This window comes from Hyperolius riggenbachi, chromosome 4, assembly GCF_040937935.1.
Source record: "Hyperolius riggenbachi isolate aHypRig1 chromosome 4, aHypRig1.pri, whole genome shotgun sequence".
Taxonomy (NCBI): domain Eukaryota; kingdom Metazoa; phylum Chordata; class Amphibia; order Anura; family Hyperoliidae; genus Hyperolius; species Hyperolius riggenbachi.
In genome coordinates this window covers 42,956,200-43,025,380 of record NC_090649.1, presented here as the reverse complement: position 1 = coordinate 43,025,380, position 69,181 = coordinate 42,956,200, and the positions used below count along the sequence as shown (strand labels likewise).

At 45.6% G+C, this 69,181-nt stretch overlaps 1 protein-coding gene across 4 annotated transcripts; it reads right to left on the bottom strand.

Moving 5' to 3' along the window:
• Positions 1 to 8,623: 8,623 nt before the first annotated feature.
• On the bottom strand, positions 8,624 to 60,110 carry LOC137571179 (cytochrome P450 2K1-like). Of its 4 annotated transcripts, none has more exons than XM_068279992.1 (11): positions 60,048 to 60,110; positions 48,677 to 48,873; positions 44,435 to 44,597; positions 40,871 to 41,020; positions 35,791 to 35,929; positions 34,179 to 34,200; positions 31,929 to 32,105; positions 28,500 to 28,641; positions 26,012 to 26,196; positions 17,654 to 17,795; positions 8,624 to 11,205 (listed from the first exon to the last, which is right to left on the bottom strand). In XM_068279992.1, exons 2-11 carry the CDS (start codon positions 48,857 to 48,859, stop codon positions 11,027 to 11,029), a joined length of 1,482 nt encoding a protein of 493 aa, XP_068136093.1. In that variant the 5' UTR covers positions 48,860 to 48,873; positions 60,048 to 60,110; the 3' UTR covers positions 8,624 to 11,026. The 4 variants fall into 4 exon arrangements, with proteins under 4 accessions (XP_068136093.1, XP_068136090.1, XP_068136092.1 ...); XM_068279989.1 differs by lacking the exon at positions 60,048 to 60,110 and adding an exon at positions 49,422 to 49,515; XM_068279991.1 differs by lacking the exon at positions 60,048 to 60,110 and adding an exon at positions 49,135 to 49,271.
• Between the last annotated feature and the right edge of the window lie 9,071 nt (positions 60,111 to 69,181).

Below are 69,181 nucleotides of genomic sequence, written 5' to 3'. Positions count from 1 at the left end.
CGGCCGCCTGACCCCCCCAAACGCGCGCACCCCCCTCTCCCGCAAAAAACGTTGGTCCTTAAGGGGGGGTAGGCGGCCGGTCCAGAAAAGGTTAAGGTATTACTTAAATCAAACTTTTTTTTTTGCTTGATGTTGGCATAATATCTTCATGACATACCTCACATGCTGCCAGTCCACATCTAAGGGAAAACCTTCACTTTTCTGAATCGTACATCAGCGGGAATGGACACCAGTGGGAATGGACACACAAACAGGTCCTGTGTTAAGTATAGGAACTGTTTACATCACTTTAACAGATCCGTTCTTTCCAGTCCTCTACCGCAACACAAAGTCCTGACCTGTGCAATTTTTTACAGAAGCCGATAAAGAGCACCGACAAAGCGGATGCCAATGGAATCAGTGGGAGGCTATGAAAACGGACAATGTCTGTTCTCCCATACAAAACCTTCAAATAGGAACACTTGATCTCCAGTGATGGTTCAAAAGTTACACATAACTTTATGTCCATAACTAGAACCAAATGTGGTTCACTTGAGGACAAACAACTCAGAACACCCAGTTGGAAAGACAATATGTTGTGACACCAGAGGCGTCTCTAGCCATTTTGTTACTACAGGTGAGAAAACCTGTACGCCCCCCCCCCCCCCCCCCCGTGTGGTGCCCCCTGATAAAAATAATCGTAACGCAGCAATGTTTCACTGTAAAATAATTGTATTGCGGCAATCTTTCACCCGATAATTATCATAACGCAGCAATGATTCACCATAAAAAAATTATAACCCAGCAATGATTTACCATAAAATAATCGTAATGTGGGCAGCATTCACCAGAAAATAATTGTATGTGGCCAGTGTTCACCAGAAAATAAACGTAATGTGGCCAGTGTTCACCAGAATATAATCCTAATGCGGGCAGCGTTTCACTAAAAATGTATAACGACCTGTAAAAAGAAAAGCATTTACTCATCTGCAGAAGACTCTTCTCCCTGGGCGCAGCCTCCCCCGGAGATCTTCTTGCAGCCAGCCTCCGAAAGTCCAGCGCGGCACAGCAGGGCTACAGGAAGATGGCACCCGAAGCCCTGTACTGGAGACACAAATAGTCTCCAGTACAGGGCTTCGGGCACCATCTTCCCATAGCCCTGCTCTGTCTGCCGGAAGACTATGCAGGCTGGAGCAGTGAGCTGCAGGGATAAACTGGTGCGGCGTCTAATAGACGCCACGGCCAGTTCACCACAGGGGTTGCACAGTCTGGCGAGGGAAGGCGGGCACTGCTTCTGCCTACAGTTGATTGCATGGTGGTGCCAGCAGTGACAGTGGAATGGGTGGCAGGTAGTGGCAGCAGCAGACCAGACGCACAATTAAAGGTTTAGTGATTTGTGTGGACATAAAACGGACCACAGTGTATCCTGGATGAACACAATGTGAATGCAATTTTCTGCGTCCGTTTGTGTGGCCCGAGCTTTACTCTACAACAGGGGTGTCGAACTCAAATACAAAGTGGGCCGACATTGAACACTGGGACCTAGTCGCGGGCCAACCTCAATGTCTAGTGGCTGCCTTATAAAGTTCCCTGGTGTCCAATTACTCCCCTCCAACTCCTATACAGTTCCCTGGTGTCTAGTGGTTCTCCTCCCTCCCCTATACTTTTATTTGGTGTATAGTGGTCCTCCCTCCCATACACAGATCCTTGATGTCTAATGGCCCCTCCCCTCCCCTATACAGTTCTCTAGTGTTTAGTGCTTTCCCCTACCCTCCCCCATATGGCTTCCCTGATATTCTAGGGCTTCAGTATAGCTTCCCTAGTGGTCTAGAGTGGGCCAAACATAATGCAAAGTGGGAAAATTTAATGGCTCTGAGGGCCAGATTTGGCCCGCGGGCCAGAGTGACATGTATGCTCTACAATGATAATGTTACTGCATGTAAGTGTAGCGATCGGTGTAACACAGAGAATCTGATTACCGGTGATCTGCAGTATCACCGAGAATACAGATATATACCCGATTATAGATGATCTGCAGTATCACCGATAATCAGATATATCACTAACCTCTGGACACCTGAGTAATAACTGAGTGTTTGGTGCAACAGTAATACTTTGAGGAACGCACCCGTACAGGGGGTGCAAGGCAGTAGGAGATACTGCCTGAAGAACAGATTCCTTCCAAAGGCCTGTGACTCCCTGAGGGGCGGAGCCAGGCTGAGAGTGGGAAGGACCAGAGAGTGAGTGACACCAATGGTGAAGTGTCACTGACAGGTCTGTGAACTATCTCCCAACAGGGGAAAGAGTTCTCGAGGTCGGACAGGCCAGGTGGGCAACAGACAGACAGATCAGGTACAAAGACAGGAGACAGAATCGGAATCCAAGGACTAGCAAGGTTTGGCAACAGAGTATCAGATATAGAAAAGTACCAAATCAGAGATCAAGAGAGTGGTCAGGGAAGCAGGAAGTCATAACCGATAATAACAATGCCTATACTTTAGGTGTGAGCTCCGTGATCATCAACACCCGGGAACTAGTCTGATATATAACAGAGATGGAGTACAGTTCTCTAGTCTTGGGTGTGAGTTCCTTTATCATCAACACCCTGGAACTAGTCTGAAGTATAACAGAGAATATCAACACAGATAGCAAAAGGTCTGAGTATTTCCACGTAGTGATCGCAACGGCAGACACCAGAGAAATGACCAGCCTCCAGTATATATACCCTAGCACTCTCCAGCGCCTCCCCTAAATGCTGGACCAATGGGAAGTGGTAAAATTGTCAGCTGACCGGCCTGGTCAGCTGACACCTCTCTGGCTGTCATAAAAACTCTGCCCTTCAACGCGCGCGCGCGCGTCCTTCTGAACCTGTGTGGACTATCAGTCCCAGCCACACCAGATGTGTCCTGCAATGTATCCGCTGTGCAGGACGCGGAACCGGCCGCACCGCTATCCGAGCACGCGGCGGTTTCTCCGCGTTCCGCCATGCGGACAGATGTAGGGCCATGTGTGCAAACCGCCGCGTCGGACGTGGAATCCGCCATGTTGAATGCGGAATCAGCCGCCTTCCCTTGATTACTCGCGGCGGCTTTTCCGCGTTTTCTCACAGTAAGCAATAGTTTTACAGAGTCTCATCAACACTGCTTTATTTGTGTCTGCTAATAGTTTCATAGTGAAATCGGAAAAAAAGTTAATAAAATAAAAACATTACAGAAAAATAAACATGAATGCATTTGAAATATAGATTATTCTGAGAATAGCCAAGTGTTTTTTTTTTTTACATTTTTATATACCCTAAGCTTTATTGACTTAAAAATGCCCTTTTAGATATAGATCTTTTCTATCCTGATAATTTTCTAGAGAAGGCTTTTGACCCTATCCAATCACAAATGAGCATCAGAAAGCCTCCTCCCACCTCACCCACCCAGGCATCTGAGGGAGCTGTTAAAGGACCACTATCACCAATAATTATAACAATTTAAATACATGTGTATGCATATAAAATGTACATTTTCCACAATAAAATGCACTGTAATTTGTTTTCCTATGCCGTTGTCACTTACAATAGGCTGTAAACATCTCACAGGCTGTGGTGTAGTCCATCTCTTCATGGGGGATTCTCAGGGTTTTTATTTATTTTCAAAACTCTTACTGAATGGTCATTGCTCAGCCTAACTGCCAAAATAGAGTGCAAGTGAGTAGGCATGCTGGCCAATGTCTGTATAGATCCTTTCCAGAGACTGCATTTGGAAAGCATAAAGAACATACTCAGAATCCCCCCAGGAGGCAATGGACTAGCCCAAAACCTGTCAGATCTGTCATATCATATTTTTACTGCAAGTGAGAGAAGGCAGTGCATCCTAAAACCAGGCCGCATCTGAAATGACTACCAACAGAGGTGTGCAAAGCCCCCTGGAGGCAAATACACACCTTTCATTCAAAACCGATGCTAAACTATGCACTAGAGCCCTAATCTTTATAAAATTGTGTGTGTGCATGTGCCGCGATCACTCAAATGCCTTGACTGATTTGAACGAAACTTGGTATGCAGATTCCTTACTACCTGGAATGATATGTTCTGAGGGTCTTGGGGGGGCCCCCCTGCTCACCTGGGCGGAGCTACAAACAGAAAATCATATTTCACCCATTCATGTCAATGGAAAAATGTAAAAGGCTGCCATTCTCACAGTAATCAAGCCAGAGTCCCCACACTTGGCACAGTTGGCCACTTGGTGACTGAGGTTACAAATCCAGGAAAAGTGGGCGGAGCATAAAACAGCCAATCAAATGTCAGCCATTCATTTTAAATGGGAAAATGTAAACTGCAGCCATTCTTACACTGTTAATCGCAGGGTCCCCATACTTGACACACTTGGGCTCTGGGTGAATGAGAATAAGATTCAGGAAAGTGGGTGGAGCTTACAACAGCCAATCAAAATTCACCTATTGATTTTCAAGGGGAATATTGAAACTTCTGTCATTATTGCACTGTTAATGGCAGAGGCTTCAAACTTGCTACAGTCTGTCATTGGGTTCAAATTCACTAAAGGGGTGGGGCCACAAACAGCCAATCAGATTTATTTGGTGGATAAACTGCTTCCATTCACACATTTTTTTTTTTTTTTAACAGTCGATTTCACACGGTTTTGATGCCAAGAACCCAAAAGCTCACAAACTTGGTCATTGAGTGACTGTGTGTCAAGGTTACAAAAAGTGGGCAGAGCCAAAAACAAATTGCATTTGTGGTGTTCCTATACTGCCCTGGCATTTTAGGGGACCTAAACCGTGAGGAGCAGTGGCGTAGCTACAAACCTCTGGGCCCCGATGCGGAATCTGGATGTGGGCCCCCCCGGCAACAACAGCCCCCCCCTCCCCCGACAACACCCGACGGATGCACACACATATCAAAATCCCTATAGCCAGCTATAGGTACCCCCAGTATAGGTAGTCAGGCATAGGTAAGCCAGTATAGTTGCCCCCGGTATAGGTTAGATAGGCAGGCGCCGCCGGTATAAGTTAGATAGATAGGTGCCCCCAGTACAGGTTAGCTAGGTGGGTGCCTCTAATATAGGTAGCCAGAATAGTTGCCCCCAGCGTAGGTTAGATAGGTAGGTGCCCCCAGTATAGGTTAGTTAGGTAGGTGCCTCCAATATAGGTAGCCAGTTTAGTTGCCACCTGTATAGGCTAGCTAGGTGCCCCCAATACAGGTTAGATAAGTAAGTGCCCCCAGTATAGGTTAGATAGGTAGGTGCCCCCAGTATAAATTAGATTAGGTCGGTGCCCCCTAGTATAGGTTAGATTAGGTAGCTGCCCCCCAGTATAGGTTAGATTAGGTAGCTGCCCCCCAGGATAGATTAGGTAGCTGCCCCCAGGATAGATTAGGTAGGTGCCCCCCAGTATAGGTTAGATGAGGTAGCTGCCCCCCAGGATAGATTAGGTAGCTTCCCCCCAGGATAGATTAGGTAGCTGCCCCCCAGGATAGATTAGGTAGCTGCCCCCCAGGATAGATTAGATAGCTGCCCCCCAGGATTAGGTTAGAATAGGTAGGTGCCCCCCAGGATAGATTAGGTAGCTGCCCCCCAGGATTAGGTTAGATTAGGTAGCTGCCCCCCAGGATAGATTAGGTAGCTGCCCCCCAGGATTAGGTTAGATTAGGTAGCTGCCCCCCAGGATAGATTAGGTAGCTGCCCCCAGGATAGATTAGGTAGGTGCCTCCCAGTATAGGTTAGATTAGGTAGCTGCCCCCCAGAATAGATTAGGTAGCTGCCCCCCAGGATAGATTAGGTAGGTGCCCCCCAGTATAGGTTAGATTAGGTAGCTGCCCCCCAGGATTAGGTTAGATTAGGTAGGTGCCCCCCAGGATAGATTAGGTAGCTGCCCCCAGGATAGATTAGGTAGGTGCCCCCCAGTATAGGTTAGATTAGGTAGCTGCCCCCCAGGATTAGGTTAGATTAGGTAGGTGCCCCCCAGGATAGATTAGGTAGCTGCCCCCAGGATAGATTAGGTAGGTGCCCCCAAGTATAGGTTAGATTAGGTAGCTGCCCCCCAGGATTAGGTTAGATTAGGTAGGTGCCCCCCAGGATAGATTAGGTAGCTGCCCCCAGGATAGATTAGGTAGCTGCCCCCCAGGATAGATTAGGTAGCTGCCTGTCCCCATAATGGAGGGGGGGGGGCCGCAGCCGCGGGGAGGGCAGCCCGACCTCTCCCTCCCTTCCTCTCCCCGGGCCCCCCCTCAGATGCAGAGTAAGCGGCTAACGGAAGCGCTATAGGCAGAACTCACCTCCGTCCCTGGTTCCAATCGCCGCTGATCTCCTCTCTGGCTGGCTCTGCATAGATGCTTACACACGCAGCTTCCTGTTTAGCCGGAAGCTGCGTGTGTAACAACATCTATGCAGAGCCAGCCAGAGAGGAGATCAGCGGCGAGTGGAACGCAGGGAGGTGAGTTCTGCCTATAGCGCTTCCGTTAGCCGCTTACTCTGCATCTGAGGGGGGGGCCCGGGGAGAGGAAGGGAGGAAGAGGTCGGGCTGCCCTCCCCGCGGCTGCGGCTCCCTCCTACCAGCGCGAACGGGCGCATGGCCCTCCAAACGGAGATGGGCCCCCCGGGCCCCTCCCCCGCCTCCTCAGGAGCCGGGCCCGGTCGCCAAGGCGACCGCTGCGACCACGGGCCCTACGCCCTTGGTGAGGAGTAGTCTTGAAACCAAATGTCTCAAAATGACCTGTGAAATCCTAAAGGTATTCATTGGACTTTGGGCCCCTTAGGGCCCATTCACACTTATAATCGCAGAACTTTTGCGGGAGTGATTTTCCCACGATTAGCGCGGAAAAATCACTGGACACTGTGGCGGTTTTGGAGCGATCGCGATTAGCGTGCTTTGCACGCTAATCACGATCGCTAATTGTGGAACGCTCGTCGCCAGCAAACCGTTGCATGCAGCGCGGTTGCGGTTATCTCTAACCGCAACCGCGGCAATGAGAACACTGACACTCGCTACATTGTGTAGCGGATTTTGCAGAACCGCTAGCAGTTTGCCGTGAGCTGGAATCGCGCGATTCCCGCTCAGGTGAGAACGGGTCCTTAGCGCAGTTAGGGTGCAAAAAAGTACCACACATGTGGTATTGCCGTACTCAGGAGAAGTAGTATAATGTGTTTTGTGGTGTATTTTTACACATACCCATGCTGGGTGGGAGAAATGTCTCTGTAAATGACAATGTTTAGATTTTTTTTTTTTTTTTTACACACAAATCTAAACATTGTCATTTACAGAGACATTTCTCCCACCCAGCATGGGTATGTGTAAAAATACACCCCAAAACACATTATACTAATTCTCCTGAGTACGGCAATACCACGTGTGGCACTTTTTTGCAGCCTAACTGCGCTAAGGGGCCCAAAGTCCAATGAGCAACTTTAGGCTTTACAGGGGTGCTTACAATTAGGCACCCCCCAAAATGCCAGGGCAGTAAACACACCCCACTAATGACACCATTTTGGAAAGTAGACACTTCAAGGTATTCAGAGAGGAGCATGGTGAGTCCATGGCAGATTTCATTTTTTTTTTTTTAGCAGAAATGGAATTTTTTTTTTTAATTTTTTTTTTTTTTGTCACAAAGTGTTATTTTCCACTAACTTGTGACAAAAAAATAAAATCTTCTATGAACTCACCATGCCTCTCAGTGAATACTTTGGGTTGTCTTTTTTCCAAAATGGGGTCATTTGGGGGGTATTTATACTATCCTGGAATTTTAGCCCCTCATGAAACCTGACAGGTGCTCAAAAAAGTCAGAGATGCCTCAAAATGGGAAAATTCACTTTTTGCACCATAGTTTGTAAACGCTATAACTTTTACCCAAACCAATAAATATACACTGAAGGGGCGAAAAGACTGTGGTCCTTATGTGGTTAAGGGCAGAAATCACTTTCAATGTTAAATTGCAGGCCTAAACTACTGCATGTGTATATGTTACGGCCAGAACCCGAAGTGTGGCCACATTGGGTTCTGGCCGGCCAATGTGCGAAGTGGCCGCAGCGCAGCGGCCAATGTTAGAAATGTAATGATTACAATAAGTTCAATGTATTTTTTTGGCCGTCTCGCTGCGGCTAATGTATTACAACTTGGTTAATTTAATGAAATGAAGCCGGCGGCAATGTAATAGATAAAGCCGCCGGCTTTCGCACTGCCTCCTCTCCTCCTCCTCACACCCTCCCCCCCCTTCTCTCCACTCCCTGCCTCCTTTACAATACGGAGAAGCTGGGGACATGCATGTCCCCCAGAGTCGTTTGTCGCGGCCGTTCCTGCAGAGCGGGTGCTGGCAGAAGCAATGTCTGCAGCCTCCCCGCTCTGCTTCCCCTGCCGCGACGAATGGCTCTCTGGGACACGCATGTCCCCGGCTGCTCCGTATTGTATAGGAGGCAGGGAGAGGATAGGGGGGGGGGGGGGGGGGGAGGAGGAGTGGAGGCAGTGTGAAAGCCGCCGGCTATATTTAATTAAATTAACCAACTTCTAATATATTTGGCCGCAGCGAGACGGCCGTAAAATACATTGAACTTATTGTAATCATTACATTTCTAACATTGGCCGCTGCGCTGCGGCCACTTCGCACATTGGCCGGCCAGAACGCGAAGTGGCCACACTTCGGGTTCTGGCTGTGTCATATACAGTACATCAATCAGGTAGTGTGATTCTTCCTCCCTCTCGCTCTCTCATTTTGTCTCCCAGGGATTTGTAGGCTGTCAAAAGCAAGCTCACATACATCGAACCCAGGTCAACTAACATTACAGGCTGAAGCCAGCCATTTCACTCATCTCTTCAACTACAAGAAAGACCCAGGAGTAGTCTTAGCTACCGTAATATCCATGTTACGGCAGGGCTCTTATTATACTTTCTCTTACAGGGAAACCGGTTTGCCCATGCGATAAAGAGAGGTGCAAAAATGAAATCATGCCTAGCAGAGGATGGTTTCAATCCATCAACCACTGGGTTATGGGCCCAGCACACTTCTGCTGCGCCACTCTGCAGTCTGCTTACATTTGTATACAATCTTCAAGTTTAAGAAGGGTACATTAGTTCCCTTCACAAAACACAAAAGGCAAGGTCAAATGTGTAACACTAACTCCCCCATCTATGCCTAACATTAACCTACCCCCTACCTTTTTTCTTTTTACATTTTGTCCACAGTTCTATTTGAAACCGTGCTTCTTGGGTCACCTTCCCACCTCCAGCACAAAGACTGGATATGAGAGAGGCAGTCAAGCTCTCTCTGCTCTCTTACTATTTTAGTCCCCCTAAGAAATGGATTAAGATGAAATGGGCCCCAAGGCAAGATAGCAGTTTTTGCCACCTGTTGATGGCTCCCAGGCTTTTTTAGTAATATTTGGTGGGGACTAGCATACACCAGACCCCTAGACTCTCTCTATGCCCTAGGCAACTAGGATTGCCTTGTGAAAGATCCGGCTCTGCCCTTACCCAGCCAGCTTCATTTTACACAGATCAATGCCCCTCCTGCCCAAAGCAATGGAACGCATCACTAGCCAGAAGGCTAAAGATATGTCTGTACACCACAGTCCTGGATTTATCACCGGAGGGATCATTTCCCCCTGAAACACTGAGGGGAATACAATAAATTCTAGACATAATTAGACAAATTCCTTGTCACATAACGTTACAGTCTAAGACGATAAGGGGTATGCAAAAAAAGTCAAATAGAAGATAAGGCACAACTGGTTCAGTAATTGAAGAAAACTGTCTGAAGTGAGGTTGAATTTTTCAAGGGTTGGCAAATGCAATTTTGTTGTAGAAGAGACCTCCAGAGTAGAGGGCAATCTCATGAAAAGTCCCAGATGCAGGAGTGTGAAGTGGTGGCTGGAGTGAACGACAGGAGTGGTTTGTTTGCAGAGCAGGAGTTATATTGAAAATAAAATCTGATGATTATGGCAGCAATTTTTGGAGCCAGATTTTAGTACATTTTGTAGGTTAGGGTTAGAAGACTGCTAGAAATAGGTTCTAGCAGCAGGGGGGCATGGAGTATTCTAGGGCAGAAATGATCCTATCAGAGTTAACCATGGTTTATAGTTTACCTGGGGTGAACCTCAAGTAAAAAACCACATACTTACCTTAGAAAAGGGAAGCCTCTGGATGCTACAGAAGGCTTCCTACACTATCTTCTGATCCCCGTCGCCCAGCGCAGACCCCGCCGAAGATTGCCAACAAGGGTTTGTTGGTAATCACATCAGGGCCTTGCTCCTCTTTAGACATAAGGTCACACTCATGCCTGCACAGTACGCCAGAGTCACTCATACATGAGCAGCTCTGTGCTACTGTGCAGGCTTAGCCATGCTCATGCGGGTGCAGCAAGGCTGCTCTGGTGCCTGATAAAGAGTGTTAAGGGTGATCATCCAGGCAAGTAGTGGCAGGAGCAAGGAGGCCTTAGGAAGCCTCTATAGGATCCAGAGCCTCCCCTATCCTTAGGTAAGTATGTGTTTCTAAACCTGAACTTTGGCTTGGGTTTTCTTTAAAGAGACTCCGTAACAAAAATTGCATCCTGTTTTTTATCATCCTACAAGTTCCAAAAGCTATTCTAATGTGTTCTGGCTTACTGCAGCACTTTGTACTATCACAGTCTCTGTAATAAATCAATGTATCTTTCCCTTGTCAGACTTGTCAGCCTGTGTCTGGAAGGCTGCCAAGTTCTTCAGTGTTGTGGTTCTGCTATGCACTCCCCCCTCAGGGGGGAAAGAAACACACACATGATCTCTTGAGATTCAAAAGGAAGGCTGTATACAGCCTGCTTGTGTATGGATGTATTTTCTATGTGTGGACATACTGTACATCAACCTACTTCCTGTTTTGGTGGCCATTTTGTTTGTTTATAAACAAACTTTTTAAAACTGTTTTTACCACTTTTAATGCGGCGGGGAGCGGCGAAATTGTGACAGAGGGGAATAGGAGATGTCCCCTAATGCACTGGTATGCTTACTTTTGTGCGATTTTAACAATACAGATTCTCTTTAAAGTCTTTAGGAGGGCTTTGAAACTGTGATTGCACACATTAGCCTCGAGGTATTGCACACATTTCATAGGGTAATGGGGCATTGGTAGCCCCCAGAGATGGGTTAAGGTCCAGAAGAGCACCAGGAGTGGCCTGGAAGGTGAAATTTTGCAGCAGTGTTGTAAAGAAGAGGAATAGCTCCATTTTGGCCAAAGTTTCTCCAGCACAACTTCTTTTACCTAGAAAAGAAAAAACAATGAGTCAGATTAATATAATTTTTAATGATTTCTGGTAATGTTGTGGTTTGTCTTGCTTTAATTTAAAGGACACCCGTGGTGAAAATAAAGTGATGAGAAAAACAAATCTATCCCCCTTCTCCTATAAATTACTTTTTTTTACACATCCCGCAATTTTATATTTAAATCAATTTTTTAACTTTTTACTGTTTCATTGTCTCTGATCATTGACGCCTTCATTAAAGTATGCTAGAGCTCAAATCTATGAATTATTGATCCTTTTTTATCTCTTTCCTGCTCTTAGAAGCCATTTACTGACAGGAAAGTATTTTATGGCTGTAATTACTTATCACTGAGGGTTATGCTATAGTCTGACCCAGTCCGAAACTGTCACTTGCATACCTGGGGCTTGATTCACTAAACCGTGATAACTCAAATATCACACCTTATGAAAAGATATCACATCTTATGAAAAGATATCACACCTTATCAAAGTTATCACCCCTTATGAAAATATATCCCGGCCTTATCAACGTTAACATGCCTTATCAGAGTAGCATAGTGAGAGCTACGAACCCACAGGGACTCAGGGCAGGACGAGTGCTATTGCCAGTTAGCAGGTATAAGTTTGTGGTGCTCGCTATGCTACTGTAAAGAAACGCGGAAAAGCCGCCGCTTCTACTCAGAGCAAGGCGGCTGTTTCCGCGGATGGCATGGCGGAACGCGGAAAAACCGCCGCGTCTGACGCGACGGTTAGCACGCATGGACCTGGCACTGACAGTTTGTCCCAGCGCGGGGAGACCGCCGCCGCCTATGCTGGTAGCGGTGCGGCCAACCCCGCGCACGGCTATGCAGGGACATTGCAAGACTTGACAGGTGTGGCTGGGACCAGTGGTCCACCTAGATTCAAAATGACATGCGTGCGCGCGGAGAGGCAGAGCTTACATGGCAGCCAGAAAAGGGTCAGCTGACCAAGCTGGTCAGCTGACAACTCTGCTTCCTTTCATTGGTCCAGCACTTAAGGGAGGTGCTGGAGAGCACTGGTGTATATATACTAGATGCTGGTCATTCTCTGGTTGTCTGGCGTTGCGATCACTACGTGGTAGCACTCAGACCTTGTTCGTATCTGTGTTCTAGCATAGTTTCCAAAGGTGTTGACGATCAAGGACCTCACACCTTAGCGTTAGCAATATTACCTGTATTATTTGTTATGATCTTTTGCCTGCCTGACTACTCCTCTGAATTCTGATTCTGTACCTTGCTATTTCTGATAACCTGTTGCCAAACTCTGCTCGTTCCTGAACTCTGTATTTGCCTCCTGACTCTGTACCCCGATATTCTGATACCCGTTGCCAAACTCTGCCTGTCTATTGGATTACGAATCTGTCTCCTGAATCTGTACCTTATCTGTCTGTGTGTTAACGACCTGGATTGTCCGACCTCGGGAACTGGCCTTACTGTTAGAGGCAGTTCCCAGATCTGTTAGTGACACCCCCTCATTGGTGTCACTCACGCTCTGTCCTTCCTACTCTTAGCCTAGCTCCTCCCCCGGGAGAGTCTAGGCCATTGGAAGGAACTTACTTCTGGGCAGTACTCCTTACTGCTCCTGCACCTCCTCCTGAGGTGCCGTTCTTAAAGTGTATTGTTACACCAAACACTCTTATCACTCAGGTGTCCAGAGGTTAGTAAATATAACTGATTATCGGTGATACTGCAGATCATCTATAATCAGGTATATTCTGCATTCTCGGTGATACTGCAGACCCTCTCTGTGTTACACCGATCGTTACAGCTACTCTGATAAGGTGTGTTAACTTTGATAGGGTGTGTTAACTTTGATAAGGTGTGATATCTTTTCATAGGTGGGATATCTTTTCATAAGGTGTTATATCTTTTCATAAGGTGTGATCTTTGATAAGGTGTGATATCTTTGATAAGGTGAGATATATTTGATAAGGTGTGATATTTGAGTTATCACGATTTAGTGAATCAAGCCCGTAATGTTTAACTCTTTCAGGCAGAGAAAAGAAAAAAAAGGAACGCAGCCTAGTTATTTGTGTGCTTGGCACTTTACATCCACATGTCTATATCATCATGTCACATGTCACCTTGATTGTCCTTTAAGAAACCCCCTGTTCTGTAAAGAAAACGCATATTGTTTATCTTTTCCATTTTTTAACAAAAAAAAAAAGTAAAACTTGTTGTCTTCAAATCAATAGCACAATAAGGTCAATCTTATTTTACATTATGGCCCAGACACCTCTGGTACAAGATAATGGGGCCTACGGCATGGACTCGCCACTACCAATGATCACGCCACTCTCCCGCCGCTGAAACACACTCGCTCTGCCGTCGCTGTGACAGCAGAGCTCTATGAGCCAGTCAGGAGCCGATTTCATTGGCTCTTGACCCAGTGGTTGTTCCAAACTAAACACATCACCAAACTAAACACATCACCCAGTCACCCACACTCCTTCCCTTATTTGTTATATGCCCTTGCATCCAGATGTGCACTCCCTTCAGCCTCTGTATGCTTCCAGTGTCCATCTGGGGGGTGCATATGTGCGCACATAACGTCTTGGGCGCCACATCTATACACGTAAATGTGTGTACATTTCATCCCGGGGGCTTCTATGTAAAAAACCTGCATGGAAATGTAGACACACGCGTTGCCGATAGTAGTATATTAATAATATTATCACTATTCTACTAGTAGCTATTCTGGATAGTACAATATCAGTAATGTTTAATTATATTATACTAGCAGCTATTCAGGATAGTAAAATATTGGTAATTTTACCGATATTCTCTTATCACTTTATTTTATCCTATCCTCACCCTAACCTTCCATGCTTCTGTGCCTAACACTAACCTATCCCCTACCTACAATTAAAACTAACCTCCCTTCATCTATGCCTAACACTAACCTATCTTGTACTTACGCCAAACACTAGCCTCCCCCCTTCTATGCCTAACACTAATCTATCCCCTACCCTACCTATGCTTAACAATAACCTTTCATTATCTATGCCTAACACTAACCTACCTCTACCTATGCCTAACACTAACCGGCTCCCACCAACTATGCCTAACACTAACTTTCCACCATCTATAACTAACACCAGCCTACTCTCTACATATCCCTAACAATAACCTCCCACCATCTATGCCTGATGCCTAACACTAACCTCCCTGAAACTGTTTAACTATCATTTTAACAGTATATATACTTATTAGGAGTATAGCCATTAAAACACTTACCTCTGCCCATATATACCTAACACTTAAATTGTTAAAATGTTGTGGTTAATAATATTGTTATAATGGTATATTTATTTGTTATGGTATAAAGCCGTTAAAGGATACCTTAGCCCTCAACAAATTAAGTGATTAATGCCCTGTGTGTGTGGGGGGAGGTGTAGATAGGCTTACCCCACCTCCCGTGGCCTGGCGTCTTGCTCCGTTCATTTCAAATCCTTCCCAGTACCATCCTGGGGTCGGTGCAGTCGCAGTAAGTTTGCAGAAGTATGCGCACACTACCACGGGAAGACGTAGTGCATGCCCTCTGACACGGACTATACTGCCCATGCATGCACAGTATGTCTGCTTGGGGGTCAGAGGGCACGCGCGCCGATTATGTCTTCCTGCGGGAGTGTGCGCATACTCCTGTGGACTTACGGCGGCTGTGCCGACCCCTCCAACTGATGATGATTCTGATATCTGCTCTAATATTCTGATATCATGAAGCACTGACCACCAGGTGCCAGGTGTATCTTGGGCTAGAATTTTGTAGACAAGATTCTGTAGATAAAGGGCTTGATTCACAAAGCGGTGCTAACCTACTTAGCACGTCTAAAGTCTTTAGACGTGCTAACCAGGGTGCTAAGTAGGTTAGCAACGGTTTTCTCAATCAGATCGCGCGCTAAGTACCGCGCGCAAAGTTTTACGTGCGCAAAGTCCTATGCGCGCGCTAAGTCCCATAGGCTTTAATGGGCACTTCGCGCGGAGCGCCCTGCGCTCTGTGCAGTGTGCGCGTAAAGTTTTACGCGCATAAAGTTTTGCGCGCGAAAAGCTTGTTTAGACATGCTAAGGGGGTTTTCACAGGCGTGCTAACAGTTAGCACTGCTTTGTGAATCAAGCCCAAAATGTTCTCCTTGGAGAAAACTCAGGAGTAAAGTTGATTAAATAGTACAGGCTGTCCCCGACTTACGAAAAACCCGCCGATAGGAGCGGCATGGATTCTGTTTTTCCATGGGAACAAGCCTGGCACGGATGGCATGCATCCTCGGGTCCTAAGGGAATTAAGTTCAGTTATAGATAAACCCCTTTTTCTTATCTTTTGTGACTTTCTTTCAACTGGCAGAGTCCCAGTGGATTGGCGTACAGCCCACGATTTCCCATTATTTAAAAAGGGCAAAAAATCAGATCCAGGAAATTATAGACCTGTAAGCTTAAAGGGACACTTAAGTCAAACAAAAAAAATGAGTTTTATTCACCTGGGGCTTCCTATAGCCCGCTGCAGCTGTCCGGTGCCCTCGCCATCTCCCTCTGATCCTCCTGGCCCCGCCGGCAGCCACTTTCTGTTTCGGTGACAGGAGCTGAAAGGCTGGGGACGCGAGTGATTCTTTGCGTTCCTGGCCACAATAGTGCCATCTATGCTGCTATAGCATTTACCATATACCATATAGCAGCATAGAGGGCTCTAATGTGTCTGGGAACGCTAAGAATCACTCACGTCCCCAGCCTGTCAGCTCCTGTCACCAAAACAGGAAGTGGCTGCTGGCGGGGCCAGGAGGATCGGTGGGAGACAGCGAGGGCACCGGACAGCTGCAGGGGGCTATTGGAAGCCCTAGGTGAGTAAAACTCATTTTTTTTTGTTTGACTTAAGTGTCCCTTTAACATCAGTTGTATGCAAACTATTTGAGGGGTTACTAAGAGATACTGTACATGACTTCCTAGTAGAAAATAATCTTATTTCTCAGCATCAACATGGGTTTACTAAAGACAGGTCCTGTTTGACTAACATGCTCAGCTTTTATGAGGTAGTGAATACTAATATGGATATTGGGAATGCTGTAGATGTGATGTACTTGGACTTTGCAAAGGCCTTCGACACTGTTCCCCACAAAAGTATGGTGCAAAAGTTGAGGATGCAAGGACTGGGGAAGAGTCTGTGTGCATGGATAGGGAACTGGCCAATGGACAGAAAACAAAGAGTTGTGGTCAATGGATCGTACTCAAAATGGGAGACAGTTAGCAGTGGGGTCCCACAGAGGTCTGTACTGGGTCCAGTGCTCTTCAATTTATTTATTAATGACCTAGTAGATGCAGTAGTGAGCAATGTTGCTATTTTTGCAGATGATACACAATTGTGCAGAATCATCAACTCTCAGGAAGATAGTGTCATATTGCAACAGGATCTGGATAGGATGGCTATATGGGCACATACATGGCAGATGAAATTCAATGTTGAAAAATGTAAAGTCATGCATTTTGGTCGTACCAATGATCTAGCGCCATACAAAATAAATGGGATACAGTTGGGGACATCAAACTTGGAGAAGGACTTAGGAGTACTCATTGACAACAAGTTAAATAATCGTACTCAATGCCAAGCAGCTGCAGCTAAAGCTAACAAAATTTTGGGATACATTAAAAGGGAAATAAAAACTTGAGATGCTAGCATAATATTGCCCCTGTTTAACTCTCTAGTAAGGCCACATCTGGAATATGGAATTCAATTCTGGGCACCACATTACAAAAAAGATATTGCAGTTTTAGAGCAGATGCAGAGACGAGCAACAAAATTGATACGTGGGATGGAAGGTCTCACTTACCAAGAAAGGTTAGATAAACTGGGTTTATTTAGTCTAGAGAAAAGACGCCTTAGAGAGGGATCTAATTAACGTATAAATACATCAGAGGGCAATATAATAGCTTGGCGGATGAGCTTTTTGTCCCTAGGCCTTCTCAAAGGACTAGAGGACATGATCTGCACATGGAGGAAAAACGTTTTAGCCATTTATTTAGGAAAGGGTTCTTTACAGTAAGAGTGATTAAGATGTGGAATGCATTGCCACAGGAAGTCGTTATGGCCAACTCTATACCTGCATTTAAAGGGGGCTTTGATGCTTTCCTTGCGTTGAATGACATCCATGGCTACAATTACTAGGTAATGCCTAATGATGTTGATCCAGGCATTTTATCTGATTGCCATCTGGAGTCGGGAAGGAATTTTTCCCTTTAGGGGCTAATTGGACCATGCCTTGTAAGGGTTTTTTCGCCTTCCTCTGGATCAACAGGGATATGTGAGGGAGTAGGCTGGTGTTGTACTTTATACTGGTTGAACTCGATGGACTTATGTCTTTTTTCAACCCAAATAACTATGTAACTATGTAACTATGTAACTATGTAACTATGTCATTAAAAGTTAATTTAAAAAAAAAATTACCAATAGAGAATGGAATGAAAGACTCATTCTTCTTGAAACTTTCTTTATTGTCAAGAAAATGTTCTGGGTAAAACTCAAGGGGTTTTTCAAAGTAGGCTTCATCTCTCAAAGAGGAGGAGATCAGTGGGATGACTGCAGTGCCCTATAAGGAAAAGAAAAATATTAGCATTAATTTATATAGCAACAAAGCATACATTATTGTGCAATAAACTAATATAAATTATAATTCTAAGGAAAAAAGTAAAAAAAACCCCAAAAACTTTTATGTATAGTGCTGTGATTATGCTTGCATTTTGCTAATTTATGGCATTTAGGTATTTCTGCTACGTATAATATATGCAGTGTATATATATATATATATATATATATATATATATATATATATATATATATATATACACACAGTGGTGTGAAAAACTATTTGCCCCCTTCCTGATTTCTTATTCTTTTGCATGTTTGTCACACTTAAATGTTTCTGCTCATCAAAAACCGTTAACTATTATATAAAGATAACATAATTGAACACAAAATGCAGTTTTAAATGATGGTTTTTATTATTTAGTGAGAAAAAAACCTCAAAACCTACATGGAGCTGTGTGAAAAAGAAATTGCCCCCTGAACCTATTAACTGGTTGGGCCACCCTTAGCAGCAATAACTGCAATCAAGCATTTGCGATAACTTGCAACGAGTCTTTTACAGTGCTCTGGAGGAATTTTGGCCCACTCATCTTTGCAGAATTGTTGTAATTCAGCTTTATTTGAGGGTTCTCTAGCATGAACTGCCTTTTTAAGGTCATGCCACAACAGGTCAGGACTTTGACTAGGCCACTCCAAAGTCTTCACTTTGTTTTTCTTCAGCCATTCAGAGGATGATTTGCTGGTGTGTTTTGGGACATTGTCCTGCTGCAGCACCCAAGATCGCTTCAGCTTGAGTTGACAAACAGATGGCCGGACATTCTCCTTCAGGATTTTTTGGTAGACAGTAGAATTCATGGTTCCATCTATCGCAGCAAGGCTTCCAGGTCCTGAAGCAGCAATACAACCCCAGACTATCACACTACCACCACCATATTTTACTGTTGGTATGATGTTCTTTTGCTGAAATGCTGTGTTACTTCTATGCCAGATGTAACGGGACACGTGTTTTTTAGCAAAATTGAGACGAGCCTTAATGTTCTTTTTGCTTAAAAGTGGTTTGCGCCTTGGATATCTGCCATGCAGGCCGTTTTTGCCCAGGCTCTTTCTTATGGTGGAGTCGTGAACACTGACCTTAATTGAGGCAAGTGAGGCCTGCAGTTCTTTAGATGTTGTCCTGGAGTCTTTTGTGGCCTCTCGGATGAGTTTTCTCTGCGCTCTTGGGGTAATTTTGGTCGGCCGGCCACTCCTGGGAAGGTTCATCACTGTTCCATGTTTTTGCCATTTGTGCATAATGGCTCTCACTGTGGTTTGCTGGAGTCCCAAAGCTTTAGAAATGGCTTTATAACCTTTACCAGACTAATAGATCTCAATTACTTTTGTTTTCTCATTTGTTCCTGAATTTCTTTGGATCTTGGCATGATGTCTAGCTTTTGAGGTGCTTTTGGTCTACTTCTCTGTGTCAGATAGCTCCTATTTAAGTGATTTCTTGATTGAAACAGGTGTGGTAGTAATCAGGCCTGGGGGTGACTACAGAAATTGTACTCAGGTGTGATAAACCACAGTTAAGTTATTTTTTAACAAGGGGGGCAATCACTTTTTCACACAGGGCCATGTAGATTTGGAGTTTTTTTTCTCACTAAATAATAAAAACCGTCATTTAAAACAGCATTTTGTGTTCAACTATGTTATCTTTGACTAATAGTTAACGGTTTTTGATGAGCAGAAACATTTAAGTGTGACAAACATGCAAAAGAATAAGAAATCAGGAAGGGGGCAAATAGTTTTTCACACCATTGTATATATATATATATATATATATATATATATATATATATATATATATATATATATATATATATATATATATATATATATATATATATATATATATATAGTGGTGTGAATAACTATTTGCCCCCTTCCTGATTTCTTATTCTTTTGCATGTTTGTCACACATAAATGTTTCTGCTCATCAAAAACCGTTAACTATTAGTCAAAGTTAACCTAATTAAACACAAAATGCAGTTTTAACCTCTTGACGGCCAGCTAACGGCGATTGGCGTAAACTGGTCGTCTGCGGGTTACCATGGAAACAACGGCCGCTCGATCGAGCGGCCTTTCCATGTCAGTTCACGGAAGGTGTCTCCGTGAACAGCCGGAGAGCCGCCGATCGCGGCTCGCCGGCAAAATGTAAACAGGCGGGGAAGACATCCCCGCTGTTTACATCATATGGCGCTGCTGCGCAGCAGCGCCGTAAGGCAGATCGGCGATCCCCGGCGTCTGATTGGCCGGGGATCGCCGGCACATTATAGGCTGAAGCCTATCCTTCAATGCGCAGGACGGAAATCCATCCTGCGCAGCTCACAGGGGGAGGAAGAGGGAGGGAGCGGCGAGACGGCAGAGAACGCTGCGGAGGGGGGCTTTGAAGAGCCCCCCCCCCCGCTAAGCAAATGCAGCCGGCGGGGATCAGACCCCCCCAGCAGGACATCCCCCTAGTGGGGAAAAAAGGGGGGTAGTCTGATCGCCCTGCTGCACTCCTGATCGGTGCTGCGGGCTGTAGAGCCCACGCAGCACCAATCATTGAAAAATCCCCTGGTTGGCAAGTGGCTAAATGATGGTTTTTATTATTTAGTGAGAAAAAAAAAAACTCCAAATCTACATGGCCCTGTGTGAAAAAGTGATTGCCCCCCCTTGTGAAAAAATAACTTAAAGGTGATTTATTACACCTGAGTTCAATTTCTGTAGTCACCCCCAGGCCTGATTACTGCCACACCTGTTTCAATCAAGAAATCACTTAAATAGGAGCTATCTGACACAGAGAAGTAGACCAAAAGCACCTCAAAAGCTAGACTTAATGCCAAGATCCAAAGAAATTCAGGAACAAATGAGAACAAAAGTACTGTAATTGAAATCTATCAGTCTGGTAAAGGTTATAAAGCCATTTCTAAAGCTTTGGGACTCCAGCAAACCACAGTGAGAGTCATTATCCACAAATGGCAAACACATGGAACAGTGATGAACCTTCCCAGGAGTGGCCGGCCGACCAAAATTACCCCAAGAGCGCAGAGAAAACTCATCTGAGAGGCCACAAAAGACCCCAGGACAACATCTAAAGAACTGCAGGCCTCACTTGCCTCAATTAAGGTCAGTGTTCACGACTCCACCATAAGAAAGAGATTGGGCAAAAACGGCCTGCATGGAAGATATCAAAGGCGCAAACCACTTTTAAGCAAAAAGAACATTAAGGCTCATCTCAATTTTGCTAAAAAAACATCTCAATGATTGCCAAGACTTTTGGGAAAATACCTTGTGGACCGACGAGACAAAAGTTTAACTTTTTGGAAGGTGCGTGTCCCGTTACATCTGGCGTAGAAGTAACACAGCATTTCAGCAAAAGAACATCATACCAACAGTAAAATATGGTGGTGGTAGTGTGATGGTCTGGGGTTGTTTTGCTGCTTCAGGACCTGGAAGACTTGCTGTGATAGATGGAACCATGAATTCTACTGTCTGCCAAAAAATCCTGAGGGAGAATGTCCGGCCATCTGTTTGTCAACTCAAGCTGAAGCGATCTTGGGTGCTGCAGCAGGACAATGACCAAAAACACACCAGCAAATTCACCTCTGAATGGCTGAAGAAAAACAAAATTAAGACTTTGGAGAGGCCTAGTCAACGTCCTGACCTGAATCCTATTGAGATGTTGTGGCATGACCTTAAAAAGGCGGTTCATGCTAGAAAACCCTCAAATAAAGCTTAATTACAACAATTCTGCAAAGATGAGTGGGCCAAAATTCCTCCAGAGCGCTGTAAAAGACTTGTTGCAAGTTATCGCAAATGCTTGATTGCAGTTATTGCTGCTAAGGGTGGCCCAACCAGTTATTAGGGTCAGGGGGCAATTTCTTTTTCACACAGGGCCATGTAGGTTTTGAGGTTTTTTTCTCACTAAATAATAAAAAACATCATTTAAAACTGCATTTTGTGTTCAATTATGTTATCTTTATATAATAGTTAACGGTTTTTGATGAGCAGAATCATTTAAGTGTGACAAACATGCAAAAGAATAAGAAATCAGGAAGGGGGCAAATAGTTTTTCACACCACTATATATATATATATATATATATATATATATATATATATATATATATATATATATATATATATATATATATATATATATATATATATATATACTAGCTGATTGCCCGGCGTTGCATTTGCCCGGGAATGTATTTGGCTAGTGTTGGCTCCACCCACTTTTTCTAACCCTAACACGCATTTACTCAATTACCAAGTTTGTGAGCTTTGCGGTCTTTGGAATCAATAATTAGCATTGAAATGAAAAAAAATCTGATAGGCTGTTTGTGGCCCCACCCCCTTTTCTGAATTTGAACCCCAGTCACCCAATGACCAACTGTAGCAGGTTTGAGGCCTGTTCCATTAACAGTGCAAGAATGGCAGCAATTAAATATTCCCCTTGAGAAGCAATAGGTGAAGTTTAAATCACTTTTGTAGGCTCCACCCACTTTTCTGAATATTAAACCCAGTCACCCAGTGACCAACTGTGCAAAGTTTGAGAACCCTGCCATTAACAGTGTAAGAATGGCTGCAGTATACATTTTCCCAGTGAAATTTGTATTTGTCTCTGCCCACTAATGACCTGGAACTGCCCGCCCATGTATGTATTTGACTGGTTTTGGCTCCGCCCACTTTTTCTAACCCTAATGCCCGAACGCTCAATGACCAAGTTTGTCAGCTTTGGGGTCTTTGGCATCAATAATTTGTATATTCCCATAGAAATTAAACAAATCAGATTGGCTGTTTGTGGCTGCGCCCCTCTCCAACATTTGAATCCCAGTCACCCAATGACCAACTATAGCAGGTTTGAGGCATCTGCTATTACCGGTGTAAAAATGGCAGCAATTTAAATTTTCCCCTTGAAAATCAACAGGTGAATTTTGATTGGCTATTATAAGCTCCACCCACTTCCCTGCATATTAATCTCAGTCACCCAGTGACCATCTTGGCAAAGTGTGAGATCCCTGCCATTAACAGTGAAGAAGGGCTGCAGTTTACATTTTCCCAGTGAAATTTGTTTTTGGCTCTGCCCACTTTTTGTAACCTGGACACACAGTCACTCAATGACCATGTTTGTGAGCTTTGGGTCCTTGGCATCAATAATTTGTATTTTCCCAGTGAAATGAAACACATCTGATTGGCTGTTTGTGGCTCTATCCCAGGCATGGGCAAACTTGGCCCTCCAGCTGTTAAGGAACTACAAATCCCACAATGCATTTGCCTTTATGAGTCATGACTGTGGCTGTCAGACTCCTGCAATGCATTGTGGGACCTGTAGTTCCTCAACCGCTGGAGGATCAAGGCTGCCCATGCCTGCTCTATCCCCTTTTCTGAATTTGAACCCCAGTGACCCAATGACCAACTGTATCATGTTTGAGGCTTGTGCCATTAACAATGCACAAATGGCAGCAATTTTAATATTCCCCTTGAAAATGAACTGGTGAATTCTGATTGGCTTTTTTTAGGCTCCACCCACTTATCTGTATAATAATCTGTGCCATTAACAGTGCAAGAATGGCAGCAATGTAAATATTCCCCTTGAAAATCAAAAGATGAATTTTGATTGGCTGCTGTACGCTCCACCCACTTTCCTGAATATTAATCCTAGTCACCCAGTGGCCAACTGTGTCAAGTTTGAGAACCCTGCCAATAACAGAATGGCTGAAATCAATCTAAGAAATATGATTGGCTGTTTGTGGCTCCACCCCCTTTAGTGAATTTGGTCCCCAGTCACCCAATTACTGACTGTATCAGGTTTGAGGCCTCTGCCATTAACAGTGTAAGAATGATAGCAATGTAAATATTCCCCATGAAAATCAATAGGTGAATTTTGATTGGCTGTTGTAGGCTCCACCCACATTTCTGAATAATAATCCCAGGCACCCAGTAGCCAATTGTGTCAAGTTTGGGACCCCTGCCATGTAAAAATTTAAGTTTCTGGCACCGCCCACTTTTGTAACCTTGACATATAGTCACTCAATTACCAAGTTTATCAGCTTTGGGGTCCTTGGTATCAATACTTTGTATATCTGATTGGCTGTTTGTGGCTCCGCCCCTATCTGAATTTGAACCCCGGTCACCCAGTGACCAACTTTACCAGGGTTGAGGCATCTGCTATTAACAGTATAAGAATGGTAGCAGTTTAAATAACCCCTTTGAAAATCAAAAGTTGAATTTTGATTGGCTGTTGTAGGCTCCACCCACTTTCCAAAATCTTAATCTCATTCACCCAATGGCCAACTGTGCAAAGTTTGACAACCCTGCAATTAACAGTGTAAGAATGGCTGCAGTTTATATTTTCCTAGTAAAATTTGTTTTTGGCTCCGCCCACTTTGTGTAGCCTTGTCACACAGTCACTCAATGACCAATTTTGTGAGCTTTCAGGTTCCTGGCATCAAAAATGTGTGAATGGAAGCAGTTTATCCAGCAAAGAAATCTGATTGGCTGTTTGTGGCCCCGCCCCTTTAGTGAATTTGGACCCCAGTCTCCCAATGACTGACTGCAGCAAGTCTGAAGCCTCTGCCATAAACAGTGTAAGAATGGCAGCAGTTTAAATATTCCCCTTTAAACACAATAGGTGAATTTTGATTGGCTGTTGTAGGCTCCACCCACTTTCCTAAATCTCAATCTTATTCACCCAGTGACCAACTGAGGCAAGTTTGAAAACCCTGCAATTAACAGTGTAAGAATGGCTGCAGTTTACATTTTCCCATTTAAAATGAATGGCTGGATTTTGATTGGCTGTTTTATGCTCCGCCCGCTATTCCTGGATTTGTAACCTCGGTCACCAAGTGACCAACTGTGCCAAGTGTGGGGACTCTGGCTTGATTACTGTGAGAATGGCAGCCTTTTACATTTTTTCCATTGACTTGAATGGGTGAAATCGGATTTGCTGTTTGTAGCTCCGCCCAGGTGTGCAGAGGGGCCGCGAGACCCCCAGAACATATTATCCCAGGTAGTAAGGGATCTGCATACCAAGTTTCGTTCAAATCGGTCAAGGGGTTTTCGAGTGATCGCGGCACACACACACACACACACTCACACGCGCGCACACACACACAGACACACAGACACACACACACACACACACACACACACACACACACACACACACACACACACACACACACACACACACACACACACACACACACACACACGCACGATTTTATATATATATATATATATATATATATATATATATATATATATATATATATATATTTGTTTTGTGTTGTGTTTTGCTTCTTTTTCCTTGAAACATTTATTTCCCCCCACCAGTTTTTTGTTTTTTTTGTTTTTGGTTTAGAACCCAAAGCACATAAGCTTATTTTAGACCAGTACATAGTTGTGGTTTTTGATGTGTTACAGGGGAAAACATTATGTGATCATGGATGCCAGACTGAACCGGTGGCTTTTCAGCTTCTATGTAAACGATTCCAGGGATGGAGCTCCCTGAATTGGGTGTGCCAAGGCTTCCCAAAGGCTAAGGACAGCATGACAAAAGGCTCTGTTTCCAATGGTTTTGAGTGGTTCTCTGGTTTTGAGTGGGTGTTCAAGTTGATCTAAGGTTGTGGTGGGAGACGTGACACAGTTGTAACAATCCTTCAGGTATCTGGGGCCTCGATTGTGTATCTATTTGAATTTTAACATGCTCATTTTGAAGAGTATTATCCATTGTATTAGTAGCCAGTGTAGTGAGCAGAGGATTGGTGTTATGAGACAATGGTGGGGTTGGCTTGTTAACAGCCTTGTGACAGCATTCTGTACTAGCTGCAGGTGGTGTAGGTCTTTATTTGGAAGGCCTACATAGAGGGCATCGCAATAGTCCAGCCGTGATGTGATGCTGGCATGGAAGATCCTCTAAAGGAAGGAGGTGCTTAATTTTTGTAAACCACATCTGCAATCTGATAGGATGAAGGTGAGGGTTCCAGTGTTTGTGAGATATAACAGCATACACTTTTTAAAATGTTTAGACCAGATAAAGCTTGGCAACTTATGTTACAGTATCTCCACTGGAGAATCTTGTAGATCACTGGAGTTTTAGGTCCAAAGAGTTCCAAGTAATTATATGTTCTTGTGGACTCAATGGGTTCTGAATAGGATTTGTAGGTTGTTTTACTTCATACATTTCAGTACTCACCTTGGGTATGAAATATCCTCTGAATGTGACATCTTTAGATGCTGCATGAGGAAGTGCTCCTGGTACGATATCTCCAAAGCGTTGGATCTCATGAATTACGGCTTCGGTGTAAGGCATTTCTTTCCTGTGCTCATATTTAGGCTGAGCTGTCCCAATAACTCTCTCTATTTCATTTTGTACTTTCTCTGTAAAACAAAGGAAAATCACAATCTTTTTAGTGATTGTTAACACCACATAAGGGGTTTTTCCCCTTATGGACCAGAGCAATTTTCACCTTTCAGTGCTCCTTCTATTCATTTGCCAATAACTTTATCACTACTTACCACAATGAAATGATCTATATCTTGTTTTTTATTTTCGTCACCAATTAGTATTTCTTTGGGTGAAATGTTTTGCTAGGAATTATTTGAATCTAAATGCATTTTAACGGGAATAATAAGAAAAAAATGGAAAAGAAAAATGTTCTCGCCCATTATAGTTTTAAAATAAAACGTGCTACTGTCGATAAACCCTACACATAATGATGGGCTTTTGAGTGCTAAAGTACTCAAATTCAGATTTCTAATAAAGATTAATTACTGCACCTGTGACTGCGGGATGGGGGGCTTAAATTACCCAGAAGTCCGGGGATCCTATGCGTTTCACTGCTGTAATGCGCGACCTGTGGGATGTGTTCCACCACTCACTGCCTCATGTCCATGTCCTTCCTTCCGGGGGAAGTGCAAAGTGCGGTAGTGAGTGGTGGAACGCGTCCCATAGGTCGCGTATTACAGCAGTGACATGCATAGGATCCCTGGACTTCTGGGTAAGTTAACCCCCTATCCAGCGGTCACAGGTGCAGAAATTAATCTTCATTAGAGATAGCCCAAACGCTTCGCTGGCGAGCAGTATACGGCGAAGATCAGGTATCCGTGCTCGCTGCGAGCACATGTCACTATTCGACCCGTCCCCATACATCATCATTGGGCTAAACTTTGACCCCTCACACCACAGTCAGCAGGCTCATGGCAGCCAATCAGCTTGCACTCCCTCACGCCCTGCCCCCTATAAAAATGCAGCAGGGTCGGCCATGCTCAGTCTGTCTTTGCCTGGAAGAGTGAGAGGAAGGGACAGGGCTTGCTAGAGCTAGGGAAAGCATTAACTAGGCTTGTTTATTTTAATCCTCGCAGGCTGATTGTTCTTGAATCACCCCAAGCAGTCCTTCTGAGGGAAGCGGGAAAAAAGGGCGCAGGCAGCTAGTGGACAAAAAGGGCGCCACCATTCACTCTCATAATAAATAACGTTTAATGGGCGCTGAGCAGGAAAAAAGGGCGCTGGAGTTAAATAAAGTTTACAAAAAAGCCATTATCTCTACGACTTTCAAAGTCATGGTGAGGGCTGTTTTCTGACTTTTATTATCTCAACTGTTAGTTAACTATTTACTTTTTCTCTGCTAGAGGAGAGGTCATTAGTTCACAGACTGCTCTGAAAGAATCATTTTGAATGCTGAGTGTTGTGTAATCTGCACATATTAGAGAATGATGCAATGTTAGAAAAAACACTATATACCTGAAAATCAAAATATGAGAATATTTTCTTTGCTGCTAATCTTCTAGTAATTATTCATAGTCCACAACCAATTCATTATATCATATATTTTTTTTCGCTTCAGTGTCCCTTGAATGTGGGAGGCCATTACACTATGACTATAGTAGGGATTAGACCAGGCATGGGCAAACTTGGCCCTCCCACTGTTAAGGAACTACAAGTCCCACAATGCATTGCAGGAGTCTGACAGCCACAGTCATGACTCATAAAGGCAAATGCATTGTGGGACTTGTAGTTCCGTAACAGCTGGAGGGCCGAGTTTGCCCATGCCTGGATTAGACTGTTAGATCTTCTGAGATCAGTGAGTGACATGACTATGTACTCTGCAAAGTGATGCAAAAGAGATTAGCGCTAAACAACAAAACAAATAGTAAACATTTTGATGAGGCTGGCATCACAAATAAGTCAAAATAGCTCTTTATTTAAATGTCATTAAAATGACATTATGTCAGATGGCTAAATGGCTTTGATAAAGGTGTCAAAAAAACAGCGGGCTGGCGCCATGGACATTATTTTTTTTACTTTTGTATCTGACATAATGTAATTGTAATGATGTTTAAATAAAGAACTATTTGTACTTATTTGAGGTGCCAGCCTCATTGGTTTGTCCACGGACTGGTCTCCAGTACTGGGATCATAGGCTTGAGCACACACCTTTTTTCCTCCTTTTACATGGGTGCTCCTTCACTTCATTTTTGTAAAACAAATAATAATAAATCCAGGCCAATACTGCATAATAACATATGTTCCACAGTGCTCTGCTCTCCAGTCTGGGTGAAGCTTAGCAAAATAAGGTTCATAGTTTTCAGCCAGTAATGAGGTGTTAAAAGGCCAAATCATTTTCTGTTTAGCCCTGGTTGACTTGTGACATGTGCCCAGTCTATTTATCAGCAATTCTTACTTTGTATATCAGGATACTTCATCATGAGCAGAAGGCCCCATCTCAGAGTGGTGGCTGTGGTCTCCATCCCTGCCACAAACAGGTTGCCCACCAGAGCAATTAAATTGTCATCATGGAAATATTGAGAGGATTCCGGCTTGCCCTGCGTAACAAAATAGATCAGAGCCTAGTTGTATTTATTATTATTATTATTATTATTATTATTATTATTATTTACATAGCACCATAACCTACTGTAGTAATGTAATATAATGATCATTATGAGCTTGCAGCTTGACAACAAAGCATTTGAAACAGCGGGCTGTAGCTGCATCTAAGCCCATTTTTATTGCATGTGATTTTAATTACGTGTCTGAATAAAGAGCTATTTCTTCAAGAGTGGTGCTGCTGATCTTGGTTTCTCAAGAAAGAAGATACAGCAGGAAGATAACCAGGAACTCGAGACAGGAGAGAATTATGGGCTGGGCAAGTATATGTTATTTTACTGATACAGTATTTGTATTGATAAAATTAAAAAAAAAATCTTCTTTGAGTAAACTCAGGAAAAGAGCTAATTGAATCTTGGCCATGAAGAGCTACACACAGGAAAAAGTGGTAATATCTATGTAGTACATCTTGCCAAGATATCTTAAATTCATAGCGATATTTTGATAAAGAATGTTTTCTATTATAAAGATAAACTTTAAAGAGAGTCTGAAGCGAGAATAAATCTCGCTTCAGCTCTTATACAGTATATAGCAGGGGCATGTGTGCCCCTGCTAAAACGCTGCTATCATGCGGCTAAACGGGGGTCACCCCCAAATCCCCCTCCGTGCAGTGCATCCCCTCTTCTGCATAGAGGCAGGGCTAATGGCCGCAGCCCTGCCTCACGCGCGTCTGTCAGCGCGTATCTCCGCCTCTCCCCCGCCCCTCTCAGTCTTCCTTCGCTGAGAGGGGCGGGGGAGAGGCGGCGATGTGCCGCTGATAGACGGCGCTGAGAGGCAGGGCTGCAGCTGTTAGCCCTGCCTCCAGCAGCAGCAAAATCTACGACCAAGTTGGTCGTTGATTTTGCAGGGGTGGGTTTGGGGGTGAAGGGACCCCCGTTTAGCCGCGGGATAGCGGCGTTTTAGCAGGGGCACACATGCCCCTGCTATATATAAGCACTGAAGCGAGATTTATTCTCGCCTCAGTGTCTCTTTAAGGTATCCCTACAGCAGTTTAAAAAAAACAAAAAAAACAATACTTACTTCGGTAGTGGTAAACCTCTGGATAGACCAGAGGCTTTTCATATCTTCTTATACCTCAGAATAGTTCTCCTGAACTTATCCTACTAAAGCTTGTTGAATAAGCTTCTTCCTGCAGCAATCCTGGTCATGGACAAGCACATTCTGCATGAGTTAGACCCGCACATGTCCAGTAGAACAGAACTAGTTGTGCACAGAGGAAAATAAGCTCTTCATTCTATTAGGCATTGTGCATGCCTAACTCACACATGCCTAGTCAGGATGCCCACCTCCACGGCCAGGAGCACAGCTGGAGGCAACTTATTTGATGGGCTTCAGTGGAATAAGTTTCAGAGGACCCTTCCCTGGAATGGTTGGGTTTAACCACTTAAAGACCACAGGCTTCCTCTCCCACCCTCTCCCAGTGATCAGGCTATTTTTTACAATTCAGTGCTCTGCAGCTTTAGTAGCTTGCTGCAGAGCAGAACAACCTAGCACACACATGAATTCCCCACCTTATCTGCCCACCGACAGAGCTTTCCGCTGCTGTATGCTTTTTTTTACTATTAATTTATTTGTTGTTGTTTTTTTATAAAATTGTAGATTTTTTAAAATTATTCCCTAATCCCTCCCTCCCCCGACAGCCAATCAGGGTGATCCTCTCTCATAGGCATCAGCTTATGAGAGGGGTTCGCATTTGGAGACTCTCTAGGGGACAGCAGAACGACAGAGCTGTCCCTAGTACAGTGCGGCAGTAGATCACAGCGCTGTACAATGTAAATAGATTGCAGTTTCGCCGTCTAACAGTCTGCTAGCGGCGATCACCGCTGGCAGTGGCAGACTGTTGATGGAGGGGAGCTCCGTCATTCAAGCAGGGATGCATGCACAATCCCCTGCAATCTCCTCCCCCAGGACTTGAAGCCTATCCAATTGGCGTTAGGCGGTCGTAAGGTGGTTAAGAAGGTATCAGAAGCCTCTGGACTATTCGGAGGCAAGCTTCTACCTAGGTAAGCATTTCATTATTTATATTTAAAACCACTTCAGGGGTACTTTAAGCTCTCCATGCAGCTGCTGCATTTAAACCAATCAAATTCCAAGCTGTAAAGATTTGCATAAAACGAACATCAAATTTGCCTTAACTGAAATTATTAGCTTCCCACTGACCATCCCTAGTTGTTATCACTTCCCTAAAAAATGTTACTCCCATGATGCTTTCAGATATCTTCAAATTCTGGCAGACAGGCTTTTCTATTCCTTACACTTGTGTCAGTAACAATAAAGAATTTCTTTAAAGTGAACCCGAGACGAAGCACCCTCATGTATTTTACCATATATATCAGTGGGAACATTAGAGAAAACCCCTACCCTGCTCTCTGTTTCATTCTTCACTGCTCAGCCTGCTTCTTATCAGCCCTGATAAAATCCCTGACTGAGCATTCAGTCTGGCTTTCTTCAGGAATCATTATAGCTGAGTCTAGTCTATAGCTGTCTTCTGTGCTGTCTTTTCAAGCCGAAGCCTGCCACCTTGTGGCTCTGCTCAGGAATCATTATAGCTGAGTCATTGTAGCAAAGCCAGACTGAATACTCTGACGGGGATTTTATCTGGGCTGATTAGATGCAATCTGAGCAGTAAATAATGAAACAGAGAGCAGGGTAGGTGTTTTCTCTAATGTTCCCACTGATATATGTGGTGAAATACATGAGGATGATTCATCTCTGGTTCACTTTAAAGGAAAGATGCAAGCTGCAAATAAAAAAAATCTACCTACCCAGGACTTCCTCCAGCCCCTGGCAGCCGTCCTGTGCCCTCGCTGCAGCTCCGCTTTCAGCCGGTGGCCCGGGGTCCCCTCTGGTACAGATGCTGACGTCTGACCTCCCCAAGTCGGCATCAACTGCACCTGCTTGAGAGCCACCACCAGCTGAAAGCGGAGCTGTGGCGAGGGAACAAGATGGCTACCAGGGGCTGGAGGAAGCCCCTGGTAAGTAGATTTTTTTTTATTTGCTTGGACCTTCCCTTTAAGGCTGAATTTGACCTTTTTATTGTCTGAAGCATCCAACTAGATGTAAACCTGTCCATTCTAGTGTCTGAAGCTATCAGACAAGCATTTGTCCAGCCAGACATGAACTTTTCCAATCTAGTTTCTGAAACTCAGATAAGTATTTGTGAGTACCTTATTACCTTCCTACAGAAAAACTCTACGTTTTATAAAAATGGTGTCACCCTTACCTCTTGTTGTTTTGCCAGAAATGAATCTATCAGGTTCCTCTGGTCATTCACATCCAACTCTTGTCTCTGCTTAGCAAACGTCTCCCTTAGGAAATTCTGCATGTGAGCAATATTTCCAGGAAGCTTTCTATGGGGCCCTGGCAGCAGGCCTATCAGCAATGGGTAAGAGTTGTAAAGCTTCAAAGAGAACAAAAAAGAAGAATATGTTTACTTAAATTTCACTTATTAACACTCCTAATGACTTATCTAACAGTAGAAATCTGCACCAACCCAGTAAGGCATACATGCAAAAACGGTGCCACAAAATTTGAGCACAGGAAAAAGCAGAAAAATGACTCACCCTGCTTCTGAAAAAGTCCTAGTGGTGTTATTTATTATTCCCCCTCCAGGCCTCCATGGACTCGGAGAAAGACGTAATGTGGCTGCAAGCCATTTCTGGCGGCCGAATTAGCTGGTTTTACAGTAACTGGTTCTCTGTCTTTTCACAGCACCCAAATTGCTTTCTAAGCACCACTAATTCACATTACGGCCTACAGTGGTGCATGGTGCGCCCAAATTTACCTGCACCGTTTTAAGTTGTCTTGCCCAGTGAGGACTATTTCACAAACTGTATACTTTGTCATGGGAAGAGAAAAAAAGATGGCCTACAAAACTGGCACCACTCTCCATGCTTAGGTCCAGAACTTGGCCAAAACTGGGACGTGCACCAGGACAATGATCTCAAGCACACCAGCAAATCTACAGCAAAACAGGATGAATTGGTTACGCCAGAAAAATGCAAATATGACTAACTTTTGGCCACTTATTTGTCCTTTAATATATCAACATAGATGTGTGGGTATTTATTTCATAAGGCCCGGTTCACACTTGCGTTTTTTTCCGGACCGGATCCGGAACGTATACTGTACAAACAAAACGGACGAGATTGGATACAATGATAACCTATGGGTCCGTGCACATCCGCCCGTCCCACTGGATCCGTTTCCGTCCGGATTTTACGTGCCGGCGGCCGGTCCGGAAAAATGCTGCAGACCCTATTTTTCCTGAACGTTGTGCCCTGCGGAACTGATCCAGAAGGTTTTGCAGCTCAATAGGAACATATGGAAAACGGAAATTGACGACACACTGCCTATAAAAAAGGGGTTGGGGTGGGGTGTTAAGGTATGGATATAGGGGTTGTGGGGGTGGTTTGTTTAGGTATGGATATTTACAAGGGTATGGATATCCGGCAGTAGCTGTAAAATTTTTCTGGGTGTTGTCTCAGGTACATCGTCTGGAACTGTCCCTTCCTCTGTCTTTTTATTAGTAGAGGGTACACCCACCATCTCCTGCGAGTAGCACGCTTACGTCCCACATAGTAGTAGGTAAATATCAGGAACGATGCTATTCCAAGCCAGAAGCTGTATAACATACACTGGATCTATGGTCCTCACAGCAGTCTCTGTCTCCAACGATGACGTCCACACTGCAAGCTCTCTCCAACAATGACCACAGTGCATTTCCACACCTTCCAGACCCCAGGTATATATCGCTTTAAAAAATGGAAACTGATCTAAAACATATGCAGAACGTATGAAAAACCGGATACAAACAGAACAGAAACTGAACGGAATCGGAAGGGAGGCGGATCGGAACAGACTTCAACGGATCCGTTTCAACTGACAGTTTAGGCTGCAAACGCAAGTGTGAACTGGGCCTTATGAACTGATGAAGTTACCTGTTAGTGTTGCTGTTCAAATCCGGGATTCCTTATTCAGAAACTGGGATAATATTGTGCACAGTACTTCAGAACCATTGTGGATAGAGTTATCAAGCTGCTTTCCACATTGCTCTTCGTGTGGCTTTGATGGTTGCTCCTTCTGGCTTGGAAGGAGAAAGCATCGGACTCACAAGATGCACGACGGGAAATGCAGCTTTTTGACTCTATCCACAAGTGACGGTTCTGAAGTACTGTGCATGCCATTAACCGGGTTTCCGATTAAGGAAACCCAGATCCGGCATCATTAGTACTTGTAAGAGTGACAAAACATCTTCTAGAGCATGTAAAAGTGCTAAAATTGCTTTGTCTACAGATATACCACGAACAGGATAGATGAGAAAAGACATCATAAAGTAAGGTTTTTCACCACCAAATGCAATTCCTTCTCAAAGTTTAGGTCAGGTTGTCTTTAATTTACAAATGATTCTCAGTGGTTACTATGGGCACTGCCTTTGTTGTACATACTCAGGCTTAAAATAGAAATTACTTACTGCAACCATAGGTTCCCCCAGGGCGTACGTACAAAAAGGGCGCCTGGACAAAAAGGGCGCGGGGTGTAAACTCTAAATAATAATTAATCATTAATAGGGTTTATAAATATAGTGTGCTATATTTCGTTTACAAATAATGTTTAACAAAATTATAAATCATTAAATAATGTCTATGAAATCGGAAATTGTGAAAACGTTAATCTTCCCTGTTTCAAAAGTTAAACTTATAATTACGTTTATAAAAAAACCAATAATATATGTTTAATTGTTATAATTGTATATTATTGTGAATAACCGTCATTTATGGTTTGTTCTTATAATAAAATCTGAAAATATTGTTTATAAAGATGATATAAATATAACTACGTTCGTAATAAGTGTTGTAATACATTAGTAATTATTACTAAAATTTTACTAAAACTATACCTAAGCCTACTCTTACACAGAACCCTACCTGTACCTATCCCTAACCCCTAGACTCCCCTGTTGGTGCCTAAACCTAAGACCCCCCTGTTGGTGCCTAAACCTAAGACCCCCCCTGTTGGTGCCTAAGTAACCCTCCCTGTACCTACCCCTAACCCCTAGACCCCCCTGTTGGTGCCTAAACCTAAGACCCCCCCTGTTGGTGCCTAAACCTAAGACCCCCCTGTTGGTGCCTAAACCTAAGACCCCCCTGTTGGTGCCTAAACCTAAGACCCCCCTGTTGGTGCCTAAACCTAAGACCCCCCTGTTGGTGCCTAAACCTAAGACCCCCCTGTTGGTGCCTAAACCTAAGACCCCCCTGTTGGTGCCTAAGTAACCCTCCCTGTACCTACCCCTAACCCCTAGACCCCCCTGTTGGTGCCTAAACCTAAGACCCCCCTGTTGGTGCCTAAGTAACCCTCCCTGTACCTACCCCTAACCCCTAGACCCCCCTGTTGGTGCCTAAACCTAAGACCCCCCTGTTGGTGCCTAAACCTAAGACCCCCCTGTTGGTGCCTAAACCTAAGACCCCCCTGTTGGTGCCTAAACCTAAGACCCCCCTGTTAGTGCCTAAACCTAAGACCCCCCTGTTAGTGCCTAAACCTAAGACCCCCCTGTTAATGCCTAAACCTAAGACCCCCCTGTTAATGCCTAAACCTAAGACCCCCCTGTTGGTGCCTAAACCTAAGACCCCCCTGTTGGTGCCTAAACCTAAGACCCCCCTTTATTATGTGGATAATTATGTTTTACTAATTGTGGATTAAAAAAATATTTTGCAATTTACGTTACGTACTGATCGCTTTATTTTGTGAATAATAATGTTTTACAAACAGTAAGGGATAAAACTTTAAATAATGTTTTAATTATTTAAATAAGATAAATATGTTTAGTATTTTCATAAACGTTATTCGGCACGGGTGCATTTTATAAACGTAAATCACCACAAGTTCAGTTATAAATCATTAAACAGCTCCGGGCGCCGTTTGTAAACTTTATTTAGCTCCTGGCGCCGTTTATAAACTTTATTTAGCTCCGGCGCCCTTTTTTCCTACCCGGCGCCCATTAAACGCTATTTATTATGGGAGTGAATGGCGGCGCCCTTTTTGTCCACTAGCGGCATGCGCCCTTTTTTCCCAGCTCCTCCCCCAGGAGTCTAACATTCTCATTAACAATGGCTATGAGTTTCTTTAATGTAGGGTCTTCATATTCAAATCTTCTGCTTAGTAATATGGCCACAATTATGTTGGTAACAGCTGTAGTAAGGATTGTCCGATTGTCAAATGGCTTCCCTGAAAATAGAACAGACATAAATAGTAAGTACAGCATAGTTTCACATTCTCCCAGCATTACATTTAGAGCATGCAGCCTGGTATTGTCCTAACTAAAGGAGTTATCAATTATACAAGCACTGTTCTATGTAGAATGAATTAGTTTAATCTAGGGATGGGACGAATCCACAATTTCTTCGAATCTGAATCCGAATCCGAATCTAAAAAGGTTCTCGAATATCTCGAACCTTTCGAATCCCGAATCTAACGAATCCTGCGATCCGTGGAATGGTTGCCCACAGTATAGGTAGGCAGGCTAGGTGCTCACACTATAGGTAGCTAGGTAAAGGTGCCTTCAGTATAGCTAGCTAGGCATAGGTGCCTTCAGTATAGCTAGCTAGGTATAGGTGCCTTCAGTATAGCTAGCTAGGTATAGGTGCCTTCAGTATAGCTAGCTAGGCATAGGTGCCTTCAGTATAGCTAGCTAGGTATAGGTGCCTTCAGTATAGCTAGCTAGGTATAGGTGCCTTCAGTATAGCTAGCTAGGCATAGGTGCCTTCAGTATAGCTAGCTAGGTATAGGGGCCTTCAGTATAGCTAGCTAGGCATAGGTGCCTTCAGTATAGCTAGTTAGGTATTGATGCCTTTAATAAAGCTAGCAAAGGGGCCTTTAGTATAGCTAGCAAGGTATAGGGGCCTTTAGTATAGCTAGTTAGGTATAGGGGCCCTCAGTATAGCTAGTTAGGTATAGGGGCATTCAGTATAGCTAGGTATAGGGGCATTCATTATAGCTAGGTATAGGGGCATTCAGTATAGCTAGGTATAGGGGCATTCAGTATAGCTAGGTATATGGGCATTCAGTATAGATAGGTATAGGGGCATTCAGTATAGCTAGTTAGGTATAGGGGCCCTCAGTATTGCTAGTTAGGTATATGGGCATTCAGTATAGCTAGTTAGGTATAGGGGCCCTCAGTATAGCTAGTTAGGTATAGGGGCATTCAGTATAGCTAGGTATAGGGGCATTCATTATAGCTAGGTATAGGGGCATTCGGTATAGCTAGGTATAGGGGCATTCAGTATAGCTAGGTATATGGGCATTCAGTATAGATAGGTATAGGGGCATTCAGTATAGCTAGTTAGGTATAGGGGCATTCAGTATAGCTAGTTAGGTATAGGGGCCCTCAGTATAGCTAGTTAGGTATAGGGGCATTCAGTAAAGCTAGTTAGGTATAGGGGCATTTGGTATAGCTAGTTAGGTATAGGGGCCCTCAGTATAGCTAGTTAGGTAAAAGGGCATTCAGTGTAGCTAGTTAGGTATAGGGGCATTTAGTGTAGCTAGTTAGGTATAGGGACCCTCAGTATAGCTAGTTAGGTATAGGGGCATTCAGTGTAACTAGTTAGGTATAGGGACCCTCAGTATAGCTAGTTAGGTATAGGGGCATTCAGTATAGCTAGTTTGGTATAGGGGCCCTCAGTATAGCTAGTTAGGTATAGGTGCATTCAGTATAGCTATTTCGGTATAGGGACCCTCAGTATAGCTAGTTAGGTATAGGGGCATTCAGTGTAGCTAGTTAGGTATAGGCGCATTCAGCGTAGCTAGTTAGGTATAGGCGCCTTGAGTATAGCTAGCCAGGGTACCCCTCCCTCTGTGTGCCTCCTCTGCTCACCCCCTACATAGAAAAAAAAAGCATCGGCTCACCTAACAAGGGCATCCAGCGCCGAATCCCGCTGCATCCCCGCGCAGCCGCCGATCCCCCGATCGTCCTCTTCCAACTCCCCCGCACCTCCTCCACTCGCCCCTTGCATAGATGTGAGCATTGGCTCACCTAACACCTGCCCTGGATTCCCTACCTGCCGCCAGCGCAGAGCCGCAGACCTCTTGTTTCCTCCTCTGTTGCCTCTAGTAACCGCCCGGCGCTTCAGTGATGACGCGTATGCAAAAGCGGATCACTAGGGGGAACAGAGGCGGAAGCAAGAGGTCTGCGGGTCTGCGGCTCTGCGCTGGCGGCAGGTAGGGAATCCAGGGCCGGTGTTAGGTGAGCCAATGCTCACATCTATGCAAGGGGCGAGCGGAGGAGGCGCGTGGGGGGGGGGGGTCGGAAGAGGACGAGCGGGGGATCGGCGGTTGCGCGGGGATGCAGCGGGATTCAGCGGATTCGTTAAGGGGGAAATTGCGTCGGGATTCTAATCTACGAATCTCGAATATTTCTCAATATTCGAGGGATTCGTGGATTCGCCGGATTCGCCGTCCCACCCCTAGTTTAATCCCTTTTAATCCCTTCCCTACTGTAATTAATGCAACAACCCTTTTTTCTCACAATCCTTTATACTTCCTGAATTTTATGCAGGCAAAGCATCTCCAGGAATATGTTTAGCTTCAGGAAAAATAAAAAGAGCAAACCCCCATTTTCTTGGAACGATCTTGTTTTGGCCTTCAACTATAGGAGATTTTAAAGAACAGTATATCAAATGACTAATACACAAGACCTCCTCCGGGAACTCTTCAAGCAAGTTGACAAAACTACTAATGAGATGTTGTAACAATCGGTGTAACACAGAGAGGATCAGATTATTGGTGATCTGCAGTATCACCAAAAATACAGATATATACCTGATTATTGATGATCTGCAGTATCACCGATAATCAGATATATTACTAACCTCTGGACACCTGAGTAATATGAGTGTTTGGTGCTACAGAAATACTTTGAGAACAAAATCAGGAGGACAGGTACAAAGGCAGTAAGGAATACTGCACTAGAGAATAAGTACCTTTCAGCAGCCTGAGAATCTCCCGCAGGGAGGAGTCAGACTGGGAGAGGAAAGGACCAGAGCGTGAGTGACACCAATGGAAGATGTCACTGACTGATCTGTGAACTATCTCTTAACTGAGGAGATAGTTCTCAAGGTCGGGTAAGCCAGGTCGGCAACACATGGACATACAAGGTACAAAGACAGGAGGCTGATTCGGTAATCCTAAGGCAAGCAGGGTTTGGCAACAGAGTATCAGATATAGCAAAGTACCAAATCAGTGAACAGAAGAGTGGTCAAGAAAGCAGTAAGTCATAACAGATAATAAACAATGCCTAGCCTTGGGTGTGAGCTCCGTGATCATCAACACCCTGGAACTAGTCTGACATGTAACAGAATGGTAACACAAGTCCCTAATCTTGGGTGTGAGGTCCTTGATCATCAACACCCTGGAACTAGTCTAAAGTATAACAGAATGGTAACACAAGTACCTAATCTTGGGTGTGAGGTCCTTGATCATCAAAACCCTGGAACTAGTCTGAAGTATAACAGAATGGTAACACAAGTCCCTAATCTTGGGTGTGAGGTCCTTGATCATCAAAACCCTGGAACTAGTCTGAAGTATAACAGAATGGTAACACAAGTCCCTAATCTTGGGTGTGAGGTCCTTGATCATCAACACCCTGGAACTAGTCTGAAGTATAACAGAATGATAACACAGAATCTGACAATAAGGTCTGAGTGCTTCCACGTAGTGATCGCAACGGCAGACAACCAGTGAATGACCAGCACCCAGTATATATAGCACAGCGCTCTCCAGCGCCTTCCCTAAGTGCTGGACCAATGGGAACTGGTTGAATCGTCAGCTGACCGGCTTGGTCAGCTGACTTCTTTCTGGCTGTCATAAAAGTTCTGCCTCTCAGCGCGCGCGCGCGCGTCCTTCTGAACCTGTGTGGACCATCAGTCCCAGCCACACCAGACATGTGTTGTGTACCACCCACCGCGCTGGACGCGGAACCAGCCTCACCGCTATCAGAGCATGCGGCGGTTTCTCCGCGTCTAGCCATACTGGCAGATGTAGACCCACGCGTGCAAACCGCCGCGTTGGATGCGGAATCAGCCGCCTTGTTCTGAGCACACGTGGCGGCTTTTCCGCGTTTTCTCACAGATGTCAAGACATAAATGACAATTAACACAAGGGCGATTCTATAGTAAACTAAAATTAAGACTAAAAAGGCTCCCAGAAAAGAACAGGAAGGCAAGCTACAGATAGAAAAATGTTACTCCTACCTGTGTTTGTAACTTGTATACTGTTCGGTAAAATGAGTAAGGAGCCTTAGGAGACCCTAGTATGATTTAACTGGTGTCGGAAGTGTTTATCCAACTTTGAACAGATTTTATAGCACCATAAGCCATCATTTCTATTTTCTCATCACCATACCTGGTCAGGAATTGTCGTAAGAACTCCCGTTTCCAAGTTGGTAGAGGAGTTGAAGGTAACTGCCTTGCCCACATGGGTTTTTCTCTGCTCCTTACCAGTTTCTAAAGATGTAGGGGTGGGGTGAGAAGGCAGTCTTTCTAAAACCGGCCACCAGAAAGCTGGTATATCCTGTTCTGGGTACTCCACACGTGTATGGTGAGCACTTCTGTGCAGTCCACGATAATCCCGGCCCAGGTGGATGCGTTCCCTCATATAGGGTATGGTGGAGCGCATCTGCACCTGGCTCCAGCTACATCACTGTGGACCATCACAGCAGACATTATACTGTCGGCTACTGATGGCCCCACATGATACGGAAGTAAGTGGGAACCGAGCCTCAGTATTTGTCTTATCACACAATCTATATTGCCTCATCTTTTTTTCTCTCCTTATCGGTTTAACCCATTAATTATCTTTCGGTATTTTTTTTTTATTATTTAAAGGAAAAGATAAGAAAGACAATTTAATTTGTGAGAGTTTTGTGAATCACCCTCCTAATCTATTTTATTTAAGGAATTATCTCTATAGTTCAGACAAAAAAATAAATAAGGTGAGATAATGTAAGAGGTCGTTTTTGTAAATCTACCCTTACATGTGAACTACTTCCAGTTCAGTCTAAACTGTATGGAGAAAACCAAAGGATCCCTGTTATAGTCACAAAGAGGGTCAGCATCCAGATATTAGAATCAGAGGTTTGGTTTTGCTGTGAAGCTTGGCTTGATGATCACTCACCTCCATGTGATCGGAATATCTCCATTAAACACTCAGCTTCCTCTGTAATCTTGTCTTCTATGAGTCTCTTCCCCATTCCGTAGTCACGTAGTGTGGACAGGGTGAACCGTCTCATCGCCTTCCAGCTCTCTCCATTGGAAAAGATGATGCCTGGAAAGAATCAATAGAAGATAGTGCTTCTGTATGAAGAGATGTGTTATTGCTACAAAGAAAACTTACAATATCATCATTCTCCAAATATTCATGTATTGTGTATCTCTATTAGTCAATTATCCTGTTTCAGCTTATATACAATTTAGGAGAAGAGGGTAAGCTGCAAGGCTTTCACAAATGTGCTCTGATTGGTTTATCCATCTGAAGGCCATTTTCACCACTGGTTTCGCAACAGACCTGTTCTTAATGTCACCCTTGTGAGTTTGTTCCACCACATTTTGTGTCCTCCTGATGTTGTCGGGGCTTTGCCACCCTGGTAAGAATACTACCCGATCTGAAGTGAATATTTACCGATCTAATTTCAATCAGGAAAATAGCAATCGTACTCTAACCAGAAATATATTTAAAGGGACACCGAGCAGTGCAGAAACTATGGAAAGATGCATATCATTTTAAAGCTCTCTTTCTCCTCTTTCCAATGATATATAAACCACCGCCCTACGCCTTTTAGTTTTCGCTATTTTCGCGATCAAAATTGCCGCGGCCGCGACTAAAAGGCGTAGGGCGACGATTTAGGTGTCGCAGAAAGAGGAGAAAGAGAGCTTTAAAATGATATCCATCTTTCCATAGTTATATTGTATTACACAGGGCGACTTTTTACAAGTCAGCAGCTCCATTCAGAAGAAAAAGTCGCCCTGTGTAATACAATGTAACTATGGAAAGATGGATATCATTTTAAAGCTCTCTTTCTCCTCTTTCTGGCGACTCCTAAATCTCTAAAATATTGGAAAGAGGAGAAAGAGAGCTTTAAAATGATATGCATCTTTCCATAGTTTCTGCACTGCTCGGAGTCCCTTGGCTTTCTCAAAATTTGGCCAGATCAAGACTTGTATCACCCTCATTTTGTATCAACTAATATAAAAATCGAATGAATATCGAGGGGTTAAAATAGTCTATTTCCTGGTGGAGTTTCAACCTGGAAAATATTAGAGAACTGCCTTGCTGCTGGTTTCAGTTCAATTTTGAAAATCTTCCTAATGTCAGCAACTAGCATTAGGAGGTCATAGCTGTAAGTCATGGCATGGGTCATGCTTATTCCCTTGCAGTAGGGAACAAACCAGTGTCCTTCACAGGCAGGTGACCTGCAGCTATGCTAAACTTGAAGAAATCCTGAGGAGGTTCAGCAAGATTCATCAGCAGGCTTTTGAAGGCCTCACAGTGACTTTCTGGTGTGTTGGGGGTAAGTACCCTTGTCCATGTCCCACAAGGAAGCCAAGTTCATTTTTTTTCAAATTAATTTGCTTTTGTATGTTCCCTTTCTCTAGTGTGCAAAAATCCATTTGTGGGGTGGATAGGCTTGAGAAAGGAGTCAATGCTCTGAAACACTGCTTAATGTGTTCATCTGTGCATTATTGTTGCACAGATCAACTGCCTAACGATGGCTCCACGCTGATTGGAGTGAGCAGCGCGGCAGCCCCAGGACCACTCCATGCCGATTGGTGTGAATGGCTGGGAATGGACTTTGCAGGGTATCCCTTTTGCAGGGCATCCCCGCTTGAATGATGGAGCGGAACTCCGTCATCAGTCTCCCAGCGGCAATCGCCGGTAGGGACTGTTAGACGGCAAAACCGCAGCCTAATAACATTGTACAGCGCTGCGATCTATGGCAGCGCTGTACTGGGAACAGCCGTGTGACACGGCTGTCCCCTCCAGAGGCTCAGAAGTGATTGGTTGTCATAGGCTGATGCCTATGGCAGCCGATCACGGTGATTGGCTGGCGGGGGATTAAAAAAATAATAAATAAATATGCAATTTTATTATAAAAATGATAACAAAAATATTTGTCAAAAAATTAAATAAATAAACACTGGGGGAGCGACCAGACCCCACCAACAGAAAGCTCTGTTGGTGGGGAGAAAAAGGGGGGGGATTACTTGTGTCCTGGGTTGTACGACCCTGCAGTGAGGCCTTAAAGCTTCAGTGGCCTAGTTTAGTAAAAATGGCCTGGTCACTAGAGGGGGTTTAACACCGCGTTCCTCAAGTGGTTAAGTCATATTTGACTATTTCTTGCATATCCTCATTCTAAGCATAGCTAACAGGCTAATTACTTTTACTTCTCTCTGAAGTTGCATTTCTCAAATATTCCTACTTCCTGCTTGTAGACTAGCAGCAGGGGCTTCCACACAGCCTGACCCCCAGGTGGCCTCCCCTGACTGTTCCCCGTGGTCCCCGCATGTTTTGTAGTTCAGCTGCTTTGAAATATCTCACCTGTCCCGGGTAGCGGCTTCAGCCCCATTGCCTGCATCTTCTCTAGCCGGCGCATGTTATGTATAAATAACATACCCCAGCATAGAAAAGAGGCAGACAACAGGACTGAAGATAGAAATTGGGGCGGAGACAGTGCCAGGACAGGTGCGACATTTCAAGGCAGCTGAACTACCAAACATGCAGGGGCCACAGGGAGCAGTCAGGGGGAGGCCACCTAGGGGGTCCAGTGTTGCAGGGGCCCTAGGGCAATTGCCCCCTTTGCCTCAATGGCAGTACCCTGGGGGTGACATATGAGGAATGGTACTTCATAGAGACAATGTAAACTTGTAACTTATCATGCTTTAGGCTGCTTTCACAGTTAGATGTTACAGGCGCACATTAGAGCAGCCTGTAACGCAGCCCACCGCACAGTAATGAAAAGAGAATGGGCTGTTCACAGTGCCCACATTGCGTTACATTGTAACGCAGCATGTCAAGTTAAAGTGCTGCATGCTGTACGTTATAAGCGGCTAAGCTGCGTTAGACTGTTTGCACATGCTCAGTAGTGTTGGAGGAGGACGTCTCCCCTCCTCCTCCTCAGCCAGCCACATGGCTAATTAATATTCACTGCAGGGTGTGACGTGCAGTGTTTACTTCCTGGAGCGGCCGCTCTGTGCGGCGATTGGCTGGCGGGACCACATGATGCCAAGAGTACGCATCACGGCATCACGGACGCCAGAGTGAGCTGCACAACGCGGCTCAGTCTGATGTCCACATCCAACACCACCAGGCGTTGCGTTAGGGGCACGTTATGCGACCATAACGTCTCCTAAAACGCAACGTCCTGGTGGGAAAGTAGTCTTAGAGAAGAGAATGCACAAATGCCTTTTAGTAAAAAAAAAAAAAAAATTGCAAAACACAAGCACAACTGCAACTTTTACAGGATCCAGAGCCTGCCTTCTAGATAGCGCTGCATAATATGTTGGCACTTTATAAATACAATAAATAATAATAATAATAATAATAATAATAATAATAATAGGTGAAAGCCGATTTCTAAGTATGAAGAATAACATAATTTTTTTTTTTTTATTTTACCCGAGGCACATATTGTTTGTATCTGATATTGTTTTATATTCCTTATTGCATACAACTAATAGTTACCATCTCCTCCTAAGACTCTTTCCAGCACGGGTGACCATGGCCTGTTTGAAAATTCCTCAGCGTGATCAATTAAGGCATCTTTTATAGTCTCTAAGCCACAGAGAACAACCATCCTTTCCAAACCAATACGCACACCTAATACTGGGCCGTAAGTCTTGGACAACTGCGAAAGAAGAGACAGAGGGACGCTTTACAGGTCAATTCAAAAACATTCACGATGAGGCATAGATGAAATCATGTGGTGCAGACCCCACTACAGTAGGTGACACCATGTATCTCTGGCTTATGTCGGAATTCCAAAATAGGAAACATTAAGACAAAAGGAGAGAACCAAGAGCCTCTTATAGTGTAATACGTTTGTAGGTACTAATCTGAGGGTGAAGGGATAATACTCACAAAATAAGGTTGCCTTAGAGAAAACCAATTACTAGGCAGATGTGGATCACAAACCCATCTCACACTTGGGTCAAGGTAGTTGTCATACTACAGGGAAGGATAGGGAGGGTAAAAATACCCACCAACCACCACCAAGGTAAACTTACTGAGCAGGAGGAAAGAGGGGCCATTGCAGCCACCACACATATGGACATTCAGTCGGGAGGAGGAAATCAATGTCCTTTACAAAGGACTAGAGGACATGATCTCCGCATGGAGGAAAAATGTTTTAGCCATTTATTTAGGAAAGGGTTCTTTACAGTAAGAGTAGTTATGGCAAATTGTATATCTGCATTTAAAGGGGGCTTAGATGCTTTCCTTGCGTTGAAAGACATCCATGGCTACAATTACTAGGAATGCCCAATGTTGATCCAGGGATTTTATCTGATTGCCATCTGGAGTCGGGAAGGAATTTTTTCTCTTTTGGAGCTAATTGGACCATGCCTTGCAAGGGTTTTTCGCCTTCCTCTGGATCAGCAGGGATATGTGAGGAAGCAGGCTGGTGTTGTACTTTGTTCTCTGGTTGAACTCGATGGACCTATGTCTTTTTTCAACCCAAATAACTATGTAACTATGTAATGAGCAACGTCAATGTTAGTCAGAAAGAGATATCCCACTACACTGATGATTAGATAAAAGTCAAATCTTTATTGCAGCATCTATGGACACACAGCAAAACAGCTAATGCCTATCGGAGAAAGTATATCTCCTTTGCCATAGCTATAACCAAAGAGCTATGCTTGCTCCGATATGCATGAGTTGTTTTGCTGTGCATCCGTAGATGCTTCAATAAAGATTGGACTTTTATCTAATTATTGGTGTAGCATGATCTCTTTTTCACCACCAATTTAGGTAACAATTAATTAAGTAGGAGGCGGCACACAAAATAAAAGTTTACAAACAGTTTAAAAATGAAGGTGAGGTGCTTACTTTCCACCTCCAAGGATAAAAAAGCATACGTTCAAAAAAGATGTTTCTTTGGACAGAGAAGGAAAAACTAGCATGTATTAAAAAAAAAGTGTTCATTTGGGCACAAAAGATTAGAAGGGTTCTGTGGGCCTTAAAAAAAAGTGTCACTTACCTGGAGCTTCCACCGGACCCCTGCAGCTATTAAGTCCCACGCCGTCACTGAAGCCCCCTCCGTTCTTCGCCGCCGGTGACCTGCTAATTAATCGTCTAACTAAATGAATACCACTGCATCCTCGCTCCCACGCGTGTCATCGGAAGCTCAAGAAAACTTCATACTGTACTTGCGCAGTAAGCTCCTGATGACACGCGCAGGAGAGAGGACGCGTGCGGCCACGGCCTTAGCCGCAGTGCTATTCATCTAGTTAGACGAATAATTAGCAGGTCAACGCCGCCAAATAACGGAGGTGGCTTCAGTGACGGCGTGGGACTGAATAGCTGCAGGGGGTGGTAGAAGCCTCAGGTAAGTGACTTTTTGTTTTGTTTTTTAAGGCCCACAGAACCCCTTTAAGGGAAAATAAACATCTATGCAAAGAGATGTTTATTATGGACACAGAAGACTAAGGAACAACAAGCATGTACTCAAGCAGATGTTTGTTTTAACACAGAAGATGCGACTATTCCTCAGTAGGAATAGGCGAGCAAATAGTAATGAGCAAAATCAGGAGAAGTGTGTATGTGACAAATACGCTTTTGATAATTCTCACCCACCACACCCCTTCTTTTCCAGAACACAGCATAATCTGTAATAGAGTAAAACTAGGCATAGCGTAATATGTCGGTATCTTAGGCCCAGTTCCCATCAGCTTTTGCTAGCAGATCCGGCCATACGGTTCCATGGGCCATTCCACCGAACGGACAAAAAATGCTGCAGGACCTAATTTCCTGGACCATTTCGCTGAGTGGAATAGAAATGGAAGGTTTTGCAGTGCAATAGAGACCAATGGAAAATGGATGTTTTACAACACACCAGCTGTAAAACGGATCGTTTTCACCGGATCCAGATGGCCGCCATGGCTGGATCCGTACGGCTGGTTTTGTTAAAAAAAGCAAATGTGAACCGGGCCTACGGGAACACAGTATGCAAAACAAACATATATGGACCTGTGGACAGGTCCCCCGATCTCAGACTGTCCATACAATCTCCTCTGGTTACAGAGCACCTAAACTGTTTACCCTTACTAGCGCCACTGCTTTCCCTAGTTTCAATTAATTACAGATTATGATGTTCTGGAAATTAAGGGGTGGGGTGTACGAGAGTCACAAAAAATGTATTTGCCACTGTCCTGAACAAGGGGTGGATAAGAACTGGTAAGCAGTTTGACCTGGGGGTGAATTGTGGTGAACTGGTGTATCTTTGGTGAAGGCCACATACACTGCTACCATGATTGTTCTGCTGTCTATGGTGCTTGCGAGTATAAACAAAACAATACTACACTATGTCCAGATCTCCTCTTATGCAGGACTTATAGAAGCATGATGAGAAGCTGATGACATGAAAACGCGATAGGAATTATTTGAGGGTTCAATAACATTGATAAAGAATTGAATGCGGCAAACTTGGGGTAAATTGAAGCGGATCAGTGAATAATGGCGCAGTACTGCATAATAATGGAGCACAGGGAAAAAAGAAGTAACATTATTTATCAATAGCGCTGTTCATTTGCCAAACAGCAGGCCTTATTGAGCACAGTAACGTTATTTATCAATAGCGCCCAACATAAGCCAAACTGCAGAAGTTATTTTACTGCCAAACGGTGAATGGATTTAATGTAACACTGTCAAGGTTAGGGTTAAGCAACACCAGGGGAGATTTAGGGTTGGGCACCACCAGGGAGGTCTTAGGGTTAGACACCATCAGGGGGTGGTTAGGGTTAGGCACCATCAGGGGGGTGCTTAGGGTTAGGCACCACCAGAGGGGTGGTTAGGGTTAGGCACCACCAGGGGGGGTTTAGGTGTTAGGGATAGGTACAGAGAGGGCTCTGTTTGTTAACGCTAAATAACAATAAGGCTTTAACGCCAAATAACGATAAGGCTTTAACGTTAAATAGCGATAAGCGACAAACGGATTAGCGGCAACACCGTGCGCCATTATTCGCAGGCGCCATTTTCAGATAGATCCAAATTGAAGTATTGGGACACATGTAGTGAGCATTTACAGTGCAGTGTTTTTTTCTGTCATTTCATTTTGGTTATTCTGGTGTCTCCACCATATGATCTATACCACTAAGGGTGATGCTACTCTATAACTGTAATCTAGTGCAGCGTGCCAGGGGTAAAAGAAAAAACATACAGTATATTAGCATACTGTACATTACCCATTATTACTATATAGCAGGAAAGTAGAAGGTAGTGTATACAGCTGAGTTGTGTTGTGATCTGGAAATCAGGAGTTGTATGGATAAGACACATTGTGGAGGGCTTTATACTTTAGAGTTAGAAATTGAATTGGATCCTTTAGCTACATACACACGTCTGACTTTTACAAACTACCGGTTGTCAGACCCGCCCACGGGTCGTTCTGACGACAGTTTACTGGTGTGTACAGTCTGTTGTCAGGCTGATAAGGCTGGCATTGACTGATCCGCTTGGCGGATCAGTCAAAACCAACCTTATCAGCCTGACGACAGACTGTACACACTGGAAAACTGTCATCAGAACGACCGCCCCCGGGCGGATCTGACGACCGGTAGTTTGTAAAAGTCAGCCGTGTGTACGAACCTTTAGAATAACTGACAGATTATAGGGAGCTTAGCAGAGAGGAGAAAGAGTAAACAGTGAGAGGAGTCTAATAAGACAAAAGCAAATATTGGCTGATATAAGGTCAGTGATCTGTATTACCTCTATCAATGCTTTATGAGGTTTCTGCATGTCAATTTGGTGAATATTTCCGATGATCGGCAATGGTCGGGGTCCTGGAGGGAAGTTCTTATACTTGTTCCTTTTTTTACTGCTGTACACATAGGCCAAAAAGAGGATGACAACGATGGATAGGAGAATGGTCACCGGATCCGCCGCAAACATGGCTTCAGTAATGTCTAAGGAGGAGATACATATAACAAATACCACTGTTAATGAATTAGATAAAATATACTTAACTGTTCATGTGCATGAAGTTATATTCAAGCTCCTCTTTAAAGGACAACTATCAAAAGCAAATGTAATTTTATAACTCACATAAAAAGATCTAGCAGTTCTAGCAGCTGGCCTGGCATGTAACAATACAGCCCAGCTTTCAAAGAATTAGCCTGAGACCAGAGCTCTGTTTACATTCTGAGCATTTCTATGGTGGACTGTACCATGCAGAGATAGGGGTTTATTCCAAACACACCCAGCACCAGAATCAGTCCTTGCTGGCTGGGATCTTCTGAGATTTCTTCTGGACAGTCAGCAGAGACTCAGGACCAGAGAGTACAGAGATCCTGTGATTTCTTACACAATGCTCAGCTGCTTCTCCTAGCTCTGTACACCCAAAGTCTCTGCTTCCTGCCATTCTGAGGTCAGCTCAGTTACAAGATTACAGCCGAGGAGGACTAATGATTCTTTAGGCAAGAGTAAGAAGAAAGGAAGTTTTTCTTTTCTTTACCAGTTTGCAGTGCAGTTGCAGAATCTCTTGGCTGAGCTCACAGGATCAGTGATAAGAGAGGTCAGTCCTGGCAGTGCAGGTTTAAACAGTAAATTCCTGTCCCTACGTCAATAATAACAGGAAGTCAGCCCCCCCCCCCTCCTGTCTACATGGTACAGTCCTTAAAGTGAAACACAGACAAGGAAATAAGTGCTGTAATATATAAGGCATTTATTTCATTCACGCAATGATTTAAGTCAAACGAAAGCCTTGTCTTGTCACTTTATTTAGAAAGCTGTTGTTTGAGAGAAAAATATAACTTAAGATGCTAATAACTCTGTCTTGCATGAAAATTTAATACAGAATTTTAAGTGTCAGTGTAATAATAATAATAATAATAATAATTTGTGTCACCTATACTGGACCTTAAAGTGTACCAGAGATGGTACACTAAGCTTAATTTATACATATCCAGAGCTTCCTCTAGCCTGATGGGCAGTGCTGTGTCCCTTGCCTTCCTCTTCAGCCCCTCCGTTCTGGTGCTATGACTCCCGGTAATCCGGTCCGTCGAGCACCCACCCCTACCGCGTTCCCATCCCCTGGAATGTTCTGCGCCTGCATAGTAGTACTACACAGGCGCAGAACATTCCAGGGGGTGGGAGTGTGTTGATGGGTGCATGCACAGAAGGCCACGACTGCACGGATTACCGGTAGTCAAAGCGGCTTAATGTAGCGGCTGAGGAGGACAGCGATGGACTCAGCGCTGCTCATGGGGCTGGAGGAAGCCCGGTTAAGTAGAAATAAGTGCTAGTGAACCATCTCTGGTTCACTTTAGGATCCACAAACACCTTTAAAGGAAACCTGAGATTGGGAAAAATAAAAAGATATATATACATACCAGGGGCTATCTCCGGCACCCTTCAGGCTATTCGCTCCTTCGCTGTCCTGCCGGCCTGCCTTGATCCTCCGCTAGCCAGCCTGTTAAGTCCTTCAATCAGGGTGTTCCGTGCATGCGTGGGAGAATTCTGCATTTGGACAGTACTACTGCACAGGTGCAGAACGCTCTTGGCAACAGGAGCATGATGGGGTGTGAGCACGCAGCCAGATTACACACGTGCAGACTCATCCCAACTGAAGGAATTACCGGGCCGGTTAGAGGAGGATTAAATTGAGGTGGCCCGGGAGGTACACTTAAATGACTGCCACCCATAGCGATTGGAGGCGATCCCTATGGTGACCATTCCTCAATGCCAGATGTGTAACAATAGACCCGGTGAACACCGTGACAGGGTAGGACTGGGCGCTATGGGGGCCTGTACCTCCTCTTTATTTACCTGCCTGCTCTCATCACATCGAGTATCTTCTTCCTCCCAGGAGCCACTCTCTTTATGCTGCCCTCTTCTGGCTTCTGATTACTAGGGGTAAGCATCAGGAGCTGGGCATCCTACAGGGCAAGTGGCTCTCGGAAGGAAGGGGAGACCAGAAACAATGAGAACAGGATTTACATAGCTCTACTGTGCTCTGCAAGGGGAAAGGGTGGAGAGCTCTTAGGGAGGGGGGGGGGTTGCTGCAGGGGGCCCAGAGGGGTATAGTTACACCCCTAGACAATGCATTACAGATGCATGTTGGCTAGTGATGTATCTGGACAGTATGAGGAGCCCCTAAATTGTCACCCTAGCAATTGGATCCAATCTTCAGCCTCAGGGCACAGTGTAGGAGGGGAGCACAACTCACTCTGCTATTATTCCGCTATTGTGTTTAAAGCAGAGAGAAATAAGAAAAGGGGATACATGGAAGTGACTGCAAGCCGCATAAGGAGAGATTAAGGTGTTGGGGGCCCTGGGGCGCCCCTTAGTCTAATAGTAATCAGTGTGTGATGGCTGGGAGGAATGGAGGGACGCACTTTGGTGTTTCAGCCTTGGGTGCTGGTGGACCTTGTCCCAGCTCTGAATGCATCAGCTGTATTTGATTGGCCCAATACAAACGTTTCATACATTTGCATAAAATTGGCATATCATTTACAACTCAGGCCTCAATTCACGGCGCTTTATCAAACACTTTATCAAACGTTTGATAAATTACCTCATGGGTAAAATCTAATTTTGAATTCACTAAGGTGATATATATTCATCGAATGTTTTATCGATAAAACGCTCAATAAATATATAACACCTTAGTGAATTCAAAATTAGATTTTACCCATGAGGTAATTTATCAAACGTTTGATAAAGTGTTTGATAAAGCTAAGGGAATTGAGACCTATGGTATTGGAGTTAAATCTCCTTTGTCTGTGTTTACAGTGTGTGTGTTTTAATTGTTTTCATGCAGTGTCTGTGTATTTTTACAGTTATTTATTTTAATGGCTCATAAAATGAATTATCCTATATAAACGAATCCACAGTTGTAATTATGCACGGCAAAACTCACTGTGGCCAGTCGACAGTTAAACTGCACTGTTAGCAAGCAGCAACTGGTAATTCAACAGCCGATCTGCCAGCAATCTTATATAATAAAAGGCAGTTGTAATGCGACATGGACGTAGTGCTGCATACTCTTATTACGACTGCCTACTGCGCTGGCACAGGGTCGGACTGGGCCACAGTAGTACAGTTTTTTCCCTCGGTGGGCCCTGCCTCCAGGTCTCTGGTGGGCCCCCTCCCTCCTTGTCTGACAGAGCTCCAATTGCTGCCTGCAGCACAAAAAGTCTCTTCTCAGTGCTGTAATCACTCATGCTGAGAGCAGTGGTGTAGCTAAGGAGCTGTAGGCCTCGATGCAAATTTTACAATGGGGCCCCCCAAGCACTCTATACATAACAATTGATACGACGCACCAAAACCTGCCAATGGTAACTACAGTGTCAGAGGTGCAAGAAAAGGGATGGGAAATAGCTTGTTAATGATTACCACAAGGGCCCCGGTGCCGTCGCAACCTCTGCGGTCGCAACCTCTGCAAAGAAGGACATTACTTTATATTGAACGAGGGGACTCTAGGCAAAGTTTTGCTGGGCAGCAGTGTCTCTGAATTACAATGCTGCTAAAATCATGTACATTTGGCCCTGTCCATAATACATCATGACCACGCCCACCTTCCGGTGCATGGCAACGCCCTTTTTTCACCGCAATCATGGGATGTGTGGGCCCCTGGTTGAAATTTCTTTGGTGGGCCCCCAGTGTCCCAGTCCGACCCTGCGCTGGCAGCGAGGAAGGGAGAGGCAAGGGGGTGCCCCGAAGCGTCTATGGGTGGCGGCTTAGTGTGAGCAGCGTAATTGTGGTCCAGTAGCTTAGTGCGGCGGATTAAGAGGAAATTTAACCTCGGATTGAACTTCATCCCAATCACTAGCCGATAACCCCTTTCCCACGAGAAATCTTTAAAGGAGAACTGAAGTGAGAAGAATGTGGAGGCTGCCATATGTATTTACTTTTACATAATACCAGTTGCCTGGCAGCCCTGCTGGTCTATTTGGCTGCAGTAGTGCCTGAATCACACCGGAAAAAGCATGCAGCTGATCTTGTCAGATCTGACAATAATGTCAGAAATATCTGATCTGCTGCATGCTTGTTCAGGGTCTATGGCTAATAGTACTAGAGGCAGAGGATCAGCATGATTGGCCGGCAAATAAATATGGAATAAGGAAATATATATGGCAGCCTTCATAGCCCTCTCGCTTTAGTTGTCCTTTAATTTTTCTCATACAGATCATCAGGGACATCTCTATGGCTGACATTGTGGTGAAACATCATGACTATGGTCCTTGTCTGTGAACTTTGTTGCATTGTGGGAAATAGGGGCTTTTTCCAACTGACAAGCATACAGTATTTATTTCCCTTTGCGCAATGTTCATTTACTGATAGTTCTATACACAGACATTCCCTGGCAGGATGTTGCTACCAGCATACCTCCCAACTTTTTCAGATGAGAAAAAGGGACACTTAAGCCACACCCCTGCCACACCCCTGATCACACCCCACCACACCCGTAGTCTTGCATACCATAAAGATTTCAAAAGAAAAATATGGTGTTTTATAATTCAAACCACACTGGTCCTTTTTATCCTGGATCATTTTCCTTCATATTAACATTTTAAAATTAGTAATATATCAATTTAAAGGATGGGAATAAAGTTTAGAGTCAGTCAAACACATTTTTTAAGTAGAGAAATATATATATATTTACATAGAAAGAGGTACAAAGTCCTGAAAGAGGGACAAATGAGGAGGAAAGAGGGACTGTCCCTCAAAAAGAGTTTGGAGCTATGGCTACCAGTGATACATTTCAGAATGTAAATCAGGGAGAAGAAAGATTTTACAACAGAGAAACACTGACTAAAGAATCTATAAATGAATATGGTAAAAAAAAAAATAGCAATTTTATTTATTACTAGGCCGAAGGCCCATTTAAAAAATGGGGTGCTAGGCTCTGGCCTCTCACCCTCATTAGCCGTGCACGCCTGCAGACCTCTGCACACACACATCCATGCACCGCGCCTGCCCACACCCGCCTCCCCTGACTCCGTCTCGCTCTAACTGCTGCAATTGTGCCGTGCACGCGCAGTAGCGCAGTAGCGCAAAAGCACAGACACACACACAGGAGAGACACAGGGGTTTTATAGGATAGGATGTTATTTTCACTAAAGTTCCTCTTTAGTGTGGAAGGTGCAGTTGTGGGTGGTGGCTTAGTGTGGAAGGTGCAGTTGTGGGTGGTGGCTTAGTGTGGAAGGTGCAGTTGTGGGTGGTGGCTTAGTGTGGAAGGTGCAGTTGTGGGTGGTGGCTTAGTGTGGAAGGTGCAGTTGTGGGTGGTGGCTTAGTGTGGAAGGTGCAGTTGTGGGTGGTGGCTTAGTGTGGAAGGTGCAGTTGTGGGTGGTGGCTTAGTGTGGAAGGTGCAGTTGTGGGTGGTGGCTTAGTGTGGAAGGTGTAGTTGTGGGTGGTGGCTTAGTGTGGAAGGTGCAGTTGTGGGTGGTGGCTTAGTGTGGAAGGTGCAGTTGTGGGTGGTGGCTTAGTGTGGAAGGTGCAGTTGTGGGTGGTGGCTTAGTGTGGAAGGTGCAGTTGCGGGTGGTGGCTTAGTGTGGAAGGTGCAGTTGTGGGTGGTGGCTTAGTGTGGAAGGTGCAGTTGTGGGTGGTGGCTTAGTGTGGAAGGTGCAGTTGTGGGTGGTGGCTTAGTGTGGAAGGTGCAGTTGTGGGTGGTGGCTTAGTGTGGAAGGTGCAGTTGTGGGTGGTGGCTTAGTGTGGAAGGTGCAGTTGTGGGTGGTGGCTTAGTGTGGAAGGTGCAGTTGTGGGTGGTGGCTTAGTGTGGAAGGTGCAGTTGTGGGTGGTGGCTTAGTGTGGAAGGTGTAGTTGTGGGTGGTGGCTTAGTGTGGAAGGTGCAGTTGTGGGTGGTGGCTTAGTGTGGAAGGTGCAGTTGTGGGTGGTGGCTTAGTGTGGAAGGTGCAGTTGTGGGTGGTGGCTTAGTGTGAAAGGTGCAGTTGTGGGTGGTGGCTTAGTGTGGAAGGTGCAGTTGTGGGTGGTGGCTTAGTGTGGAAGGTGCAGTTGCGGGTGGTGGCTTAGTGTGGAAGGTGCAGTTTTGGGTGGTGGCTTAGTGTGGAAGGTGCAGTTGTGGGTGGTGGCTTAGTATGGAAGGTGCAGTTGTGGGTGGTGGCTTAGTGTGGAAGGTGCAGTTGTGGGTGGTGGCTTAGTGTGGAAGGTGCAGTTGTGGGTGGTGGCTTAGTGTGGAAGGTGCAGTTGCGGGTGGTGGCTTAGTGTGGAAGGTGCAGTTGTGGGTGGTGGCTTAGTGTGGAAGGTGCAGTTGTGGGTGGTGGCTTAGTGTGGAAGGTGCAGTTGTGGGTGGTGGCTTAGTGTGGAAGGTGCAGTTGTGGGTGGTGGCTTAGTGTGGAAGGTGCAGTTGTGGGTGGTGGCTTAGTGTTGAAGGTGCAGTTGTGGGTGGTGGCTTAGTGTGGAAGGTGCAGTTGTGGGTGGTGGCTTAGTGTGGAAGGTGCAGTTGTGGGTGGTGGCTTAGTGTGGAAGGTGTAGTTGTGGGTGGTGGCTTAGTGTGGAAGGTGCAGTTGTGGGTGGTGGCTTAGTGTGGAAGGTGCAGTTGTGGGTGGTGGCTTAGTGTGGAAGGTGCAGTTGTGGGTGGTGGCTTAGTGTGAAAGGTGCAGTTGTGGGTGGTGGCTTAGTGTGGAAGGTGCAGTTGTGGGTGGTGGCTTAGTGTGGAAGGTGCAGTTGCGGGTGGTGGCTTAGTGTGGAAGGTGCAGTTTTGGGTGGTGGCTTAGTGTGGAAGGTGCAGTTGTGGGTGGTGGCTTAGTATGGAAGGTGCAGTTTTGGGTGGTGGCTTAGTGTGGAAGGTGCAGTTGCGGGTGGTGGCTTAGTGTGGAAGGTGCAGTTGCGGGTGGTGGCTTAGTGTGGAAGGTGCAGTTGTGGGTGGTGGCTTAGTGTGGAAGGTGCAGTTTTGGGTGGTGGCTTAGTGTGGAAGGTGCAGTTGCGGGTGGTGGCTTAGTGTGGAAGGTGCAGTTGCGGGTGGTGGCTTAGTGTGGAAGGTGCAGTTGTGGGTGGTGGCTTAGTGTGGAAGGTGCAGTTGTGGGTGGTGGCTTAGTGTGGAAGGTGCAGTTGTGGGTGGTGGCTTAGAGTGGAAGGTGCAGTTGTGGGTGGTGGCTTAGTGTGGAAGGTGCAGTTGTGGGTGGTGGCTTAGTGTGGAAGGTGCAGTTGCGGGTGGTGGCTTAGTGTGGAAGGTGCAGTTGTGGGTGGTGGCTTAGTGTGGAAGGTGCAGTTGTGGGTGGTGGCTTAGTGTGGAAGGTGGAGTTGCGGGTGGTGGCTTAGTGTGGAAGGTGCAGTTGTGGGTGGTGGCTTAGTGTGGAAGGTGCAGTTTTGGGTGGTGGCTTAGTGTGGAAGGTGCAGTTTTGGGTGGTGGCTTAGTGTGGAAGGTGCAGTTGCGGGTGGTGGCTTAGTGTGGAAGGTGCAGTTGTGGGTGGTGGCTTAGTGTGGAAGGTGCAGTTGTGGGTGGTGGCTTAGTGTGGAAGGTGCAGTTGTGGGTGGTGGCTTAGTGTGGAAGGTGCAGTTGTGGGTGGTGGCTTAGTGTGGAAGGTGCAGTTGCGGGTGGTGGCTTAGTGTGGAAGGTGCAGTTGCGGGTGGTGGCTTAGTGTGGAAGGTGCAGTTTTGGGTGGTGGCTTAGTGTGGAAGGTGCAGTTGTGGGTGGTGGCTTAGTGTGGAAGGTGCAGTTGTGGGTGGTGGCTTAGTGTGGAAGGTGCAGTTGTGGGTGGTGGCTTAGTGTGGAAGGTGCAGTTGTGGGTGGTGGCTTAGTGTGGAAGGTGCAGTTGTGGGTGGTGGCTTAGTGTGGAAGGTGCAGTTGTGGGTGGTGGCTTAGTGTGGAAGGTGCAGTTGTGTGTGGTGGCTTAGTGTGGAAGGTGCAGTTGTGGGTGGTGGCTTAGTGTGGAAGGTGCAGTTGTGGGTGGTGGCTTAGTGTGGAAGGTGCAGTTGTGGGTGGTGGCTTAGTGTGGAAGGTGCAGTTTTTTGGTGGTGGCTTAGTGTGGAAGGTGCAGTTGCGGGTGGTGGCTTAGTGTGGAAGGTGCAGTTGTGGGTGGTGGCTTAGTGTGGAAGGTGCAGTTTTGGGTGGTGGCTTAGTGTGGAAGGTGCAGTTGTGGGTGGTGGCTTAGTGTGGAAGGTGCAGTTGTGGGTGGTGGCTTAGTGTGGAAGGTGCAGTTTTGGGTGGTGGCTTAGTGTGGAAGGTGCAGTTGTGGGTGGTGGCTTAGTGTGGAAGGTGCAGTTGTGGGTGGTGGCTTAGTGTGGAAGGTGCATTTTTGGGTGGTGGCTTAGTGTGGAAGGTGCAGTTGTGGGTGGTGGCTTAGTGTGGAAGGTGCAGTTGTGGGTGGTGGCTTAGTGTGGAAGGTGCAGTTGTGGATGGTGGCTTAGTGTGGAAGGTGCAGTTGTGGGTGGTGGCTTAGTGTGGAAGGTGCTGTTGTGGGTGGTGGCTTAGTGTGGAAGGTGCAGTTGTGGGTGGTGGCTTAGTGTGGAAGGTGCAGTTGCGGGTGGTGGCTTAGTGTGGAAGGTGCAGTTGTGGGTGGTGGCTTAGTGTTGAAGGTGCAGTTGTGGGTGGTGGCTTAGTGTGGAAGGTGCAGTTGTGGATGGTGGCTTAGTGTGGAAGGTGCAGTTGTGGGTGGTGGCTTAGTGTGGAAGGTGCAGTTGTGGGTGGTGGCTTAGTGTGGAAGGTGCAGTTGCGGGTGGTGGCTTAGTGTGGAAGGTGCAGTTGTGGGTGGTGGCTTAGTGTGGAAGGTGCAGTTGTGGGTGGTGGCTTAGTGTGGAAGGTGCAGTTGTGGGTGGTGGCTTAGTGTGGAAGGTGCAGTTGTGGGTGGTGGCTTAGTGTGGAAGGTGCAGTTGTGGGTGGTGGCTTAGTGTGGAAGGTGCAGTTGCGGGTGGTGGCTTAGTGTGGAAGGTGCAGTTGCGGGTGGTGGCTTAGTGTGGAAGGTGCAGTTGCGGGTGGTGGCTTAGTGTGGAAGGTGCAGTTGTGTGTGGTGGCTTAGTGTGGAAGGTGCAGTTGTGGGTGGTGGCTTAGTGTGGAAGGTGCAGTTGTGGGTGGTGGCTTAGTGTGGAAGGTGCAGTTGTGGGTGGTGGCTTAGTGTGGAAGGTGCAGTTGTGGGTGGTGGCTTAGTGTGGAAGGTGCAGTTGTGGGTGGTGGCTTAGTGTGGAAGGTGCAGTTGTGGGTGGTGGCTTAGTGTGGAAGGTGCAGTTGTGGGTGGTGGCTTAGTGTGGAAGGTGCAGTTGTGGGTGGTGGCTTAGTGTGGAAGGTGCAGTTGTGGGTGGTGGCTTAGTGTGGAAGGTGCAGTTTTGGGTGGTGGCTTAGTGTGGAAGGTGCAGTTGCGGGTGGTGGCTTAGTGTGGAAGGTGCAGTTGTGGGTGGTGGCTTAGTGTGGAAGGTGCAGTTTTGGGTGGTGGCTTAGTGTGGAAGGTGCAGTTGTGGGTGGTGGCTTAGTGTGGAAGGTGCAGTTGTGGGTGGTGGCTTAGTGTGGAAGGTGCAGTTTTGGGTGGTGGCTTAGTGTGGAAGGTGCAGTTGTGGGTGGTGGCTTAGTGTGGAAGGTGCAGTTGTGGGTGGTGGCTTAGTGTGGAAGGTGCAGTTTTGGGTGGTGGCTTAGTGTGGAAGGTGCAGTTGTGGGTGGTGGCTTAGTGTGGAAGGTGCAGTTGTGGGTGGTGGCTTAGTGTGGAAGGTGCAGTTGTGGATGGTGGCTTAGTGTGGAAGGTGCAGTTGTGGGTGGTGGCTTAGTGTGGAAGGTGCAGTTGTGGGTGGTGGCTTAGTGTGGAAGGTGCAGTTGTGGGTGGTGGCTTAGTGTGGAAGGTGCAGTTGCGGGTGGTGGCTTAGTGTGGAAGGTGCAGTTGTGGGTGGTGGCTTAGTGTGGAAGGTGCAGTTGTGGGTGGTGGCTTAGTGTGGAAGGTGCAGTTGTGGGTGGTGGCTTAGTGTGGAAGGTGCAGTTGTGGGTGGTGGCTTAGTGTGGAAGGTGCAGTTGTGGGTGGTGGCTTAGTGTGGAAGGTGCAGTTGTGGGTGGTGGCTTAGTGTGGAAGGTGCAGTTTTGGGTGGTGACTTAGTGTGGAAGGTGCAGTTGTGGGTGGTGGCTTAGTGTGGAAGGTGCTATTTTTTTTGACAAAATTCATGTCATTTTTGATGAATATAATAAAAACTAAACATTGCAGCAGCAATTAAATAGCACCAAAAGAAAGCTGTATTAGTGACAGGAAAAGGAGGTGAAATTCATTTAGATGGTAGGTTATGTGACCGAGCAATAAACCGTTAAAGCTGCAGTGGTCTGAATGGAAAAAAAGGCTCTGGTCCTTAAGGGGTTTTAAGACTGCAATCCTTAAGTAGTTAAAGAGACCTGGGTTCAAAACTCACAGATAGCTAGCGGACAACATCTCATAATAAACAAGATTATTGGTGTCACATATCCAGCAGGCATGGGGGTTAAACGCCTCTGCTGATGGCAAGGCCATTCTCATAGGTTGATTGATTTCAATAGGCCGTCATTCCTCCTCTGAATTTACATGCATGCAAATCACCCCTCATGGAAACAAGGCCTTATGGTTATTCCCTGTGTAGCTTATGCAGTTTTCTATCTGTGTGTTAGGGGCATAATCTGAGGTGTAGCAGGTGTTTTCAGAGACTGTGATTTAGAGAGGAACTGCAATGAAAATAACATAATGAAAAAAAAGTGCTTGTTTTTTACAATAATGATTTATAACTGATTTATTCAGTGTTTGCCCATTGTAAAATCTTTCCTCTTCCTGATTTACATTCTGGCAGTTATCACATGGTGACATCTTTACTGCTGGCAGGTGATGTCTGTGGAAAGAGATGATGCATTTTTGGTAGTTGGAAACAGCTATCATTTCCCACAGTGCAACAAGGCTCCCGCGGTGTGATGTTAGCACCATGGTCCTGACATCACACTGTGGGAGGGGTTTCACCACAATATCAGCCATACAGCGCCCCCTGATGATCCGTTTGAGAAAATGAAAAGATTTCTCATGGGAAAGGGGGTATCAGCTACTGATTGGGATGAAATTGAATCCTTTGCTACAGTTCTTCTTTACAGTACAAAGTGTTTCTGCTTATAGACTTCGGACATGTGAATTCAGCACTGCATAAAAGTGTTCAGAATAACACACTGCTGAAGTTGAATGAAGAAGAAACTTACAGTTCAGCACTGCAGAGGGAATGCTTGTTGCTGGGCCGGTCTTCTCTCTCTGCTCAGTCTCCTGATGAGACTCCTCTGCTGATAAAACCTCCTGCAAGTAATGTCCTTGTGTACTTTTGCACCGTTTAATCATTGCTCCACCCAACCATAAAGTGACGAGTTTGTTGCTGAACTGTGCACATGTCTAACACGTACAATCAGTAACTTGTGAACGACAAGTTATTATGAACCGATACACACTGTGATCACTCATTATTTTACAATAATGTGTATGGGAGATGCTGATTTAATTCATGGATGTTAGTAAAAAAGGTAAAAAAGTTTACCATTAAAGGAAACCTTAGCGCTGGGAAAAATGTAAAAACAGGGGAAGCAGGAATGTGTAGGAGGCTCCTTTCCTGACCACTCCTCCCCCACTCTCCTCCATCCCCCTCTGTTATGTTTTATTAACCCCTCCCCCAAAGCTATTTACAGGCCGGGAGCGTGGGTGAGCAGTGTGCAGGCAGTGCCCAGCTAAGCGTGCCCGTGAATGGGCACCTGCGGCCGGGAGCACTCTGCACACGTGCACGATGTCACAACATTGTAGTATGCATGCACAGAGTGCTCTCACCCATGGGCGCACAATCAGGGGCTCTTCCCATTGCAGTTTGTGCCTTTTCTGCAGGTGCCTTTGTAAGGCAGTTGTCCCTACGTGGGTGTTGGCCTTTCCACGGCTCAATATTTGTAGGCAGAGAGAACCAGGGCCGGTTTAAGCAACAATGGGGCCCCAGGGCAAAATTAACCTGGGGGGCCCCCCCAACATATACCCCGGAACAAAAATCGGCATTAGGGGACCTTTTTTGCAGCTGGTATAGTCAGGGTGTGAAGTCCCAATCGGTCAGAGCTCCACATTCTGGCTATCCCAGCCTGCATGGGGGACAAGGGGTTAAAAAGTTTCAGGAGGGGGGACCCCACATAATTTTTTTTTTAAAAATTCCCACACTCTAAACATAAAAAAAAATTGGGAAAATAGGAAAAAATGCCAGGGATCTTCATACAGCCATATTGCGGCTGTATAGCGATCCCTGGCCAAAGCGCTGCGGCTGCGTATAGACCCCCTGGAAACCCTGTCAGGAAATTTATTGCGCTTTCATTTGATGCATGTAAAATTACACTACCGTTAGGTTTGCTACTAAAAGTTATATTTACCGCAATTAAAACTATACTTTTTTCCTTCTAAACTTTAAAATTGATTTTCTCAAAAACTATAAGGTCTTTTTGAAAAATTGTTTTTTCCTCTTATTCCTAATGATCTCCTTAACATATCCTGCAAATTTAGGGTTTCTAGCATTTAAGGTGGATTTGCTATTAACCATTAAAGTCGGCAGGTTTTTAAATGTGTTTTTTTTCCTTTGAAACTTTAAAATCGATTTTCTCAAAAACTATAAGGCCGATTTGAAAAAAAATGTTTTCCTCTTGTAGCCACTGGGGGCCCCTACAAGCTCTGGGGCCCTGGGGCAGCTGCCTCCTTTGCCTTAATGGTAGCGCCGGCCCTGGAGAGAACAGATGGTATTGCTCTGATCTGAGGCAGAGAAATTAGAAAATTTCCAAACCGCTTGCCTCAGACACCTCATAAACTGCACCAACAGCAGGTACTTCATCATCATCCTCCTCACACGTTACGTCCATAGTGTCGCCTAACTCAGACATATGAGGTGGTGTAACTTGCTTAGCGCCTTCATCTTGTTGTAGCAGTAGTGGCTGTGAATCAGTTATTTCCCCACCAAATAACTCCTGCAAAGTGTCAAATGCAGCGGATGTGGGGCTTTTAGTAGTGCTGGTGGCTGCGGAAGATGAGGTGTTCTGTGTTAAATAGTCAACCACGCCCTGACAATCTTGGGAGTTGATGGGACGTGCCTTCTTCTGAGCACTGTACTTTGGTCCAGGACCGCACAAAATCACATCAGCAGGACCTCGCACAGACCTGCCGGGTGGCCTTCCTCTGGGTCTGCCTCTACCTCTGCCTCTATTGTCCGTTTTGTCCATATCGTGGGGGGGGGGGGGGTGAAGTGAAAGGTATGCACTGACTTGAATAATACAATGTGCAGTCACCTAGGTGCAGTTAGCAGGTATGCACGGAGTGGTATATCACACTGCATGCGCTCACATGGGTAGGTGGGTGCACTGAACACAACAGGTAGGTATATGCAGTGATGGGTATTACAAATGTGCACCTGTCACACACATGTACCGTGAACAGGTACAGTGACTGGTGGTATTGAATATCACACTGCGTGCGCTCACATAGATAGGTGGGTGCACTGAAGTGTACAACAGGTAGGTATATGCAGGGATGGGTATTACAAATCTGCACCTGGCACAGCAGTAATTACCACCAAGTGGCCAAAGGCCAGCTGTGACTGACAGGGCTGTATATAATGCAAGTGAGCCACACACACACACACACACACACACAAAAAGATTGCAGGAACAAGATTAGCTCTCAAAAGAGCTGTTGAGGGGTACTTTTTTAGCAATAAGAATCAGCAAGGAGCAAGCTAACAAGCCTACAAGAGCCTAACTAAGCTTTCCCTATGAAAGTCTGCAGCTCTCCCTTCTCTAATTACTGCAAGAGTGAGTCCAATGCAATGCTGCTTGCCTTTTATAAGGGGGGGGGGGGGGTGGCTCCAGGAGGGAGTGTAGACTGATTGGCTACAATGTGCCTGCTGACTGTGATCTAGAGGATCAAAGTTGACCCTAATGATGCACTATGGGGGCGTTTGCGGAACTTGGGAAAAGTTTGCGGTTCTCCACGATCGCAAACCACGGAAGTTCGCCGGGAACCGTTCGGGCCATCTCTACTCATCACTAGTTCTATGTCCATATACAGTGGCTTGCAAAAGTATTTGACCCCCTTGAAGGTTTCCACATTTTGTCATATTACTGCCACAAACATGAATCAATTTGATTGGAATTCCACGTGAAAGATCAATACAAAGTGAAGTACACGTGAGAAGTGGAATGAAAATCATACATGATTCCAAACATTTTTTACAAATAAATAACTGCAAAGTGGGGTGTGCATAATTATTCAGCCCCTGAGTCAATACTTTGTAGAACCACCTTTGGTCTGAGTGCAATCAGTTGCCCATAGACATTGCCTGATGAGTGCTAATGACTAAATAGAGTGCACCTGTGTGTAATCTAATGTCAGTACAAATACAGCTGCTCTGTGATGGCCTCAGAGGTTGTCTAAGGGAATATTAGGAGCAACAACACCATGAAGTCCAAAGAACACACCAGACAGGTCAGGGATAAAGTTGTTGAGAAATTTAAAGCATGCTTAGGCTACAAAAAGATTGGCAAAGCCTTGAACATCTCACGGAGCACTGTTCAAGCGATCATTAAAAATGGAAGGAGTATGGCACAACTGTAACGGAGGTTTACCTTCCAGCAGGACAACGACCATAAACATAAAGCCAGGGCAACAATGGAATGGTTTAAAACAAAACATATCCATGTGTTAGAATGGCCCAGTCAAAGTCCAGATCTAAATCCAATTGAGAATCTGTGGCAAGGTCTGAAAACTGTTTACAAACGCTGTCCATCTAATCTGACTGAGCTGGAGCTGTTTTGCAAAGAAGAATGGGCAAGGATTTCAGTCTCTAGATGTGCAAAGCTGGTAGAGACATACCCTAAAAGACTGGCAGCTGTAATTGCAGCAAAAGGTGGTTCTACAAAGTATTGACTCAGAGGGCTGAATAATTACGCACACCCCTACTGTGCAGTTATTTCTTTGTAAAAAATGTTTGGAATCATGTATGATTTTCGTTCCACTTCTCACGTGTACACCACTTTGTATTGGTCTTTCACGTGGAATTCCAATGAAATTGATTCATGTTTGTGGCTGTAACAAAGGTTGGAGAAGCAGCTGCGGTGAACAGCGCTACCACCGCAGCTGCCTCCAGCTCTCCTCCTTTATGTGGGGAGGAGGCGTGTCAGCTGACCGGCCGGTCGGCTGACGTCAGAGGCAGTGGCGGCTCCAGCTTCAGATTTTTGGGGGGGCTCAAAGGGGGCATGAGGGCTGGCAGGCCGGGCTTAGGGGGGGGAGGTGAAAATTTGGGCGTGGTCATGATGTCATGTGGGCGGGGCTAACTGTAATGTAGTTGTACCAGCTAACGTAGTTACATGAAAAAAAATGAAGTAAACGCACATAATGACAGGTAGCCTTTCACCAGTAAATGCACATAAGAATCAGCTTTTCAGCAGTTAATGCACGTAATGACAGACAGCGTTTCCTCATTAAATGCACATAAGAGACAGCTTTTCACCAGTTAATGCACATAATGACAGACTGCGTTTCTGCAGTAAATGCACATAAGGGACAGCTTTTCACCAGTTAATGCACGTAATGACAGACTGCGTTTCCGCAGTAAATGCACATAAGAGCCTGCTTTTCACCAGTTAATGCACGTAATGACAGACAGTTTCCCCATTAAATGCACATAAGAGCCTGCTTTTCACCAGTTAATGCATGTAATGACAGACAGTTTCCCCATTAAATGCACATAAGAGACAGCTTTTCACCAGTTAATGCATGTAATGACAGACAGTTTCCCCATTAAATGCACATAAGAGACAGCTTTTCACCAGTTAATGCATGTAATGACAGACAGTTTCCCCATTAAATGCACATAAGAGACAGCTTTTCACCAGTTAATTCACATAATGACAGACTGCGTTTCCGCAGTAAATGCACATAAGGGACAGCTTTTCACCAGTTAATGCACATAATGACAGACTGCGTTTCCGCAGTAAATGCACATAAGGGACAACTTTTCACCAGTTCATGCACATAATGACAGACAGCATTTCCCCAGTAAATGCACATAAGAGACAACTTTTCACCAGTAAATGCACATAATGACAGACAGCCAGTGTCCCCAGCATAGGTAGCCAGGTGTATAGATGTCCCCAGTATATGTAGCCTGGCGTATAGCTGTCCCCAGTATATGTAGTCAGGCTGGTGGTGGTGGGCTGGGGGCCCCAGGGCACCTCAAGCCTGACTGGTGGTGGGCTGGAGGCCTCATGCCTGCGTGGCTGGTGGGCTGGGGTCCCAGGGAAGCTCAGGCCTGGCTAGTGGTGGTGGGCTGGGGGCCCCAGGGCAGCTCAGGCCTGGCTGGTGGTGGTGGGCTGGGGGCCCCAGGGCAGCTCAGGCCTGGCTGGTGGTGGTGGGCTGGGGGCCCCAGGGCAGCTCAGGCCTGGCTGGTGGTGGTGGGCTGGGGGCCCCATGGCAGCTCAGGCCTGGCTGGTGCCAACGTCACATGTAAAAAACATCATTAAAGTTGGCTGGCTTGGCTGCCCACCCACCATGAGTCCTCCTCCTGCTGCTGCTGAGCGGCTGTCAATGGCTGGCTGTCCTCCTCCTCGTCCTCGGACATAGTGTGCCGCGTGCTGTCCGTGAGTGAGTCACTCACTAGTAGTGAGTGACGCAGTCTGGTCTGGTGTGGCTGGCGGCTGCAAAGTCCCCCGGTGCTGCCTGCTGCTGTTTAACTGCTGGCCATCATACGAAAAGCGGCAGCAAGCCTCTCTAAAGCTGGGCGGGCGGGTCAGGCAGGCGACTGAGGCGAGGCAAGCGCATTGCACACTGTGTGCGTGTAACATGACGGACGTCTTCATCGTCACGTGACACACAAATGTAACCGCTAGGAACGTTCCCGTGCGGGCCGCTCTACCATACCTCCCAACATTTGCAGATTGGGAAAGAGGGACACTTAAGCCACGCCTCCTGTGCGGCCTTAAGCCACACCTCTGCTTTTGCAGGAGGGTGACAATGGGAGGAATGAGTTTGCGGAGGAGGGTGACAGTGGGTTGGAGAGGGTAACACTGGGTGGAAAGGGGGGTGCCAGTGGGTGGGGGAGGAAGGTGACAGTGGGTAGGAGGAGGGTGTTAGTGGGTAGAAGGGTGACACTGGGTGGGGAGGAGGGTACCTGTGGGTGGAAAGGAGGGTGCCACTGGGTGGGGAGGAGGGTGCCAGTGGGTAGGAGGAGGGTGTCAGTGGGTAGGAGGAGGGTGCCAGTGGGTGGGGAGGAGGGTACCTGTGGGTGGAAAGGAGGGTGCCACTGGGTGGGGAGGAGGGTGCCAGTGGGTAGGAGGAGGGTGTCAGTGGGTAGGAGGAGGGTGCCAGTGGGTGGGGAGGAGGGTACCTGTGGGTGGAAAGGAGGGTGACACTAGGTGGAGGAGAAAGGTGCCAGTGGGTAGGAGGAGGGTGTCAGTGGGAAGGAGGAGGGTGACACTGGGTGGGGAGGAGGGTACCTGTGGGTGGAAAGGAGGGTGCCACTGGGTGGGGAGGAGGGTGCCAGTGGGTAGGAGGAGGGTGTCAGTGGGAAGGAGGAGGGTGACACTGGGTGGGGAGGAGGGTACCTGTGGGTGGAAAGGAGGGTGACACTGGGTGGGGGAGAAAGGTGCCAGTGGGTAGGATAGTCTCAGTGGGTAGGAGGAGGGTGCCAGTGGGTGGGGAAGAGGGTGCCAGTGGGTAGGGGGGGTCGTCATTGGAGGGGGGACAATGCCCGTGGGTGGGGAGGAACGTGCCCCTGTGTGTGAGGAGATTGCCCTGGGGAGAGAAGACAGGAAGAAAATGATCAAGGCGCCAGCCGCACTAATAAGGGATGCGGGAGCCTGCTTTATTCCTCCCTCCCTCCTCCCTTCCTCTGAATGCCCCCACCTGCTGTGAATGTCCCCCCGTAGGCAGTGTGTGCGGAGCAGAGCGGAGCGGTAGGTCCTCTTACCGCAATCCATGCTCACCGGCAACTAGTCTCCTGCTTCCTGTGACGTCATGGTAAACAGGAAGCAGGAGACTAGTTGCCGGTGAGCATGGATTGCGGTAAGAGGACCTAACGCTCTGCTCTGCTCCGCACACACTGCCTACGGGGGGGACAGTCATTCACAGCACTTGGGGGCATTCATAGGAAGGGAGGAGGGAGGGAGGAATAAAGCAGGCTCCCGCATCCCTTATTAGCGCGGCTGGCGCCTCGATCATTTTTTGTCATCTGACAGCCAGCAGGCCAGCCCCCCTCCAATCCTCCTTCTCTTCTTCTGAAAATATGCAAGTACAGACTTGCGGTGGCCACGGCCAGCGGGGGGCTTTAAGAGGGGCTAACAAGTTGCCAGCCGGGGCTGAAGCCTGGGCAAGCCCCAGTGTAGCGCCGCCACTGGTCAGAGGAGACACTCGCCGCTCCTCATTGGCTGAGAGGAGTAGGCGTGACGGAGGGGTCTCCTCTGCTTCATAAGCCAAGCTGAATCACTCGCAACTTGTCTGCTGTTGCGAATACTTTGTGTTAGCGCTCAGACCTTAGATAGTTCCGCTGTGCTTTGATCCGGGAGGAAACCGGGGATTTCACACAAGATAGGAATTGTTTGATAGCCTTAAAGATACTTTATTACTGTGTTATTATCTGTGTATGACTCTGGCTGGTTCTGACTACTCTTCCGCTCAGTGATTCTGTACCTCTGCCCATCTGATGTTGCTGCCAACTCTGCCTGTTTGAACCTTCCTGTCTCTTCCTTCAGATTTTGTACTGCATCTGTCTGTCTGTTGCCAAACCCGATCTGTCTGACCACTCTACTCTCACCAGAGGGCCCTTGACTCTGGTGAGGGACTCTGTACTGTTAGTACCCACCAGCTCCTCTGGTGAGGTATAGCTCTCTACTCTCACCAGAGGGCCCTTGACTCTGGTGAGGGGCTCTGTACTGTTAGTACCCATCAGCTCCTCTGGTGAGGTATAGCTAAACCTATCAGTACTACTGTTGCACCAATCACTATACTTGCTATTAGCTATCCCATCAGCTGTCTTGTATACTTGTATTATTGGTGATTCTGCAGATCACCATATAATCAGGTATATATTAGCATTATAGGTGATACTGCAGATCACCTAATAATCAGAACTCTGTTCTTGCTGACACAAATCGTTACAGTGGCAGTAATATGACAAAATGTGAAAAACTTCAAGGGGGCCGAATACTTTTGCAAGCCACTGTATTTATCGTGTAGTGTATGTATTGAAGTCTACGGCCAATATTTAGGGGAAGCTAATTCACTTATATGTATGTTATTGGGACATGTGAGGAAGCCAGAGTGCCTGGAGGAAACCCTCACAGACACAGGGAGAAACTCCTTGCAAATGTTGACCTGGCTGGTATTTGAACCAGGGACCATCGTTGCAAGAGTACTAACCACTATGCCCTTGGATCTAGGAGCGGAGGAGAACATATGGCACAACAGAGCTTCAGGCAACTTATAGTAGCAGTAGAATAAGAAAAACATGCTTCTAGGTTAATTGTCTTATCCCAATAAACGCCACTAGACTATAGTATGAAAATTACATTTAGTGCTTTTTGCAAAGACAGTGATTGAATAATTTCTTGATTTTAAGATAGATTTTTTAGTTTACACAGAAATTCTTCTTAAGTTATTTAGATTGTTTTATTTTTTTATTGTAAGACACACCTGCCTTTACTGAACGTTAACATTCCACTTGATCTCAGTGGTGCAGGAAGATAATTGATCTCATGAGTGCATAAATCATTGAGGGCTTTGCCTATGCCTTTATAAATGGGTCCTTCATACTGCAGCGTCTGTGGGACTAGGCCATGTATATTATATGTGTTGTTTTTTTGTATTTTGTTTTTCAAAGGCATATTATCTCTTTTGTCTATAGTATGGAGCAGGAAATGACATTTCATTTTATATAATGAAACACCTGCATGTTTCTATCAATCTTTCTCTGAATCCTTTGTGTGCAAGAGAAAAAAAAAAAAAACGTGTATAATGTTATTTTTTCCCCTTCTGCAAAATTTTATTTTCACCCCTAATGCCCGTATGCAATTCACTTTTTCTCCTGAGCTTTCTCCTAGGTGATTTTTTTTTAACCTTGTCATAAAATGCATTTAAACCATCAGCAAACAAAAAAAAATACTCAAAAATTATATTGATAGTCATTTTTTTTACAAACTTTTGGGTACTTTTTTTTAATTGTAAAATACTTAAAGGTTATTTTAAAGAGAATCTGTATTGTTAAAATCGCACAAAAGTAAACATACCAGTGTGTTAGGGGACATCTCCTATTCCCCTCTGACACAATTTCAACACTGCA

Bases quoted from the DNA above. Each gene is read 5' to 3' on its own strand.
- LOC137571179 (XM_068279992.1), bottom strand. From the start codon at position 48,859: ATGTTTGCGGCGGATCCGGTGACCATTCTCCTATCCATCGTTGTCATC. The intron at 32,106-34,178 runs GTAAGTAATTTC...TTCTCTTTGAAG, and splicing joins TGGGGGAACCTATGGTTGCA to CTTTACAACTCTTACCCATT. The intron at 28,642-31,928 runs GTAAGGGTGACA...TTTGTTACGCAG, and splicing joins TTCTGGCAAAACAACAAGAG to GGCAAGCCGGAATCCTCTCA.